We start from the raw sequence: 69,230 nt of genomic DNA, 5'->3' as shown, positions 1-69,230 counted from the left end.
CAGCGTTGACTCAACGAATGGAAAAAATGAAAATAAAGTCCCAGCAGGAATCGAACCCAAGCATTCTGCGTGGCAATCAGGTATTCTACCACTGAGCCACGCCAGGTCTATAAACTGGTTTGAAAAAACAGCCTACGTAGGCGTATTATCGGTTCCACGTCAATTGTGGTTGTGGTGCCGGCTATCTAATTTTCAAGAAAGCAATAAACACTACATGATACTCTACGATGTGTACTCCTACGATACAGGCGTCATCAGACTAACATCTGTAGTTCCAGTGTTGCTCCGCTTTTATAGCATTTAATAAACATTACGGTTGTATTTCTATGATTCAGCAAGCTATTTGAAGCATTGCTCGACCCCGGAGGAATACATTACGAAAGTTACTTTGATATCCACATCACCGCACCGTAAAGTGCCTTCGTCCTATAACGACGCAGTGTCCTCTTCATTTCTTACGAGGCTGGGCGAGGCCTCATGCTACCGAGGATAATGCCAGATTGATTGACAGCCGCTTTGTAGACTAGGCTACGTAGGCCACATACCTCCAGGTAGCCTAATACACACCACATCATCCACTGATGTGGTCCTACGTAGCACTATCCAGGCCTACCGGCCTCGATGGCCTATACCTCACCAACGCGAAAGGTGCTTCAGGTTCCGACATTTCGCCGGCTCTGTCGACAGACAATTTGTCGACAAAACGACCGAGGCATCCACGAATTCAACAGCCCTACTAACCACATACTTTACTACACATAGACCCCTCGTCACCACGATCCCGACCGGATCCATAACAATCATGACCAGCTGCTGTGCTCACTGATCACGGTGATGATGCCCTTGTTGAAGATCTGTCAAGAACTTCTTGCACGCATGCACACGGGTTCGTGAAACGGCGTGCGTTCTCTCGGGACACGTATAAGCAATACATATGAGCTTACCGCTTCTGGTGTTGGTAATACCCCACGTTGCCATTGGCAGCGTTACCCAACCGTAAACAACTGATTTTATATAACACATATGCGTCTCCTCACATATATATCTGTGCGTATAAAATTTATACAAATCTTTAGCGTCATTGTGTAACGTGCCGCTAAGTAAAAAAAGTTACGCCACAGTCACCTACCTGCCGCATGTGCTTCGCATAATGTAGACTCCCACGGTGCGTGGGATCTGCCGAATTTTTTTTATATACGGTTGGTCGACGCCCTGATTCCGTTGTGCCTGAATGACTGCTGCCATCTCGACCAAATCAAATACCTTCTCGTAATCTCTGACGGCTATATGTAGGGGTTGGTTATATTCCGCGCATTTCTCTATCACTTGATTGATCGTGTGAATCTGTTTATTGTCGAGTAGCCTGTACGGAATCTTGCTATATTTTTAAATCGCTTGTAGACAACGGACAGTAAGCAGATCGGTATGTAATATTTCAAGCCCTTGACGTCGTCTTTGTTATGAATTAAGGTGATTTTAAAATTATTCCAAGATTCTCGTACCTTCATCGTCAAGAGACACTTTCTATACATGGTGGCCAGTTTTTCTAAAACAATCTGTCCACCGTCTTTCAACAGTTCTGATGTTACCTGATCCTAACCAGCGGCAATTGCCTTTTTGCGTTCCCTTTAAGGATTTCTTTATTTCCCATGTCATTACTGGTGGGTTGTCCGATTCCTCTTGCCTACTTCTTACGTTATCGTCCTCGTTGTCCTGGCTACTGTACAGATATTTGTAAAGCTCCTCAGCTATTTTAACTTTCCTATCCATATTCACAGTGACTTTGCCTTCCTCATCCCTTAGTGCATACGTCCGGTTTTTGCCTGTGCGCAGTTTCCTCTTGACCCCTTTGAGGCTTCGTCCGTTCTAGAGATGACCGATAAAGGGATGGGACGAAGTCAGTCACGTGCGAGTCACGTTTGAGACCCCAGCCCTGCAGTAAAAATTAAATAAAACGATACCACGTGGCTTTCTAGATGAAGTCCAGGAGCGGTCTATACAATTCGCGCATCCACTTGGAATCAACGCCCATCGCACTGTCGACGAGCGCAAGGTGAGGTTGTGATATTTACAGAGTACTCGAGAGACTGATTAGACTGCGTGCGCGTCGCTCGCACCGCATATACATGTATATAAAAAATGATAAGATTCTAGCGCCCTTCGTTGATACTAACTGCAGTTGTTGCATTTTAGAAACGCTGGTTGTACTTTCACGTGTTTGCTCACAGGTGAATGATGCCGTAGATATGTGTAGTCGTGCGCAAGGTGAGTCTCTAACACTGAAATTATCTTTGAAATATGCCATAACGGCTAAACGCAGTGAGCAAGCGCAAAAGTGTTCATGACACCAAATGCTGAGGCGGAAAATTCTATGGCATTTCAATACGGCACATTCGCATTTGTACCTTCCAAGTATTCATACACTAAACATGAATTCGGTGTTCCGCTCACATTATTGACAAACGAACGTCGTGACGGCATCGGCACGCGATAACGCACATATCGATTAACTGCTACGTCCGATATACATACGCTCGGCAATACCTACACTGACTGTGTTATTCCTTTCACATTTCATGCGTAGATACACAGGCAGATGCGTTTGGATAAGTGTAGTCTTTTACGATGTAAGAATATTCAACAAGCCGCGACGTGTACGTTCCTTTCGTTTCGTGCTCCCACGGCACCAACGAGCCGCGGGCGACCGAACGGGCGGCTCGCTCGATGTACAAACTTTTCCCATAGTGCGCTACGCTCCCGCGGGGCTTTCTGGGATTGCTTGAAAAGGTTCATTAGCAAGAGAATCTCGCAATGCATTCACCCTCTCTCTTTAGACTATCATCTGATGCTTTGCAATCATATGCCTCAATTTATTTTTATCATATATCTGCACTTAATTATTAATTTCCTAAAACTATCAGTAGATTTAATTACTCCTTTAAATTGCAGAAGGGTGTCTTGAAGGGTCAGTTGGTACATGTTACTGCGTTTCAAACAGCGCAAAAACGGGGCGAAGGCTTAGGAACAAACAACAGAAGCGCTGTTCCTTTGTTCGTTAGCCTTCCTGCCGTTTTCGCGCGGTTTTGAGTGCAGTAACATGTAGCAACTAGCCCTTGAAGACACCCTTCTGCATATCGTTTCTCTTACATCAGGCTCTTTTGCACCCAGTGTTTTGCATAACTCATCAATGTGCGAGCGCTTGTGTTGTTGTTTTTTCCTTATAGCCTTCGTCCAATTTTCGCGCCGTTGTCAACGCAGTACTCCTTTAAATCGTCATCTCTCGTAAACATTTCTCTTGACACTTGTCGGTGATATATGGTATCTATATTAAACGAATAATTATAATTGATTACGAATTAATGATATTTATGACTGCTAATAATGAATGATATTCTACTACTTCCCACCACTGTACTGTAACTGCATACATTGAGATCTATAGCTGCATAGATTAGATACTATCTATCTATTTTACTGATGTCCTACACTGACAGCTTTCACCCCTAAATTGAGCATATGTTGAATTCATTGTCGCCATTCATTAGTAATGCACTGTGTACCAAGGTGCGAATGTAGATCAACATTAGTAAGATACTCTTACCGTGAATTCTGCTTAGCTGACCTAATTTTCAAAAATTTGCGCAGCTTGCACTGAGTCGCGCGCCCCGCCACGGTGGTCTAGTGGTTATGGCACTCGACTGCTGACCCGAAGGTTGCGGGATCGAATCCCGGCCGCGGCGGCTGCATCTTCGATGGAGGCGAAAATGTTTGAGGTCCGTGTACTCAGATTTAGGTGCACGTTAAAGAACCCCAGGTGGTCGAAATTTCCGGAGCCCTCCACTACGGCGTCTCTCATAATCATATCGTGGTTTTGGGACGTTAAACCCCGGGTATTATTCCACTGAGTCGCGCAAACCTTGGCTAGAGCAGAGCTGGTCATTACTTGGCTGGTCTTGGCTTGACTAGACACACGTGCATTCACACGACGATGCACGAAGTCTTCACGGGGTCACATTGGTAATCACGAGTATAGACTAGGCGTTGATCGGGTTCGATTGGGTATCGCTCGGCAGTCACAACACCGAATAGGTTAATTAGCTTAATCAGATTAATTGGAATAATTAGCGCAATAGGTCTAATTTGCACATTTGGAACTTGGTCTAGCTTAACTTGCATCCCTAGTCAAGCTAGCATTAATTATATTTTAATTAGATTAATCATGCTAATGAGCTTAATTAGTATAATCTACATACTCGAGGCTTCATCTCGACGAGCTTTCACCACAAGTCAATCTAGACCTAATTAGTTAATTAACGTAATGAATGCTAATTAGACTCAATCATAATTAATATATCGGTATCGCTCGGCATCTCTTGCCGAGCTCGGCATGACTACGCAGACTAGAATCTCAACTCGGCTTAATTAGGGCTAATTAGCCTTCTGGCTGTATTATGCTTGGATAATTAGTTTTCATCGTGCTCAACTAAACTTAATTACAATTGGCTATGATTAACATGGCTTAACTAGGTACAGCTATGCTGAGTGCGCCGGCATAATGATGATTGTGTTTTGTCTACATCGCGAGTAGTACAAAGCGTGGGCATAACTCTGCTGTAAAAAATATTAATATTATTTACGCTGCAGAGCCCCTAAATGCCAATTAGCACACATTCCAAATGTATTCAGCCTCTTCCTATATGCTTTCATTTCATACATTACTATGTTGTTGACCTATTAATTTATTGGCTATATACCCGCACTTGGCAACTGCCTACAACGATCACTAATAAGCTATAATCGTCATCTTTAATTGCTAGGTTCCATAGATTTTCCCCAAATTATCCCTGATTACTAATTATCGATAACTATCACTAAAGATAATTGCATGTTACTATCTATCTCGGATGTTAATTTCATACATTGAATACCCTATATATATCATGTACATATCCTTCTATACTGAAAGATTTTTATTATAACCTTAAAATTGGTGAATTCATTACAAGTGATTACTTATATGGTCAGGGTGAAAATGTGCATAATGTTGCTGAGTAAATCTCACTCAGTGTGAATTCTTGGGGGTCATTGTCAACTCTGTTAATTTTTCATAGTAATTAAGCTAAAAGACCCCTAATCACTAATTAGCAACCTAAGATTCTTATATCTTTGATCCTCTTCGTCTCCACTTCCATGTGATACATTACAACGCAATCCTCGGATTAGTTGATTCTTATTGACCCCTTTTCTATTTACTTCAAGGCGTAAGTATTAATAATGACAGAGTACAATTACCATATCTCTTATACCTTAGATTACTAATTAGCTATAACAGTATCTACTGCTAGTTACTTGCATGCGAGAGCCATCTAATATTAATGGCGTGCATTGCAATACTATATCTAAATATATATATAATATACATGTCATTCTATACTAACCGCTTTCACCAATAAGTTTTAAGTAAATTGTTAAATTCATTAGTACCCTTGATTACTTACACGCAGTGGAGCAAAATTCGTATCCGTATCAATATATCTTGTCAATTCTTACTTACTTTGAATTACGAGGAGCTATTCTCATTTTTTACCATCTGCTCTAATTAACCTAAGACTTCTCATTGCTAATTAACAACTTAAGACCTCCACAGTATTCATACCCTCCATATCTTTAGCAGCTTCAAGAAAAACAAGAATATATAAAAACACTGACATTTTCACCTGTTTTAGGGCAACCGTAAACACTATGAAGCGTATGCACTCCTATAAGGCGGTTTCGCTGCAATGCACCTTAGACAAAAGTTCCCGTCGAACCTCAGAAACTTCGCCGACATCCGCCAAACTTCACAGGTACGAATATTGAATCATCGAGATTGGGTCCCTTCAGTGATTTAAGCAGGTGAGGGCGCATTGTTTTTATATAAATTTTTAAATTATCTCCTATGGAGTTTCACATAGCACATAAAAGTGGCTCTCGAACCCAGGAAGTTAATGGGAATAAAGCAAAACTTCTCGCACTGTGGCATAATGACTCCCATATTATATGGACGAAGTGATTTAAGCGTACATTGAAGCGTTACACTACAATAAATGTTCAAAGGTCGTTTCCCATTGAGTGACGGTGCCACTTAGCAGCCAACACAACAGATGGCGCTAGTTGTCGATGTCCCGAATTCCTGGACATGTATTCGGTAAAAATCGCAGTATGTGAATTATGTGACTCTTTAAATACAATTTTATTAATAGTTTAACATTTTTAGTTTTCATATTAATCTTCCTAATAGTATAGTATTTTATGCGGACAATTCGTCTCAATAGATTTCACTAATAAAAAATTCACCGACGATTACGATACTGCCTAATGCAAATTCTGAGCGCAGTTTTGTGTTGGGGCAAGGCCAACTGTGTTTGAAGTTTTTGCTTTCCGCAAGGTATAGACTACGCCATAAATCATAATTTTTGTGAAGTAGGACAGCACCCACTACGCCATTCCGCTTTCTGCGGTACCCACTACACATCTGTAAGGTAATATGTGCACTTTGCTGATGCTGCATGTGGCTGATGACGAAGAATTATGGCTGTGCACTTTGCAGTGGTAGGGAAGCATTAAACCACACACTCGTTACGCAATTAGCATTGTGTGACGACTGGTTGGTATGAGGGAATCGAGGCGAAAAATCTTCAGAGCTTTCCTAAAAAACACCAAATCATTAAAGGAGTACTGACACGAATTTAAAAAAAATTTTCGGATTGTTGCTCTAAATAACAATGCTAAAACGAAAGAAACCTAAAACGAGTATTGTGGGGCAGGGTTCTGTTTGGTGTCGCAGAAGTCTGTTGCCAGACTTGGGGGTATTTGCCCCTGCAGTTCCAGCTTTCCCGTAAGGTTGCTGTGTAATCCGCTGGCAGGCGCTTTGCCTGGCTTCGAGAGACGTTTCAACTCTATAGACATCGATCGTTTCCCACAAACGGGAGTACATTATTTTCCTGTTGCTCAGTGAAGGCCCTCTGCGCCCTTCGGGCGCGGAAACCTAATCGTGGCTTCGCCCTCGCTTCGCGAGTGCGGCCATTTCGCTAACGCTCAATGGCCGGTTGGCAGGGTCTCGGTCACGCGCTACTGGCCGCTATCGTGGCCACGCGCTGTTTAGCCCGCGCGCCTGCCCCTTCGGGGCAGGCGTGCGTCCGTGCCAGCGTCCGTGGTGTGCCCGTGTCACTGGGGCGCACGTAACCCAGGAACTTTACACAGGAACTTTACGGGAAAGCTGAAACTGTAGGGGCAAATTTAGCCGCCAAATCCAGCGGCAGTCTGGCAACATTGACCCCCGAGTCTGGCAACAGACTTCTGCGACACTATAGCGACACCAAACAGAACCCTGCCTATTGTGGTGCCTGGGAATGCATCGTATATATTTTAATTACCGCCACCTTAAAAAAATCACAGCATATCCACGGGGTGAATGATGATGAGTGGGGCGAAGCTACGGAGGGAATCATCTGTAAACCGTGAAACTCTTCCGTGAAATGCGCCCAGTACATAATATAAAGAGTGTGAAACATCGTGTATATATTAAACATCAAACTTTTATTGTACTGTTGGTTTACGTGGTCCCTTCATTATCACTTGTGATCGGTGAAATGCAAGAAAGAAGTCCGCTCCCGAGCGAAAGAGCGCCAAGAGCGACCGCATTCCCCGCTCGCCCTGTGCGAATTAAAGGCAAGGCTAGAGGGAAGACAGGACGCGCGTTCCACGACGCGAGGTCGGTAGCATGCCCAACGAAAGCCAACGGAACGCGATCGTGCAAGTGCTCCGGCTTCGCATCGCCTCATGGTTCCATTTAGCGTCCCAAAACCAAACATATTGCTCAAGGTGTGCCTTGCGTTTTTCGTAGAAATAATTTCTTTATCATGTACACTAAGACGAAAAGTTGAAAGCTCACTAGAGTGTATCGCCCGCAAAGTATTGTTTTTAGTGTGATTTAACTCTCGTACGGCAGGGTCCTCGCGCCGTTGCCGGTCCACCTCGCCCGTTGACGATCGGGCGAGGTGGCTACATAGAACTACTGAAAAACATCTGGCGTTCTTTCGTTCTGCTTTTACAAAACATCTGGCGTCTTTCGTTGGTTTATTTCATCAATCAACGGCGTTTTGAACAAAATTTTTATTGTTTAATCACGCACAGGAGAAATCTCACCAGGCACTACCTTGGAGGTAAACAATGGCTGCTAATGGCAATGAGAGACAGAAGAAGTCGGCTTTTAGCTAACACTTACACTTCTACTTCTACTAACGTTTCCTACTGGAACATGCCAATGGCTGCTAATGGGGAATGAGAGACAGAAGAATTCGGCTTTTAGTTAACGCGCACGCTGCGAATTTTTTATTGTTCAACAACGCACAGGAGAAATCTCCCACCGGCACCACCTTGGAGGTCAAAGCGTAAGACTTGTTACTCACTACTACGACCACGACGAGGGACGAACGGGTGCCGCCTTAAGGAGCTTCGCCCCTAAAAGACACTTTCGGTTTCAATATCAAGGGGACAGTGACGTTTCATAGCAGTATGATGTCACGGAGATACAGAAACTCGCGACGTACTAGCGGCAAATCAGTCATCTGCTCGTGGTGCACATAAGCATCATCATCATCATCATCAGCCTGTCTACGCCCACTGCAGGGCAAAGGCCTCTCCCATGTTCCGCCAATCAACCCGGTCCTGTGCTTTCTGCTGCCACGTAATACCTGCAAATTTCCTAATCTCATCTACCCACCTAATTTTCTGTCTCCCCCTCACGCGTTTGCCATCTCTTGGAATCCAGTCAGTTACCCTTAATGACCACCGGTTATCCTGCCGACGTGCTACGTGCCCGGCCCATATCCATTTCTTCTTCTTGATTTCAACTATGATGTCCTTAACCCCCGTTTGTTCCCTGACCCACTCTGCTCTCTTCCTGTCTCTTAAGGTTACACCTATCATTTTCCTTTCCATCGCTCGCTGCGTCGTCCTCAATTTAAGTTGAACCCTCTTTGTAAGTCTCCAGGTTTCTGCTCCGTAGGTAAGTACCGGTAAGATGCAGCTGTTATATACCTTCCTCTTGAGGGATAGTGGTAGATTACCATTCATGATTTGATAATGCTTGCCGAATGAGCCCCAACCCATCCTTATTCTTCTAGTTATTTCACTCTCATGGTTCGGCTCCGCGGTTACTACCTGTCCTAAGTAGACGTACTCCTTTACTACTTCCAATGTCTCGCCACCTATCACAAAGCGCTGTTCTCTGCCAAGATTGTTCCACATTACTTTAGTTTTATGCATATTAATTTTCAGACCTACTCTTCTACTTTCCGTATCCAGTTCAGTAATCATGAGCTGCAATTCGTCTCCCGCGTTACTCATCAATGCAATGTCGTCAGCGAATCGTAGGTTACTGAGATACTCTCCATTAACTCTTATCCCTAACTCTTCCCAATCTAGGGCCCTGAAAACCTCCTGTAAACACGCGGTGAATAACATTGGAGAGATCGTGTCTCCCTGCCGTACGCCCTTCTTTATTGGGATTCTGTCGCTTTCTTTATGGAGGACTATAGTGGCTGTGGATCCGCTGTAGATTTCTTCCATTATGTTTATATAGGCTTCGTCGATGCCTTGATTCCGCAGTGCCTGCATGACTGCTGATGTCTCCACCGAATCAAATGCCTTCTCGTAATCTATGAAGGCTATGTATAGGGGTTGGTTGTATTCCGCGCATTTCTCTATCACCTGATTGATAGTATGAATATGGTCTATTGTTGAGAATCCTGTACGAAATCCTGCCTGGTCCCTTGGTTGATTGAACTCTAATGTCGTATTAATTCTGTTAGCAATTACTTTTGTAAATAGCTTGTAGACAACGGACAGTAAGCTTATGGGCCTGTAATTTTTCAGGTCCTTGACGTCCCCTTTCTTATGGATCAAGATGATGTTGGCATTCTTCCAAGATTCTGGTATCCTCCCCGTTGAGAGGCACTTCGTATACAGGGTGGCACATAAGCAACAATGAGTAAATGGTCGTCCAGTGACCCTGACAGTGATTTCTACGATTTAGGCTGCATGCAGGATGCAGAACTCGCAAACTCGGGAGAACTGTCTTGACTTGTCGGAATAATGTCTGTTGCAGTGGGGCTGTCTTGCAGATGCTCAGCGACGAAAACTTCAAAGTGAAATTTAAATATTTTATACATGTTCTCCGACTCCGGTGTGTGGACAGCGTTGACGCTGCATACCAAGGAAACGAAAAATGTCCCTTTTGCGATGTCTCAAAATCGTGTCAGTACTCTTTTCAGAGGGTAAATAAATGTGAAATTTTTTTGCTCAACTATGCAGTGTCCTGAGCCAATTCTTTTTCTGGCAAGTGCACCATCAAATTCACCTTATAGAAATAGCAAATTTGCAAAATCAGTTCTTTTTGTTATTTTTCAGTTGCCAAGGTCTGTATCACTCCTTAAGTTTGCACACATCTTGCTCAGAAGCATTGCTGTGAACCCCTCAGAATTTGCAACGTGACGACAACACTACATTCACATTTCAATTTCAGGCAACTTTCTTCAAGCGGTGAGACAATGCATGAACATCGGTATACTCTTCCCTGTTATGCCTATGGTTGGCGTTACGCATTTCGTAACTTTTCAAGGAATTGATTTCTGTGAACATGATCTGGTTAAAGCTTAGTGCCCATCTTGTGTTTTCTTTCTCCATTTTCATAGCCCTATCCAATTCACCCAATTTACCGTACTCTTGATGTCAAACTCCTTACATAGAGATGCACTGGACAGCTGAAGCATGGAATCTGTTTATTCCACCTTCACATCTTTCGGGCTCAGCACTACGTATTGCCTTCGGTTGACCAGCATCCACGTGACAAAGTTGCCTGGAAAAAAGAAAAACACGTATTAATAGCTTGAAACATCATTGTCAGTTTTTGAAATGACCGTTTTAACAAGGAGTCCTTGTTTGCACTTATGTGAAGAGTTGATAACTATGGTGCAGCCCTCCAGAAGGGGCAATTACTAGGACACAATAGCCCATGAGAGGACAAAAGTAAAATATTGGAGAGCAGAAAGAACACACAGTACAAAGGACAGGTTTACAAGGAAAAGATGTCACATGATCAAAAAAGGCTCATCAATAAGCTCCTTTACAATTTTTGTTATACAGAGGAAGTTGTATGGCAAAAAACTGCAGGGAGTATTTTGCTCGGGGAAGTTCTTAAGTCGGATCATTATTGGAAAAATTGAGGGGCCATTCCAGACTGTCAATGTGGATGACCAGCGAAGCTGTTTAGCGCACGACACAGAGGTGACATTGAATTCCACACCGTAGCCGATCACGCACCCTGCAACTAAATCTGAATTGTTTGTCCAGAAAGCCACTTTTGATTTTAGCATAGGCTCAATTTAAAGTACTCCATTTGAGCAGCACGAGTCTTTCTGCCACGACATGCATCTTGTCTGGCTTGCCGCATGCGCTTGGCGTTTCATGCACAACCTTGAAGAGCCATTTGGGCAGCATGCATCTTCTTGCCACATTGGCACATGAGGAGAATTCACCAAGCACATTCCGTTGCGTGCGCTTGGCCTTTCGGGCACGTTCTTAATTGGTGTTTGCCACCCGTGTGTCCCCTTCTTCATTAGAGAGTTTTAGTTTAGCGCACGCAAACCTGTACGTACGCAACGGACTACGTGCTGCGTACGTTAGAGTTGAGGCTGTCTCCTACATTTTTAGTTTACTGTACGCAACAACTGAAATGTGGACTGCGTCTAGGTGTGAGCACATTCATCTCGGCGTGTTTTTCTGCGCCATGTAATGGTTAAGAAATAAACTACAATAGCCAATCATAGTTGAAACAAGTCAAGGCACGAGACAAGGCAAGATTTTACGATGCCGCAAATTTTGTTGAGGTGATCTGTGGTGAACAGTGACGGCTGGTACGACTTCTACGAGGCGAGCAGCAGCGAGGGAGTAAAAATGCCTTCCAGCATCCTTTCGAATCAGCGCCTTTTGGCCACTCTTTCACGGGAAGAGATAGACGATTTGATGCTCACAAACTAAGAGCGGTGCATGGCTTTTGAAGGGCAACTGCAGTCTCGACGACATCGAATATCTCCTGCATCTTTGCAGCGATCGCTGTCCACTGCACTGGGTCCGCGAACGGATTCAAGCTACTCACGTAGGCAAGGAGCTCCAAATCGAGGGCGATTCTGAACTGGACCCGGGATTTATTCGCTGCCATGACCGCCGTGCCGCTTGTGCTGCTGTCGGGCACAGCCATTTTGCTTGTCTCTACCAGTCGAGATCTCGCGAGAGAAGCGCCCGTAAGGTACGCAGCGGCCGTAGCGGGCGCAACGTAAGCGCCGAGATCTAGCGTGCGCATCTCTCTTAGGTTCAGCACATGCGCAGTCTCGCTCTCTCTTACCCGTTGCGTGCGCAAGGCCGTTGCGCGCACTAAACTAAAACTCTCTATTTTTAGTGGACCAGAAGTGAGTAGTGGGGTTTGCCCAATTTCTGTGGTACAGACATTTTTGACTGCGAACAATGAACACGCCTCTGCCACATGAAGCTTCGCCTCTGCCACATGGGACAGATCGAACCATGCAGAGCCCAATAGGTGCCCGGAATTGCAAATAATTTGGAGTGTAACCCGTGACCTTGGCCATTATGTTGGCCACTGCCCATATTTACAGCTACCACATGTTTTTGATCCTCACTCCAGCAAACGTCTGCTACGCTGCTACTTGTCCACCACTGAACGACCTGGAGCAAATACCAAAATATACCCTGCTCCAACGTGACCCCCCCGGAAGTGTGGAGAGCAGGAAGTTTCAGTGAAGTTTACAACACCATGTCATTATCCCTTTAAACATGATATCGTTAATTCTTTGAATGTTTATTTAACTATGGAGGCCCTTGTGTACATTTTCTGATTAACACAATGGTCCTGGAAGTGCAATATTTTGCCGAGTTGTTACTGTGCATCTCAGGATAAACAAAGTGCAGCAAAATAACCATCCTACGGTGCAGCATCCCTGCAAGAAATGTGTGTGAGAACTATCCTGCAGTACACTGCGACACTGAGGTCTCTGTCCATAACTCTCGCTCAAGCAAGGCTTCATGGGCAGGGCCAGGTAAAACAAAGACCACAAAGCCTCACAGCCCCTATGGTCCTTGCATGAACGCTGTTTATGTGTAAATTTCAGTACCAGACATTAATAGTTCAAGGATTAATATGTTCATCTTTTGATGCACAGTTCTGTCAAGACCCAGTACAGAGTTGACATCTGTTCCAGGCTGGTCTCGGCTCTGTGATGCTAAAAGGACTGTATGGTTTACTTTGTTTGGTCTTCCAGGCAAGTTTAAGCTCTGCAATATGCCTGGTGTTGGAATCACCCAGAATAGTGCACAGAGCTTGAGACATTCTCAACGTCCTCACCAAGGGTGTCGCCATGTTTTGATGTTTTTTCTGGTCGTTCAAAAGGGACAATAGATGGATTTCGTTTGCCTTTAGCATTCACTCCCAGTCCTTCCCATACCCTAGCCTCCTGGAGCTTATGAGATGCATTTTCTCACACTGACAATTATAAAAGCAGTAAGATGCACTACTGCAATGGCTATTTAGACTGAGTTCACTCATAAAATACCCAAATGTGAAAGCATTATATGCCCCATAAAGCGGAAAATACAGCATCCATCCAGAATCCATACGACGTGACTACTAAAGGACTCATGTGACCAAGTGATAAGGTTAAGTGGAATTTCAGGCGCCTAATTATAAATTTGAGTTGACTCATGTTCATACCTACCTAGCCAGCATTGACTCAAAATTTTGGTGGCCAATCCCCAAAATCGACTTTGCCCAATTTGAAGACTGAGCTGTGTGTTCTTTGTCCTGATTTTTCTGGCACTACGTTTCGACATGAACCTGCTCAGGTCCCCCTACTCATGGAGGAGGAAGACACGCGTGTTGTGTTAGCATCTTGTAGCAGGCATCTGCTGCTCCTTTCTCGTTCCCCTAAGATCCATGTAGCCATTGAGTGACCTCTATATTCTTGGATCAATTTACGAAAAAATTCCTCCTGTATTTCAGAAAGCCAGTTCGCCTTGTCTTAGGGTGATTAAGCCTTGCCCGTCTTTTGGTAACGAGAAGAGTTGTCAACACGTGTTTCTTGCCTCCGTGAAACAGAACTCCTGACACAACCTTGTCCGGGCCGGTACAATGTTGCTTTGTTTTTGTCGAATAGGATGTGCATTCTGGCACTTCAGTCACATTGGAAAACACCACTGCCAGTGCCTATAGCACTGCATGGTCTGGACACACGTGTTATGTGAGGGTCGTGTGGTGGCCCAGGGCCCTTCAAGAGTCCAAACTTGCTCGTTTTTCCTTCCTTCCTTCCTTCCAATGAGACGATGCACTAAGAGTTTCTTTGGTTGATAAGATCAAGGAAGGAAACTGCTTAGGTGTAAAGATGTGGTTCTGTATCAGATTTCAATTTCTGCATCCTAGACATTCTTGCGACTTCTCTCAAAGCCACGGACTCGCCACCACCAATGAGAGTCGTTCACATAATCGGCAGACTTCATGAATGAGTGAATGAAGCGTTACACACTCGTTGCTGGGCTCTTGCATACAAACGGCTTTAGAACAATGGCGGGTGTTAGTGTGGTTCGGTCAGTAACTTGATGTTGCTGCCGTGTCTACACTGCTGGCAGAGCAACCTAGGTGAAAGGCTGCCAGCAGTTTCTTCCCACTGGCTGCCTGCGACCACGTTAATTTGTCTGTCAGTACATCTCCGCGGGGCCTGCCGTCAGCTGCTTTTGTTGTATGTTGGTGTGTCCATGTAGTACATGTGTAGTATACTACACATGTACTACATGTACATGTACGTGTGTGTAGGTAGTGGCGCCCAACATGAATGTGTGGTTTTTTTTTCAGCTCGCTGCCGCCTGCCTATGTCCGAAATCAATGTTTCATCAAGCAGTGTAACCCGTAATGATGGATCAACTAGCTAACCAGTCTCCACAAATCCTCAGTGACCTGTTCACTTCTCAAGTCGACCAGCACCCTACAATTGCAGATGTTAATTTCAATGTTGGTCACAAGTTCTCGACATTCGCCAAGCTGGAGGTGATGACTGCACAATACTCAGCTACCAATCACGTCTAGCTATGGTAATGGCGCACGGGCCATTGAAGCTGCCGGCCCCTCTCCCCCCAATAATAATATCTGGGGTTTAACGTTCCAAAACCACGACATGGTTATGAGGGACGCCTTAGTGGAGGGCTCCGGAAATTTCGACCACTTGGGGTTATTTAACGTGCACCTAAATCTAAGTACACGGGCCTCAAACATTTTCGCCTCCATCGAATTTGCAGCCGCCGCGGCCGAGATTCGATCCCGCGACCTTCGGGTCAGTAGTCGTCTCCTCCTCTCCCCACCCCCCTGCCCCACGTGCGCGCACACCTATGCTCTTACGTACGGGTCAGTCAAATTCTGCTGCATTCGAGGAGGAAAGAAATTCACTACAGAAAGTCATAGTTAAGATTCCAGTACCATCGCTGATCGAAGGCTCGTGATCTGACCCTGCGGTGCAGTGCTACACTCAAGGCCTTCTTTCTCGCGGAACCAAAGCGTCGGATTAGGTACACACCTTCACTTGAGGTGTTTAAAGATGTCCTTGGCGGCGCAGTGGTCGACGCAGTGTAAGAAGTCGAACAGCTCTTCCGTACAAGTCTCGAGAGTCTGAGACCGGCTGTTGACGCGGTCGTTGCATTCCTGCAGCTTCTCCCCGAGGCCGGCGCACTTGCTCTCGGCGCGGCACTTTTCCCGAAGGGTGTCCAGGGGGTCGACCAGCTCTTCTTCCTCGTCGGCAGCCTTCACGACGGGCTTCACTTTATCCATGCTGACCACACAGCAGACACGAGGAAGGTGACCCACACAACCGCGGTGAAGAGACCGGAAAAAGGAACCTATGAGATCGATCTTAGTCACGTGACTACAAGAACCAGATGTTCTTTTTTAAAAAGGAGGCAGAACACCTATGTTTTACGCATAATAACAAATTTCAGCTCATTTAAAAAGGCCGCTAAAGTTTGAACACGAGCTTCAGTTTTGCTAATTGACTACGTACGTTCGTACTTTCGGCAACACGCACAAGCAACGGCGTTATTGCTGATATCACCTGGCAACCATGGATAGTAAAAACGAAAATGAAAACAGAAATATACAAAAAAACAGCGTGAGCGGTGTGCCTGGTGTGCCGCTGCTTTCACTTTCATTCAAAGAACCGACTTTAGTTGCGACTGTCGGTGATAACGAGTTTATAACGTTCCAGGGACTCAAGTGCGTCGCCGGACGAACTCTCGAAGTCGTTATTTGAGGTGTGCGTGGGAACTCCGGTCGGTAGTGCTGCGAGATCGTTGCAAAAAAAGCGCGGAATATCAAACTCATGGATGTCGTTCGGTCGACGCGTATTGTGCGCAAGGAGGTTTCGATCCTCCTTGGTTGTGCCAGCGTTTGAAAAATGTGTTAATGAGTTTCAACACTGCGAAGCAAACGTTTGCACGCTTCACTTGGTTATGGTGCTTGCAGGACCGTACAGTTCCCCTGCCATCAGTTTCTTTTATAACACTGTGTACATTTTCTGGTGGTGCTGATATGTTTTCTTTCTTGTACCAAGTGCCGAAAGTGATGGAGAGCAGAGATCACCATTGCATATGGCACATGTATAGAAGGGGGGAGGGGTCGAATGTTTTCAGGACGCTATCCTATGTATTCCTATGGCAGTGTAGCCCGCGAACTTTTGACCATTCCTGTACGGTTACTGTTTTGACCATTAACCATCTGACCAGGCACACCTGAAGCCGTACCAGTGTCAACACTGTGTGCACGTATTTTCACACCCAAGCAACCTTTAACCATGCACTGACTCATCAGTATTGGCAGTCGTTCATCTGCCTCAATAGCTGTCCTTAATTTAAAGCACAAGATCAACTGCACAGAGTTTTGTAAAATGATCTTCATAAATTTGTGCTGATCTGACAAATTTTACATCAGTGAAAGTGAAGCAGTGTAAGCAAGTTCACTCACTTTTTTGGAGAACTACTAATTGCTGCCTCACAGCTTCACCAGAACTTTTAGGAGTTGAGCACGAAAGAAGGCACAGGCAAAAGGAAGATTATACACACACTGGCACAGTGTGTGTACATTCATATCAGTGCTAGTGTGTTTGTACAATCCTTGTTTTCTCCCTGTGTTCTTTCACGCTCAACCCTTAAAAGTATGACAAATCAACAAGCCTGCATCGCTACCCTCATTCACCAGAACGTAGCAGCAATGCATTCAAGTGAGGTCAGGGTTGGGTTTTCTGTACAAGTGCTCCACACAGTGCGCAACATAGTTGGCTGCAGCTGCACAAATTCCAAGCGATCTCTTGTCTAGAGGCATAATAATACAACGCGAGGAGTAAAAATTAAGCACTGATTTAAAAAAAAACCTTCGTGTAGGTTGTTTTCCATGTGTTTCAGACATATGAGAGATAACCATCATCTTATGGTCATCAATCATTAAACTTCAAAGCAAGTTCTTGGCCCCAACACAGTATGCATTTACGTTTCGACATCGACCTCACTGCCTCACAGAAAATGTTGCAGAACTCTCCTTAACAGCATTGCTTGTAAATGAAGGTACCTAATGCTGTTTACATAAATCTCTTGTTAGCATAAGTGCTTTGATGCGAACTGGTACAATACTTGTTCCGGCCTTATATGTTCATCCACACTAAAAGGCGCACTAAACGGTATATCGATCTGCTGTATTTAACTAGCTTGTTATTATAGGAGGCTAGGCCACTATTACTGTGAGAGAAGGCTCAATAAGTCCGAACAAATGCACAAATAAGACCAGTGGTGGCGCCGCGTTGAAGTTGCCATACCAGCCAACCAGGATGTTGTGAATATTGTGAGTGTCTGCATATGTCATAGCACTGTCTTAATTCACTCGAGTGGTAATGTCACGAGTATATTGAGAAGTGGATCTTGACAAGTTACATCTTGATATCTTGAGAAGTGGTATTCAGACAAGAATAACTTTATAATGAAAACCAACAGACAATGAACTGAACAAGCGGTCACTTGCAGGCTGCAGATAATGAAGTCAAGGAAGGCATAGGAGATGTTATTTGTAGTCTTTTAACTGCATTGTAGTATTTATGATATAAATGTGAAGAAATTAAAGTGGACGAAAAGACAAATTGCCTCTGGCAGGGACCACACCTGCAACCTTCAGATAATGCATCCAATGCTCTACCAATTGAGCTACAGCAGCAGTCGTCTTCCCGTCTACTTTATCGGCTATTTCTGTGCATATAAACCTCGGAGTGCTAGTGAGCGCAGCTTGTAGCCATGACGGCGAGTGTAGGATACTATTTTTTTGCCAGCTGGCGTCGCCTAGCATGCGATCTTTTTTTTAACGAGCGGACAGGTGACCAATAAGCCCTCGCATACTACCTGAAGGCATCGAGGGTGCCGGAACAAGACCCTCACTACGAATAAACGAAAGAAGAAAATTTTCCTTCTTTCAGTCATTCAGTCAAAAAGTCATTTTCGGAAAGACAGTTGACTTATGGAAATTTGTGTTCAGAAAGCAATAGGTACAAGGTCTTATATGAATTAAGTCCGGAATGATTGAATGAGTGTGTTGTAAATAGAAGGGTCATATTACAGTGATAAGTGTGCCTTTAATACGAATACATTTATCAGTATGAAGAAAAAGTTTGTGCGGATGTGCTGTTAATATTGATGCTGGCTCTGACAGTAGTTTTTGTGCTGTTACAGATGTAATCATCGCTCCTACTGATTGTCCAAGACCACTGCTTCTGACTTCACCAGATATCCATCACACAAGCTTCTTCATAGAAAGCATCTGCTTGTTTGCTCTGTCTTATGATGCAGCAGTTTGAGTTATTGAGATTTAACATTGTGACAGTGACGTAACCATGCTTACCATCCTCATAATCGAACGTAACCATCCTCATAATCGAACACAGGGCTATTCTTATTTTGTACTCTTGTTCATTTCTTGTGTCTTCATGTTTATGTAAGTTGATGCTTTTACGGTTGTTCATGGTATGCTGTGATGTTTAAAACATGCATAGTTTGTAGTGTAACACATACAAGGTACTTTGATCGCTTAGGCGAATGAGTGTCATTTGCTAAGCCTGGCCTCTATTTGCACCTGTTGTACGCATTCAAGATAATGAGTTATGTATAATGGTGTAGTATAATATCTACTCATGTACGTGATAGTGTGACAGAATGATTACGCGGTGAATAAGTTACTTTCAGCGCTCGATAGATGTATTTGCTTTCATTACAGCAATAGAAAATCAATTAATAGAAAATATTTGCAATGTGCCAATAGAGAGAAAAATGCAGTGTGTTATGTGCAGAAATATGGCTATTCTCTCCACCACTAGACACCATGACGCCACTATAAAGTCTGTATGCGTATGAAAATTTTTCTTTTTCACGTGTTTCTTTCACTGGTATTTTATTTCATATGCTTCATGCATTCAAGTATCAATTGATGCTTTTGTTCTGCTGCATGTACAGATAGTTCCATGTAAAAAATCTAGTCATTTACTTGATGGGTTAGCACAGTGGTACATATGCAAAATAATTTTCCTGTTTAGACATGCAGTATCAACTGCATGCCAAATTCAACCTCTGTGTATCAGTTAGCAGGAATTCACATGTATTGAGTATAACCAGTTAAGTACAGAGGAATGGATAATTAGGTAATAGTACACTTACTATGAAAGGGATAATTGACAACCACCCATTTATAGCACGAAGCCGCACAAGACGCAGTAACATTACACGTATTGCTACTGCAGGGGTGTAGCCAGAAATTTTTTTCGGGGGGGGGGGGCACCTCCTTGATCTGAAGTGGGGGTCGGGCAGGCAAATGTGATGGAGTGTCATTTTGAGCTCTGTATGCAATGGCAAAAAAAGTTGGGGGAGGGGGGCACGTGCTCGGTGTGCCCCCCCTGGTTACGCCACTGTGCTACTGTGTCGGTCCCCTATTGGAGCTACAGAAACGTGGTTTTAGTAGTCGTAGGCGACCATGTATGCCAGTCGCTTTTTATTGTTGTATCCAGCACTCCCCTTTCATCACATGTGTAATGTGTCACCTTCCTGTCCTCCCTGTGATCTTGCAGGTTCCTCACAGTTGACGTTGTCCCTAGAGGAGGACCTTGATTCACTTATGTCCATGGGTGGCCCGCTTCACACCTGTCAGAAGTGCTCATACGTGAGCAGATGGAAGACCAACATGACAAGACACCTTCGCACACACTCGGGCGAGCGCCCTTTCCAGTGCCACCTGTGTCCGGCCACATTTATTTCCAGTTGCACCCTCAACCGGCATCTGCTAAGCCATACGGGAGAACGTCCCTTTTCATGTGTCCACTGCAATGTGTCCTTTTCACGGAAGGACAACCTCAACAAACACATGTGCTGTCATTCAAAGAACACATAAAGGTCAGGAGCTCATAGTTTTTTGTAATTTTTTTTTTATCACAGCATGTGGTGTCACACTGCTCCTAGACGATTTTTTTTTTTTTTTGTCATTGGATTGATTGACTTCTAACAGCAGAGCTGTTTAAGCTTGGGGTTTGCCCAGCATCGAATGCAAAAACTCACCGGGTATGTGCCAAGAAGCTCCTAGCATAGCATAGCCGCGAATAGTATAGTATAGCAAGGGGGTCGGGTAGGGAAATGACGGCGAGGAGTGATGTGAAGGAAAGGAGGAGGGGAGATGGTAAAGCATGGCATAGCCTTGTATAGTATAGCTTAGCAAGGGGATGGGAAAGAGAAGTGAGGGTGAGGAGGAAAGTATGAGAGAAAGGAGGAAGTGAGAGGGTAAACCATAGCATAACCATGCGCAGTATAGCATAGCAAGGGGTGGGAAAGAGAAGTGAGTGAGGAGGAGTGATGTTAGGGTTAGTAGGAGGGAAAGGGGGAGAGGATAGATGATTGGTGTAGTGTGCGGTTGTCCTATCCATCCTTTCTTATGCGGCGGTTGTGTCAGTACCATGTGGTGATCTTCAGAGCTTTATATTTGCAATCGACGTGAAATAACGCTTAATTGCTAGTGCGCCTCTTTCCTGTGAACGCCTTGTATTTTCTATCGCCGTGGTTATGACTCTTGAAGAGCAACATGTCTATAAGGAAAGATGAAGGCAACAGCAATGAAAGTGTCAACAGTGCCGGTGGGCACCTCAGGGCAACAGCAAACAATAAATGAAGTAAAATAAAAAGGTCCTACCCACGAAACACAAAACCTCCATAAAACGTTTTATAGAGGTTTTAAACGTTTTAAAGACGTTTTATAAAGGTTATGTGTTTCATGGGTAGGGCCTTCATATGTTGATATGATGGCTAATATTGCCCCTGGCAAAATGTCTTCTCAGAAATGCATTCATGTTGAGAGGAGAAGCCGACTTTAACGGGATGGGTATGAGCCTGGTGTTTGTAAGCTAGCTTTCCCTTACCGTGTGTGGCAGTGAAGCTTACTTATAACCTTGATGGTGGTGTCGTCGCTGTGTCACGGTAGAATCTGCACAGTGATTTGAATGTTGATGGGTACATTCACAGCCTGGCCAATCTGGCCTTCGTCGTGTCACCTCTGTTCGTGTGCTAAGCAGCTTCGCTGGTCATACACCTTCCCAGAGTGGAATAGCTCACAGGTTTTTAGATCAAAAGATGAAAAATTTTGCGTGGATGTGTTATTAGTGTTTGTGCTGGTTCTGACCGTGACCTAGCTCTGCTGTGTTACAGATGCATCCATGCCTCCTACCAAAGTTCCAAGAGCTTGTGCTGTTCAGGGTTTTCCAGGAATCCAGCTTCTTTTCAAAAAACATCCATTTGCTTGCATTTTTGCAGGACACCAGCAGCTTCATCTATTATCGATGTACCATTGTCATAGTCAAGTGATTATATATACTGTACTGACAGCCACCAACACCTTTTATTGCCCGGAACTAATGTAATGCAGATCTGCGCGCTGCTCTGTCATTTCACTACAGTCATAAAAGATAAGGTATTTATTTATTGTAGCGACTGGTATTTAATCACCAGGATAAAGAAAGAAGGTACTGCTATGTGCTTACCAGAGAACATACTCCATTCATAGAAATGTGCAGGAAGAAATTGTGCCATTCTTCAGATCAGTTCAATAGCTTGTGCGAGTTAGTGGCATAAAACTACAAAGGTGAATGAGTTACTTTCATTATACTTTGTAGTGTCATTTCACTCTTGCTCAGGTGCTGTAAAAATATGTAAAATATTTATGATTTACATTACATTAGAGACAATGCTCTCATGCTAGAAAGTATGGCTGCACACTTCTTTATCAGAAAATGTTAACATAAGTTAACCTTTTTAAATGGTATATTTATGATTTATTTTTTAGTGTGATGTCTTTTGTTCAGTTTATTTTATATTAATTTATTTCATTGTAATTTCTTTTGTATATGCTTTGTGTGGTTTAACATCACCAGATGCTTGTGATGCACTGTGTAGACATTTTTACAAAAAGAATTTGTATATGTACTTGGCTGAATTGGTTAGTATGAAATGCAGCAACACTTTCACAAATTAATTTGACAGCTTAGTCATAGAACAAAATCTACATCCCAAATCTGGCCTCTGTGTATTGCCAGCAGGTGTTTGTTATTAAATATTAACTACCGAGTGATAGTGAATTAGTAATGAAGGCTTGCTGCTGTTCACGTTCATTTGACACAGATAGTACACACATGGTACACAGATGGTATACATATGGCACACATATGGTCTTTAGTCTCTTTACCAAATGTCCACGACTTCTTTAAACGTGACCGCCATGCGTATACAGGTGCGAGGTTATCATTAAAAATTGCCATCTATATCTATCAGTTTTCTTATCTTTCTGGCCTTTATTAAATCTAAAACTGTAAATTGGATACAATCAAATTGGTCATAACCCACCAATTAAGTTCAATTTTCAATGCTTTCCGTATGCAAAATATTCTGCAGGTGTTGGCTTTTTATTGAAGAAATTACACTAATTTTTGAACTTGCCTTTGTCACGGCAGCCTTGATAAAAACAAGTCCACTTGTCAAAACATTGACTCGAGCGACATTTTCTGTTCAAGGATTTTTCACCACTGCAAGCCTCCAACTTCCACTGAACTTGTCTCGTCAAGAAAAGAAACTAGTTTAATAACAGAAGCCTATTATTTGAATTGACTAGTTCTTTGTTTATAAAGGTTTCTGTGTGTGTTATGCGTGAATAAACCAAGAGTGAAGGCACATTGGTATGGAAGACAGAGTTGGAATTAAACATTCCAAGTCTGGCATAACATATTATGCAGTGATAAAACAAATAAGGGACACCCATATACCTCGGGCCATAGCCAATTAAAAGGAAGAACCATGAAGTAAATGCACAGCATCCATGTGTTGTGTAAATGTGGGAATAAATGCATCAATCAATAAAGAAATGACAGAGAACAGAAACCAGCAAGTGCTTTACATTCCAGTTAACTGTGCTTTCACAACCCCGACTAGATTGACTTGATTCTAGGCAGAGACATGTTTCGCTAAAACTCATTGGAATGCTTGTGTGAAAGAGATTTATTAACATTCTTCAAGAAGAAAGTATTTCAAGCTCTCATATAGAGAACTCGTTAATGCAATCTGCAAAGCAATGCACAATCTACGTGCTATAATGTTGCCAACAGTGATAGAGAGAACTGTGGCAGGTATACCAAGTGGCAGCATGATTTCAGGCAGAATGTGCCACGGTAGCTGCAGAACCAAGTTTGGCTTAGACTGTGGTCCTTGCTGCGGCATTCACTGAAAGTGAATAGGCAGCTTGCAGAGGCTTTGTGGGCATGCACTTGAAATCTCTCAAGCTACTGAACTGCTTGAACAGAATTTCTGAAGCTGTAAAAGTCCTGGCCACGCCTACGTGAGAAGCCCAGTTAGGCGTTAACGTTATGTAGGAGTATTTTATACATGCCAAAAACCGTTATGCCAGTACTGAATGGAAGTGCCATGAAATATACAATGCTCGGCGATTGAAACGCGATATTGGGGTGCATGGCTACTGGCAGTGAGGGTGACGGCAAGAGCATTCGTGACACATGGCAACTGCATCGGGTAAACAATAGTTCTGTCTGTGGTTCTCGGTGGCACCAGCAGAGCACTGCATACCTTCGTAACGTGCGCCCACCAGCTCCAGCCGCATCGCGCGGTATGGCACGTGAGCGCAGGGTTTTGAAGCAATGGCAAGCAGCACACTAACAGTGCCACCAAGAAGTACAGTCTGAACAGCTGTCTACCGGATGCAGTCTCTATGTGTCACAAACTCTCTTGCCCTTACCATCACCCTCACTGCCAGCAGCCATGCACTTAGAGTATCAAGTAAGCTTCCATTGCTGAGCACTCTATATACATTTTCCAGCAGCTACAGTGACCTTTCTTTTCATACTTATGGTGTCAAAATAGGCGTCATTACAAAACGCTTGCTCCCAGAAAATGCACCTACACACTGCGTTTATATAAACATATAAAACTGCTAGAAGTGTCAATCAGAAATAAAAATAGTCCTCACAAAAGGACTCGCATGTTTTCATGGAGAGGGCTTTTATCCACCATCGTGAAATAAGTAGAAAGTATGCTTCTTTTACATTTGTTGTTTACTGCTCATACAATGCATTCATGTAGGTCAGATGTGTTCCCATGCTGGAAATGTGGGCGACTATTACAGCGGGTAAGGCACTTGACTTCGGAGCACGGAGCCACAACTTTGAGATGTAGCACCGCCAAGAAAATTTATTTCTTCATAGAAATTCGCCTTACGTGACAGAGGGATGGTCATGTTTTGTCGTTGAGTCAGCATATAAATACTCACACATTTAAACATTCTTGTATCCTTCATCAGTAAAGTAACCCTGAATGCCTAAGCATAATGAATATTCATGGAACGCAATCCACAGGCTGCACTATCAAACGGTAAAACAGTGCACATATAATTGGATCACTGAGCAAAGACAGTGTTCAGCTGGTGATGTCTATCAATTTTTGCCAAAACAGAATCGCGTCAAGTGTCTCCATATGCTGGCATGCATGCTGGAGATTCTTCAGGGGTTGCAAGCAGGCTCGTGGCGATTTTTGCAGTATTCGTCCACAAGCTCACGAATACTGTTCACTGAGTCACTCATACGCCAGCAGCATGAACACAGCTGAACATGGAGGTTGGACGGAAAGAGCAGTGCTGGTGACATAAATTTTGAAAGGTAAATAAACAAATATGATCCATCAGAGTATGAGCCTTCATGTTCTAATACCAAAGCCCAATACTCTCAACACCACACCACAGGTGCATGTCTTATATGGCACATCAGACACTTTACATGTTTTCCACAATGCTGAGTTTCCTTCGTGAAAACCAGTACATCAAGATCCACGACACATTCTCAAAACGCTGGATGGTTGGCGTCAGTCTCATACTGTGCATACGGATTTCTAGTCCAACAAAATCTTCGCATTCCCTTCTAATTCTAGCTCCACGGTGTTGCTTTGTAACACTCAGAAAAAACATCTCACAACTTAAATCACCACGAGTTCATCTTCAACATTAGTTGCACCACGCTCTATTTTGTTTCACATTCAGCATGCATGCTTTCTATACTTGTCATGCAAATGAATGCCACTGCAAGTGACCAATATGAAAGCTTTATGCATATTTACAGTACAATGGCGTAGGCAGAAATTTTTTCAGGGGGGCAGCGGGGGTTCAACCATGCTTTATCCATGTTCATGTGTGCGTCTGTATGTGCACGTTCATATATAACACATGCAAAATCGAGAAATTTCGGCAGGGTATGAACCCCCCATCCCCCCTTGGCTACTCCAGTGTTACATTAGCACGCTTACTTTTTCTGTAAACCATAATTTAGGCATCCAAAAATCACTCAGAAAACAAACTCATCACTGCAAAGCTAATGATATAACAAAACATAATCAAGGACACTTCAATCTGTCATTATTGCGTTATCGTCATTTTTACTCATGTTTCATGATTCATCTACTTAATCAGCTGTGCACAGGCAAATCCAGACTTCCTAATTTTATTTCTTGGATTGAAGTAATGATAAGGCTTACAGAAAAAATTTTGCCGATCAAATGTGTAGTTGCCTTTTTCGTTACACTTATACTTCTCATCACTGCAAGAACCTCGCCTGTGAAAGGGGCCCACTTATTATTGCAGCATCGAATAAAGGAGATTCATGTTACGTCGATCATACTAACATGCATGGGTGAACTATTTCCTGTGCTCAGCACTGCAGTGCGAGACTACGTAATCCACATTCAAGGCAAGCCAAACCTTCGACTCCCTGGCATATCTGCAATTTCACCTGAAGGCACCTATGAAATTCTCATGAGGAAATGACAGACTTCGCTCTAAACTCAACAGCCGAGAAATCTGAAAACTTTTTGAGGCACCTTAAAAGTCACCTTTCAGCAAAATAAATCAATCAATTAACATCCACACAAAAAGCACCGGCACCCCTGCCCTTCTCTGCTTCGTTTGGATGACGACTTGAGATGTGGCGACTGAGGGTGCTTTTCTGTGAAAAGGATGCATAGCAGTGGATGCAGGAATATGGACGCTCTCCTGTGTGGGTACGTATGTGGTCCTTGAGGTTGGATTTCAGCGTAAAGGATGCATCGCAGTGAACACAGGAGTAAGGGCGCTCTCCTGTGTGGATGCGCATGTGCTGCATGAGGTTGCTTCTACGTGCAAAAGATGTATCGCACTGTTCACAGGAAAAGGGACGCTCGCCTGTGTGGGTGCGCATATGCTCCACGAGGGTGCGTCTGTGCACAAAGGCTGCATCACAGTGGTCACAGGAAAAGGGACGCTCTCCTGTGTGGGTGCGTATGTGGTCTCTGAGGTTGCGCTTCAGTGAAAACGATGCTTCGCAGTAGAGACAGGAGAAAGGACGCTCTCCTGTGTGGGTGCGCATATGTTGCTTGACGTTGCTTCTGGATGTAAAGGATGCATTGCAGTGGCCACAGAAAAAGGGACGCTCTATTGTGCGGTTGGTCATGTGGGTGCGCATGTGCCGCATGAGGCTGCATTTCTTTGAAAAGGATGCACTGCAGTGAACACAGGAAAAGGGACGCTCTCCAGTGTGGGTGCGCAAGTGTTCCGTCAGAGTGTTTCTCAGTGAAAAGGATGCATTGCAGTGGATGCAGGAATAAGGACGCTCCCCTGTATGGGTGCGAATGTGCTCTGTGAGACGGCTGCTCACAGCAAATGTAGCCGGACACAGGTGACACCGAAAGGGGTGTTCACCCATGTGTCTGCGAAGGTGTACTTTCATGTTTCCCTTGATGTTGGTCACATAGGCGCACTGCTGGCAGGAATGCAGTCCGTCTTGAACAGACACGAGTGAATGATACTGCTCCAGGGATGTCATAGACAAGGAACCTGCATAGCCACAGGAAGCACAGCAAGGCAATGTAAACCACAGATCACACACTATACGTGTGAAACTGGACTGGAGCAGCTAGCAAACAAGGGTTGCTGTACTTGTAAGTAAAGTATACGATAACCTCGGCTTACGCAAATATGTTACTTTAACGATAATAGTGCACTGATACAGCACATGTCTCACACAAGTTGCCATCTCTATACTTAGCTTAATCAATGTAAACACTTACTGCCAAACAGAAATGTCTGATAAAATGTCAATACTATACCAAAAGCACGCAAGTTTTCCTGCATATAATAATTTCTGGGGTTTTACATGCCAGAACCACAACACGATTATGAGGCATACCGTTGTGGAGGGCTTTGAAAATTTCGACCAGCTGGGGTTCTTCAACGTGCACCTAAATCTAAGTACATGAGCCTACAGTATTTCGCCTCCATCGAAATGCAACCACTGCGGCCGAGATTGAACCCGCATTCTCTGTATATGCATACCGCATAAAACACTAACCCCATTAAACTAATTATTAGATTTAACAGTAGATCTGTAAGCCGCCGTTCCTACGCAAATCGTCTGCGGAAACTCGGGTGGGTATGTGCCACAGGAATTGGGCAAGCCACACTACCGAGTACAGCAGACGCAGGCGAAAGTGAAGACATTACGTAGGGAGAGAGCGGAGTGAAAGAGTGAGGGAAAGCGGTGGGGAAGTAGGTTGGAGCCTGGGGAGGGAGAGAGTAAAACCTAGTAAAACGAGGAGTGCTGAGGCAAGGAGCTGGGAAGGAGTAGCGGGGCGAGCATTAAGCAAAAACTATGCTCGGCGAAGTGGAGAGGAGGAAGGAAAGGAGTAGGAGAGGTCCCGAGAAGTACAGAGGAGGAGGAGAATAAATAACTCAAACGAAAGAGAATTTTCGGCCGAGGCACGATTCGAACCTGGGTACCCACGGTTCGAAGGCGAGCGTAGTAACCACTTGGCTATCCAGGCACGGCAACAGAACAAGCATTTACGGGTACCATATGATTGCGTTGCTATGGGCGAGAGAACGAGAAAAAGAGAAATAATGAAAGACAGAAAGAAATAGAGAAAGAAAGGCAAGTGAGGATGAGGAAAAAGAGAATGGCAAGACCAACAGCTCCGCTCTTTCCACAGTCTTGCATACAAAATAATATGAGTGAAAGTTAATATCAAACAACCAAGACGAGTACATGATGCATTCACTGTACATTTTTCCTATATTTCACTGTTATACCGCGTTTGCAAAACAAAATAAACATCATATTTGATCATAAGAAAAAAGACTGCACTCCTCAGTCAATTGCAATCGTGACAAAGATAACTGAAAAGGGTGTACGTTACCTTCGCAGAAAGTAACTGCATTCGCATGATGTCCATCATCAACACTCGGCTTCACGTCCTGCGACGCCGCAACTTCATTCGCACAATATCCATGATCAACATGCGGCTCCACGTCCGATGTAAATTCCTTCGCATAATGTACGTCACTGACATTCGACTTCTCGTCCGACAGTGCCGTAACTTCATTCGCATAACGTCCGTGATCAAAAGTCGGCGTTACGTCCGCCGTAACTTCCTTCGAGTATGCGTGATCAACACTCGGCTTCACGTCCGTCGTAACTTCATTCGCATAATGTCCGTGATCAACAGTCGGCTTTACGTCCGTCGTAACTTCATTCGCATAATGTCCGTGATCAACAGTCGGCTTTACGTCTGCCGTAACTTCATTCGTATAATGTCCGTCATCAACCAAGTCATCAACACTCGGCTTCTCATCCTTCGATGCACATGTCGCGGTCCGTGTGCCGTCCATTGCAGCCATCGCCCCCTTTCGATAGGAGGTTATGAAGTATAGAGAAGGCCATGATTGAGCGCGTTTCACACTGAGGGGGTCGTAGTTTCACATTACGCAGCTATCACGACAGGATTTATCACTCACGCCTTGAATATAACGCCTTCGAGAGTTCGTCCAACGATGCGTGCAAATCTAAGAAGTCAAAATCAAAATGACATGTTGTCGTTGTCGATGTTGCTGATGTTGCCACAGAAATACTATCATCATCAAGGCGGTCGAAAAGGAAAAAAGACTTCTTGGCGCGAGCGTGCGCTCAGATGGCTATGCTAGGTGGTAGAAAGCGGACGGTCGCCGAATAGAACTACGGATACAGCCCCGAGCAAAAGCTGCTTCGCATCTAAAAACTTAGCGCAGCTTGCACAAAGTCGCGCAAGGCTGGGTCACGGCAGAGCTGGTGAGCATCCTAGCTGGTCCTGGCTTGGTTAGGCTTTTACCCTCTCTCCTTCCCACCCCTTGCTATAAATAGCTATGCTTGCTTTTTCTTTTTTGTCGCTGTTTATTTTTATTAAGTTCTATTTCTTTGTGTGTTTCGTTCTTCTCTCCTTTTTCTATTTCTCGCTTCCTCTATCTCCTCTCTCCCTCTATTTTTCCCACTTTCTTTGATATTCTCTATTTCTTTTTTTTCTCTCCCTCTTTGCACTTTTTGTTCGCCTATCAGAGTTATTGCAAGCCACACCGGACAAATTGGCACACGCATAGAGTTTCTCACAATGGCACACGTTCTGGGAGCAAGGAAGATGAAGAGGAGGATGAAGAGAGTGCGCGCCAGTTCATGAGGATGATAACTTTCTATCTACGACACACGGCAGCTCTGCTGTAACTATATCAGCAAGCAACGTCCTCAGAACACCTTGCCAAGCATGTTGCTCGGATATATGTCAAGCCAGGTCCGCGACAGCTGCAACCATAGGTACAACTCCGGATCTTGTGTTTAAATCCGTCGACACCATGATGCTGCGGACATCCTTAGGTTGTCCCAGAACGGGCAAGGAAGTTGGGATCTTACCGGGATGTCCACGGGATTTATTGTGTTGTCTGGGTAGTATGCAAAATTTTAGCAAGCAAGAGCCACTATGTGTTCTTGCCTGTTTAATTAATACAGTAAATTATTTATGAAGGGGAGTTCCATATATGTATTAGTGCGTTTTAAACAATGATCACTGGAAATGTACATTTCATGAAGACAATACGCATATATATGTGCTAATATCAGTAAGTAGATTGAAAATGCGTGTGATGATACGAGGCATGAAAGCATCCACCCATTCATGTCCTCTTCTGGGATGTTTAATGGACATCCGTTCACTGAAGTCTACGGAACACCTACATGACTTCCTTTATTGGATGTGGGACTACTTGTTTGGGGCATCCTTAGGACTTTTCGTGTTGTCTGGGAAATTACACAAGCATCTCGAGCTTGCAATTTGGCATAAGAGGTCTTTAACTGGCAACTGGCCAGAATGTGTGATCTGACCCTCGTGGAAACGGAAACACCATGGATTATAGTGACAGAATCAAACATTATATTCGCGATTTGAATAGAATGCGTTTTTAAATTGCATTTGAAAGTCACAGAAGCTAGGGTACGTGCCTCGATGCTCCTCCTTCCCCTCATGGGAAGGAGGAGCATCGAGGCACTCGAATAGAAACTAACAGAAACCGGTACATGGCGCTGCCTGGTGGACAATTGGTACTGCACAAATGAGTCGTTTGGACTGCTGTGGTAGTATACTGCCGTTTAGGCCTTACACGAGGTAAAAGGAGTTGACGCCAAGAAGCGGTGCTGCCTTTGCGGGAACTAGTAGAACTGTTCTAGCCAACCAGTAAACTTTCCATTGCACTAAAGAAAACAAGTGACGGGGCCATATTTTGACAACGAACATGTACAGGGCATTCCTTCTTAGACAATGCAGGTATTGTCAATAAAAAAGCCGACAGTCAGTCACCTTTCCTCTTCGCACACAAGCTCTAGTTGAGGTGAGAATGCTTTGGTGCACCTAAGGTTACACTGAAATGACTAATTGACAAAAACTTGTTAATCAACTTTCTAATTGCAAACTTCAGGGTAGTTGTTCATATGAGAAAAATTTGACCAAAACAATTTATGGCACACCTGTATTAAATAAATCACAGAAATTGAATGCAATTTGAGATATTCATCATCAAAATTCAATTGCAGCGTTGAAACCTAATGGGTTGGGCATGCAGAGAAGGCAGCTGCTCTGTTACGTCAGACTGCAACAACCCATGAGGGCAAGTGACGAAATTTTAATCAAGGTGCCTCGAAGTAAAATCTGGTCAGGAGAAATGGCAAGTCAATGGAAATACACAAGTGGACCACTTATTTTTTGTGTGTGATGCGTGGTACTTATGTGTTTATTTCTTAAACTATAAACAGGCACAAAGCATTCTTTCGCCTGTCTGCAGGAAGACCTGCGGCAGTGGCTGCCCGAGTTTTATGCTGTACAGAGAAAGAAAGGTGGAATTTGCGGTTCTCTTATGCACTTCAGGAAAGAAACGAACACCAATCGTCACATGCAAAGGTTCAAGCAATCCGAGCAGCCTACAACTAGAAGTGGAAACAAGACAAGGGGCAGGAGGGAGGGGGGGTGAAGATAATAAAGAAGTGAGATAAAACAAAATGAGTCCGCTTTGTGCAGTTACTAAGTGCAATTTTATTACATATATTGGTGCAGTTGGCTTTGTACAATCCAAGATACGGGTAAATTTCTTCATTCAGCAAGCCGAAGACAGCTTTGTCTTCACGAAGTATGCACTCCCTAGAGACCCACCAGTCGATCTCCCTGTTGATGTGACGATAGGTGAACTGATACCTACCGTACTGGAGAAGGCGTCCATGTCTCAGACGAGCTTTTAGGAAAATGGTTCATGAAGATTTTACTATTGTAACGAGTCAGCAACATCGGAGCCATTTAACCAGGCAGACCTCTCCATTGTTTTCCAAGCGATACAAGTTCAATAAAAACAAGTTTGCAGGCAATATGAAATGAATTGAACCCCTGGATCAGCTCTGAGTCTCAAACAAGGCTGTCCTACACGTGGTTCCACAATCGGGACCCTTTGATGGTTTGTCATGAAATCCAGAAGCTTGGACTGCATACTTTCAGCACGCGTGTGGACAAAATTGCTGCAACATAGATGAATTCAGCAAAATTGCTGCAACAAGAGTGAATCATATGCTCCCATATGCACTGAGATGCTTGGCACATTCCCAAAATGCTGAATGGCTGCCGTCGGTCACACGCTTTGTGTACACCCACCTCATGCATATGAATTTCTAGTTCAACAAAAATTTTACATTCACTCCTAATCCTAATCTGACAGTGATCTCACAATTTATGCCCCCATAAGTTCATCAGGAACACTAGTTGCGCCACGCTCTATTTTGTTTCATATTTGGCATGCAGCCTTTCCGTTATTTTCTAGCAAAATCTCATTGCCACTTATTAACACAAAAACTTTATGCATAGTTAGGTTAGCATCATTACGTTCCTTCTGTTCACCACAATTTCAGACTTCCAAAAATCACAAACGAAAACATCAAATTATCACTGCAAGCCTAAATATAACAAAACACGATACACGGATCATTAACCTGACGACATTTTATGGGTTTCTAGTGTGCCCCTATTTTTTCTCATTTGTTTATCACTTGATACACTTTTAATCAATCAAGCACAGGAAAACTAAAAATTCCAAATTTTCTTTTCTTGGATTAAAATTGTGATGACAGGCTTACAGAACAAATTCTGTTCAAAACAGTGATCTAATCAAATGTGCAGTTGCCTTTTTCGTTACAAACTATACTTCTTGTCAATGAAGAGCCTTGCCTGTGAAATGTGGCTGCTTACCAATGCAGCATCAAATAAAGATTTTGGTTACATCAAGTCAACTAACATACATGGATTAGCTGTCATAGACGAAGCAATTAAGTTAATTGTTTCCCTGTTCTCAGCACTGTAGCATAAGACCATGTAATCCACATTCAAGGTGAGCCAAACTTTCAGCATCCTCATATATCAAACAAGTCAGCTGAAGGCAAATCAGAAAATGTCATTAACAATGACAGACTTCCTTCCAAGCAATATGCTGCAAGAAACTCAGTGGCCGAGATATCCGGAAACTTTCCCAGGCACATTAGAAGTTGCCTACCACTGGAAAAATATCAGTCAATTAAGCCCCAGAAAAAACGCCTTTGCACCCCTGACCTTTAGGGCTTACTATTTGAATGACGACGGGCGATGTGGCGATTAAGGGTGCCTTTCAGTGAAAAGGATGCATTGCAGTGACACAATGATAGGGACGCTCTCCTGTGTGAGTGCGCATGTGATGCTTGAGGTTGCCTTTTAGTGAAAAGGATGCATTGCAGTAGACACAGGAAAAGGGACGCTCTCCTGTGTGGCTGCGAATGTGCTTTTTTAGATCGCGGTCCGAAGTGAATGCAGCTGGACACCTGTGGCACTTCGAGGGGCGCTCGCCTGTGTGTTTGTAAAGGTGTTCTTTCATGTGTGTCTTGTTCACGGTTGCATAGGTGCACAGCCGGCAGGAACGCAGTCTGCCTTCCACTGACACAAGTGAATCGTACTGCTCCTGGGATGCCATAGACAAGGAACCTGCAAAGCCACAAGGAGTAGAGAAAGGCAATAAGAATCTTGTGTCACATGCTACGTGCAACTAGAGTACAGCACCGGCCAGTCAAAGGCTTCTGAACTTCTAAGTGAACTACATAACCTTTACCTGTCGATAACAGTGCACCGAGCCCATATACGTCTCATTCAAGTTGCCATTGCTCTATACACAAATACTGCAGTGTTTAATACATGTGAACACCAGTTGCCGATACATCAAGCTCCAATCTGGTTGCAATTTTGATACCATATGTAAATAATCAAATCTCTCTGTATTGTACCAGCACATTAAGCACTAACGAATTAAGCTGTTACACTGTTTTGCACAGAAGTATCCATACAATGCAATGCCGCAAAAGCATCAACTGATATCTGAACACGAGGCATGTGAGGCATGAGGCATCAACAGACCTAAGAGTGGCATACTAAAACAGACTCATTCATGAGACAAGGTTTCAGTCACACACACGATCACAAACAAGCAGACATTCCACTTTACTGTCATATATATCGCCATGTATAACTCCCAGCCCTGAATGGATAGGATGGCACTATATTGAAGCCACATCCGAAAAGCCACACTAATGACCCATAATGGTCACAGAAATGCGAATATGTTACACTGCATAATGCATTGATCAGCTTAAAAAATACATACATGCAATTTAAGCATGAAACCATTATCATGAGCACGTATGGTGCACCAACCAGTATATACAGACAACAAAACGGAAAGTCGGGCTAGTTGGTCTTGATTCATAACGTATGGAATTGCACAGCGCAGAATACAGGACCAAACACTTGAAGAAGCACACACGGACAGCACTGTTCGTGTGTACATTAGAAGCACTAGAATCACGACATGCATAGGCAGGCAAGCGGGCATGTCACGTGGTATTTTTTGTATTTTGTGGGCATCTGTAGTAAGCAGAAAAACACTAATACTTCATAGATAGAAAGTTAGAAACTGCTAATCAGACATTTTGCAAACCAATTACAACATTCTCACTGGAATTCTTTGCCCAGCTTCGTCGCTTCAAAAGTGAGTTAAATAAAGTGGCCTAATTAAGCAATTAATCAGAACACAAAAAAAATAGTCTGACATACTCCAGGCAACAGTCAGCAACATGCATTTGGTTACATCGTCATCGAGTGTGTCGGCATACTTTTAAACTCTGCCTGAAGATAGCTGGGGCACCCCGTAAAGGCATAAGAACATAAACAAGATAAACAAGACATGGTATAAAACGTAAAGACAAAATTATAAAAAGTGAGAATGGCACCACATTTGATGGTGGCATAGAACACAGCCACATTTAAGTACACTAAGCAAAAATTGTTTTTCAGTTAATGGCACTAAAGGAATGAAAATAAATGGAGTTAGTTGCCCAATGTTATTTGAGGTTGTGCCAATGTGAAAGCACCACGCAAAAAAAACAAGCACGAAGGTTCACAGGAAAAATGCATAGTGATGCGACATTTCCACTGTGAGCTTACTTCAAGATGATTGTTAAAATAATGCAGTGCAAGTGAAAAAGGCCATGTGGCAGAAGGTTGTAGTAACTCATCTACATGATCGTTTCTCCCACCTAAACTTTCATGAACATGTACTATCGGACATGCAAATACAAGAGCATGGATTACCAACTCCCCTAGCCTGAAACAATGCTTACAGGCACAGGCGTGGTTACATTACACTGATCATTGAAGCATAAGCACTGCCATGAAACATGCACAATGGGCTGGTCACATCAAGATAAATATTACAAGGGTTAACAATGATCAACTAGAGCTCAAATACAACCACATCCACAAGAGAAAATTCAAGAACTTTATTGTCCCTTCACATTCACCAGTGCATGTTCTCACTCAGCAGTCCATGGCATTATCTTGAAGTAATCCTTGATAACACTCGTTGACGGTAGTGCTGGGATGGGGATTCTCGAATTCCACAGTGGGGCTGGTTACCTGGCTATTCTGAATGTCTGGCCAATTGTTCCCTTAGCCTCTGCACAGTTTACAGGCTCCCACCTAGGTTTGAGAGCTTTAGATTCGAGTCATTGGTTTACAGTGCAAGAGAAGCCTGGGAAAGTGCAAGGTCCTTCTCGCAGCTTCAACGAGGTGCCTGGCATGCTTGCACTACTGATGCAGTGGCATCATGTTGGGAGTTCTAGGATCATCCATACTTTTCGCATCTGCTCGATATGAGCGGCACTGGCAGTGTCCTTGGTGAGATCTCTCGTAGCTGGTGGTTGTAAATTGACGCTGGCTGAAGAAAGCGATGACGCTCGCTTTGTGTACGCATTCCCGTCGTGGCACTTGGGCTAGATCATAATAAAAATGGTGTGTCAGAAACACATACTAGTCAGACTGTAAGCTAATAACACAAAATAAAGCACATACAGTCCCAATGACTGGCAGTTAACGAGGTGTAATTTTAATTACCAAGAACAAATGCTACCATTCTTGCTACCTGCACTATTATCATGTCTTTATCACAGAGGCAACAATGGGACCAAGAAGAAGGCGCACAACACGTGTGCTCGTGTTGTGTCCTTTTTATGATCTCCATGTTGCTTTTACAATTGAAATGCAATAATAATATGCGTCACCAGCAATCAAAGACAAACGCCTGACTTTGTGAATTACTAAATGCATTTAACACTGAAAACTTTTTTCGCGTTATTTCACCAAGTGATGCACCATTATCGCAAGCTCATTCACTTTTGTACTCTTTTATAAGTTAATGCACAAGTGATGTCTGTTTTCACTACCTAAGTGCACAATAAAATACACAAAAACATGCTTGTTGCAGTGTTTGCAATGTAAAGAGCACTGTAGTTTGATGCATAGGCATGTGCAGGGTTGCCCATCAGGGGGGCAAAGGTTCATCGCAGTGCCCCCCCACCCTACTAAGTCAATGTATAGGGCAGATTTGCACCCCCCCTTAGGTGAATAGGGGGGGCGGCCGCCCCTCATGTGCGCACGCCTATGGTTTGGTGGGTTTTTTTTTTTTTTGTTTCCTGTTAACCACTACAGTGCTGTGTGTACAGGATGGTCAAGTGCTCTCGCAACACTCTTCAAACTACAATTATATGCATATATATATATATATATATATATGAATAATGAGAGCTTCTTCTGGGCAATATAGAAAACAAAAAATATTTATTTCCTCCTAACAGTTTCAGCTGGTGGTCCAGCCTTCTTCGGATACGCATACACACACTCAAAGAAAGTCAGGTTTATGTAATCCACATTCGAGGCAAGCCATACTTTCGACATCTTGGCATATCGGTAAGGTCACCCAAAGGCACTTAGGAAGTTCTTATGAATGATCACAGACTTCTCTCTGCAATGTAGTGTAAGTAACTCAATAGCTGAGGTATCTAAAAAATTTTCGAGCCACTCTAGAAGTTACCTTCACCAATATGAATAAACCAATAAAGTGAGCCCCAGAGAAAAACCTCAGCACTCATCGTTGACCTTCAGGGCTTCTAAGATGACGACGTGAGACGTGGTGAATCAGGTTGCATTTTTGCAAAAAGGACAGACTGCAATTGAAACGGGAGAAGGGACACTCTCCTGTCTGATAAGCATGTGATTCGCTAAGTGGTTTCTCTGCAAAGAGGATGCATTGCAGTGGACACAGGAAAGGGGATGCTCTCCTGTGCGGCTGCAAATGTGCTTTCTGAGACCAAGTCCTGAGTGAATGCAGCCGGATAGAGGTGGCACTTGAAAGGGCGTTTGCCTGTGTGTATGCAAAGGTATGCGCTCACGAGCCCTTTGTTCTTGGTCACATAAGGGCACAGTCGTAGGAATGCAGTCCGCCTTGGATGAACACGAGTGAATGGTACTGCTCCGGAGACTCCAAAGATGAGGAACCTGCAAAGCCATGGGAAGCAGAGGAAGGTAATGCAAATCTTGGGTCACACACTACGTGCAACTGGAGTACAGCATCAGACAACCAAGGGGTTCTGAGCTTCTGTACATGACCCTTGCCTGTTGATTACAGTGCACTGAGCTCATATACGTCTCACACAACTCCCTGTTGCTCTGTACACAAATACTGCAGTGCTGAATACATGTGAGCACCAGTTGCCCATACATCAAGTGCCAATTTGGTTGCAATTTCGGGACCATGTGCGAACAGCCAAATCTCTCTGTATATCTGTATATGTATCACTACACCGAAAGGGCCCTACGACACAAGTTCAGCACGTAGATTTCATGGCTCTTTCCGTTACTGCGGAATGCATCGATAACGTTGCTTAAGTAACAATGCCGAAAACAAGGTAGTTATAATTTTATTTGAACACAGAAAGTGCTTTCATTTTGGATTACAAAATACAATGGTTGTGATAAGAAGTATTGTTTCATCATGTGGCAGCAATGGCAATGGCTGAGCATCCTGGTTGGCTTAACACAACAAGTCACATGAAATATTCATATGGTCCCAGCTAGGCCACACCACTGTTAGCTAAAAATTATAAGAACGCTTTTTACACTTCCTTAGATACAAATAGATTTTTCTGTTTAAATATCGCGGTTTGTAAACAATTGAAAATTGACACTAGGTGCGCTGCACAACGGCCGCCATAAGGCGAGACTTCCAGTATGCCTCTATAAGAGGTGCACGGTGATTGGAACTAGCCATTGACATAAGCAGCACAGTGGAATGCGAAAGGGAACGTCCTTTTTCTCATCTGCTGGTGTTTTGAAATTTGACAACTAATAACTTTAGTTCCCGTGCACCAATATTGATAACTCCTGTTGCGTTCACCTCAGTGTTCAACACTACACCCACTCCAGTGCTACAGAAGGCAGCCGAAAAAAAAAAAAGCTGCAGGGCCACTTTAAGCACTAACCAACTAAACTGTAAATATTATGCTTTCTTACATAAAATTAACCAAAGAATTGATATCAGAACACATGAAGCACATTAAATAAGATATTACAGGAACAAGTTAATACGACACATTAATACGAACAAACTGAAAAATATCGACAGAGCTTACAGTGGCATCACAGTTTCTAATGGCAAGGAATACAGGTAGATGTTTGTGTGTTGCTCAAAGGATGGCTTCTCGCTACGAGTACAGTTTATACAATTCACATTAGTGCCTTGATATTTCTTTGGTGAAAGCGTAATGACACCATGGAATACTAAAAGTGACTTATTCATAAGACAATGTCCATGACGTAATTCCAGCCATGACGGCTACTAGCGGCGCTGACTAACATTTCTAGGTTTAAATGCACATACACACCCCTTAAAGTGGACGGCAGGATAATCGTCGCCGTAGCTCAGTGGTAGAGCATTGGACGCGTTATTCAAAGGTCGCAGATTTGGTCCCTGGCGGCAGCAAGTTATTTTTTTGTCCACTTTACTTTCTTCACATTTACATCATAATTATTACATAACATCCCCTATACTTTCCTTCGGTTTCTTGCCTGTTAGTTCTAATTAGTTCAGCAACTATGAGCATATGACACAGCCACGTGATCCCCAAAAAGGGTTAGATCGCCTGCAGTGACAGCACTTTCAGTGGCAGAGATAGCCTCCAATATTACAGTGGTGAAAAGGAAACGTAAACTGTATGAGAAAGTAGGAAGGCACATGACCTAAGGCCAACAAGTACTTGCAGACATGCTGGTGATATGAAACGAACCATAATGAATATCTCACAATACTGGACACAATCAAATGGGCAAAACTCAATAATCGATCAAGATCAATTTTTAATAACTTCCTCGGGCAAAATATTCTATGCGAGGCTGTGGTGCTGATTGTGGCCTTTACTGAAGACGAGGAGACAGTTTCTAGGGGCTTTGTAAATGTGCACTAGCAATCTTTGAAGCTGCTGAGCTCTTTGGACAGGGTTTCTGTTAACTGGCTACACCTGCGTGAAAGGCCCCATAAGGCAAGTAATATAGGAATGTTTTATACATGCCAAAAGCCTTTATGCCAATACTAAATGAAAGCACCATGAAGCCGCCCACAAATTTATCACTGCAAAGCTAAACAAACCATAATGCAGGAAACTTAAACCTGTCAACAACTTATTGCACTCTTGAGACCCTATTTTTTCTCCTGTATTTAATGCTTCATCTACTTAATCAGTTGAACACAAGCAAATTCAGACTTTGTCATTTTCTTTCCTTAGATCGAAGAAGCCGATGACATGCAAACAGAACAAAGTCTGCTGAAAACTGTGATCTAACTAAATGTATAGTGGCCTCTTTTGTTATGCACTATGCTTCTTATTGATGGTAAAAGCTTACCTCCAACGTGTGCGCATTTACCGTTGCAGGGGCAAATAAAGAACATTCGGGTTCCATCAAGCAGACTAACATGCGTGGATGAGCTATTTCATAGATAAAGCAATTAAATTGATTTATTTCCCTGTGCTTAGCACTGCAGCACAAGACTATGCAATCAACATTCAAGGTCAGCCAAACCATCCCGGCATAGCTGTATCGTCACACACAAGCACTGAAGGAACTGTCATGAACAATGACAGACTTCCCTCCGAGCAATATACTCTAAAAAACTCAATCCCAAAATTGTTTCGAGGCACTGTAGAGCTTACCCTGCACCATCAAAAACACTGAGCTCCAGAAAAAAAGCCTTTGTGCCCCTGACCTTTAGAGCTTCTTCTTTACATGACGACATGCGATGTGGCGAAGAAGGCTGCCTTTCTGTGAAAAGAATGCATTGAAGTCGACACAGGAAAAGGGACGCTCTCCTGTGTGGGTGCGCATGTGGAGGACGAGGTAGTCTTCTCGCGAAAAGGACGAATTGCAGTGGGAACACAAATAGGGACGCTCGCCTGTGTGAGTGTGAATGTGCTTTGTGAGGGTATTGTTCTGAGCGAACACAGCTGGACACAAGTGGCACTGGAAGGGGCGCTCGCCCGTATGTTTACGAAGGTGTGCTCGCATGTGGTTCTTCTTCTTCGTCGCATAGGTGCACTGCCGGCAGGATTGCAGCCTGCCTTGCACTGACACGAGCGAATCGTACAGCTCCAGGGACGCCAAAGACAAGGAACCTGCAAAGCCACAGGAAGCATAGGAAGGTAATGCGAATCGTGTCAAACACTACGTCCAAATGGAGTGCAGCGCCAAGCATTCACAGGTTTCTCAATTCGTAAGTGAAGTGAACCTTTGCCGATCCAAACTGCACGTTACTGCACCGATAACAGTGCACCAACCCCATAAATGTGTCACATAAGTTGCTATTGCTCGATACACAAATAGTGCACAACTTAATTTTATTTATTTTATTTATTTATTTATTTAATACTGCCAACTTGTTTTACAAGCCATAGGCAGGAGTGGATTGTACACAAAAGAAAATGTTGAACAATCTGTGAGAACGGTTCCAAACAAATCTGTGAAATAAAACTAAAAACAGTGTTGAACAATCTTTTCAGTATGTGAAACAAGAAACAACAGGTTCCAGTAAAACACACACGATAATACAGTTGAAAATACTGGTAAGAAAATACATGGACCACAGGGTGAAAAAAATGTTTCAGTTTAGGACAAATAAAATAACTACAAGGGGAAAAAAAAGAGAAGAATGTGCAAAAGAGCGCATGTTCACGCAGTAGTCTGCTCGACAATGATAAGAAGAGTGTAATGGCTTTTGTTTCAATGTTGCACGCCATCTGGAAAGCGACAGACGCCACAGGAAACATCTCGGTCATAGATGAGCGAGAGCGTGCATAAACGACGACATGGTTGGGCTCTGTAATACATTTTCAGGCAATGCGTTCCATTCATGGATTGTACGAGGGAAGAACGATTTTTTGAACATGTTGGTTCGGCACGAGTATTCGATTAACTTGAACGAATGAGATGAACGGGTTGGGCGCCTACTACACGGTTTAATATACAATTCCCTATCTATTTTGACATGTTGTCGATAAATCAGGTATAAATCAGGTATAAATCAGGTACATGTGAACACCAGCTACCAATACATCAAGCTCAGATTTGGTTGAAATTTCGATACTATATGTAAACAGTTCAATTTCTCTGTATACATGCCACTACATTAAGCGCTAACCCATTAAACTATTACCCTTTTTTTGTGTGTGTGGACATGCATCCATAAAATGCAGCGCCGGAAATGCATCACTTGATAGTTGAACAAACGAAGTATCTTATGTAAGGCATTAGTGAAACAAGTTCATATGAAAGAAATTCCAAAATAGGAAAAAAAAAATAAATATCAACAGAGCTTAGAATGGCATCACAGTTCCTAGTGGCAAGTACAGGCACATTTTCGGTACATGCACAAATTGACGGTTTCTCCCTATGAGTGCAGTTTGCACATTTCCCATTAATGCCTTTTTATTCCTTCAGTGAAAGCATAATGATACCATGGAGTACTATATAGACGCAACCTATTCACGGCATAATATTTCAGTCACTAACATGACCGCAGAGTAGATATTCTACTTTATTGGCATATATAACTCCTTATTCTGAATGGATAGGATGGCTCTATAGTGAAGCTACATTTGGAAAGCTATATTGTCAAGAACCACATATGATGGCAGTAGAGAACACAGGCACATATAAATACCTTAGAAAGTGATTGTGTTTTGGTTAGTGGTGCTGTAGTTAATGGGTTATTGTTATCTTGCTGTTGGTAAAAACTATTTTTTCTTTCGTAAGGAAAGGGGCAAAGGAAGGTTGCTACACATGGTAGTCCTCGACAACCCTCTTAGCCCAAGCCAGGATGGCCTCCTGTAAGTTGGACTTGGAGCTGTGCAAGGCAGCCTCCCACTGCTCCTCACTATGGAGGGATGAGACAAGGGTACTTAAGGCACCCCTGCTGGATATGAGTAAGATTTACCTTCACTGCATAGCAATATTTACTGGAAGAGGAGAGGCAGATGAAGAAGGTGAGAGTCTGACGCTGTGACCACAGTATTTCACATCTGCGAAGGGACTTGTTAGCAGCGGAAAGATTAAACAGTCAAGGCGGCAGTGTCTGCAGATATCATGAGAAGTTAGAAGGCAATTCCGCACAGCGACTGGAGCCGTTGTCGTAGTGGGGCTTGGCTCATCTGACGCCTGCGCTCAGACAGGGAATCTATAGCTCTTTCTCCGTAGTGGGGGATTACGGATTCATTTCAACTACCTGGGGTTCTTTAACGTGCACCTAAATCTAAGCAAATGCGTGATCTCTCCCACTCGCTCCCACTGAAAATGCAGCTGCTGTGGCCGGGAATTGAACGCGCGCCCTTGAGTTTGGCCTAGAGAGTTTACCACCACAGGGTACAAGGACCAGTGCTGTGTATGCCTGCATCAATATAGGGCACCTCCTTAGATCTAGTAAATTGTTGCCAAGAGCTTCTGCACACTGCCATCGCCATTGCTCGTGGTAGTGGGGTGCATGTTTCCTAGGAATAGTGGAATGTGTAGGTTAAGGTGTACGTGGTATAAAGTGAAAATCTGAGATCTGGGATGGACCTCGGGGTTCTAGCCAGCAACATCACGGCAATGTTGAGAAGGAGAATGGATAACACTGATACTTGAGATGTGCCGAAACTCTCTAATGCATGAGACAAAGAATGCTCGGACTTTACGTGAATAGTGGCTGTGCGGTCTAAGAGAAACGTGGCAATGTAATTACCAATTTTTCAACCAACGCCCATAGTGTCCAGTTTGTTCGTGACTGTTCTGGCATTGTTGAACAGATATGCAAACACAAGAGTACAGATTACCAACTCCATAGACTGAACGAATGCTTTGCAAAGAACGGGACAATTACTTTAGACTGATCATGGAAACAAACACTGCAAAAAACTATATCGCTTCCTTCAAAATTTCAATAGGCTAACATGGCAAATGGCAAATACCCGATTTCACTTGTTTAAAAATAACTAGTCAGAGGCAGCAGATCATAAACACGGCCACATCACGGTCAAAGTCTTAAAATTCGTGATGAATAAAACTGGAATGAAACAGGGCAAGCAAGTGAATGATTTCCAAGAAGAGGCTCGTGCGATGAGTTGCTGGCCATTTTTTTCAATGCTCCGTAGAAGGAATGGACACATCTGCAATAGCATAGAAATCGATGTTAAAGCCACCACAAACACTCAGTGCACGCACATACACTTTTAGCCATCAACCAAACATATAACTAAGAAATTGTAGTAATTTACATTTCATAGTAGTTCCTGGATTGAATGATGATTTTCCAGTTAACTAACCACAATTAGCAAGTTAAGTTATTGAGGAGGCAAGGTCTAGTGGGCGACGTAAATTTAAGCACTTGAATTTGCTGGAAATTATGCAGTAGAACAGCTGCAGTCATGCCATGTAGCAGCATAAATGATGTGAATAAGCAAATCAGGGTGCTCGGTATTTCTTTGCTCATGTTAGTACTCCATGTTGGCCGACTATTTGGACCAGTGCTGCTAACGCTTGATAACAATGGACACATTGGATGTGAACGTCAGGACGATTTTTGCAATTTTGCTATGGCTATTTAAAGTCTTTTCATTAAGTCCCAGCAGTCATAAAATGCTGCATTTCAAAGAGGACATAGATCCTAGAATTAGGCCAATGAGTGAATACAATTCTAAGAATAGGAGCAACGTTTTTGTACAACACCACACTTCTTTTCTATAGGTACATGGAGCAAGTTTGTTTCTGGTGTTTTCACAGCGAAACATGGTGACCAACACAATTTCTGAAACACAACTGTCAGTGAACGTTAACAGCGTGTGAAGGGCTACAGAGGATGCACTGAAAGACACAGGATAGATCATTCTGCGTTAGGATAAGGGATAATCAAGCAATCAATATTATTTCAGTAATTGCTCAATTACAAGTGGTAGTAATTAGCAGGCACAGCCAGTGTCTTGTAGTTGGGGATGCAGGGTTATATGCATGGCCGGGATATACGCAAGAAATACGGTATTGATGTAAATAGCGGCTGAACATCTGCATACACAGCTGTGCCAACTCGTCGGGCATCGGAAGCGTCTAATCTACCTTGGCGCTAATGTCGGCCTTGTTTTCCAATATCATGCAGTGTGCGCTTCTCGGGATGCTGTACACAGCAGCAACGCAAGGCTTCTTTTCCCCACGTTCGACTGTATTGATTATTGCCAGCTTTGCACATCCATCGCACTAACAAAATGATTGGAGAAGCGAACAGGGACTCCGCATGACAGGTCAGCGGCACAACGACGAGTAGGTATTCGCTTTGCGCAGAGCCCTCATAATCCCATCTCACAATCTCCCAAATGCATGAGGAAATGTCCCCTTCCATGAGGAAAAGCCAATGTTTTGTGAGGGAAAGCCAACCTCTTGGGGCATCTCGTGCTGCCCGATGTTCAATATATCAGGTTTTCCAGCTATTATTGCTCGATGTAGCTGTAGAGCTTCCTATGCATTGACGTTTAAGCATTGCTGTGTTCGAAAACAGTTCAATATAAAGGATAACTCAATTTACCCAAGTTTGATATAGTTTGGTTCGACTGTACTAATAACCGAGTGTTATGCTGCAGTGCCAGAGCCACCCACACTTACATACACTTCAAAAAATATTTCCCGAAAAAGACAGCAACAAATGTCCGTGAGTGTGAGCAATACATCAGTCATGCTCTACGATACTGAGACGCATTTTATTTTATTTGTTTATTTATTCATCTATTTATTCATTCATATTGCAGGCCAATATGCTGGCCCACGCAGGAGGGGCAATACAATGACAAACAAATGATAAGATAAAGCCAATGCAACAAAAAAATAAAAATGTAAACGTACGTGAAAATGGTACATGCGATAACCATGTTGGCAGAAAAGGAAATGCATGTTTAGCACAAGAGAAGAAATGGCACTTTGGTGAAAAACTCTGCATAAATAACAGTAGGGCACTAAAACACAACAAGCAATTCTTGTCCTTGCACACTAAATACAATGAAGAAAAAGAAACGTAAGAACACTTTCAAAGGCAAAGCTAAACCTGCAGTGCTATGTCACATCCCTTGTGTTGCACATGTGCTAGAATGCCACCCCGCCACCTTTTTTTTTTTTTCAATAGTCAGTTGGTAGTTGGCGCTTTGTATGTCTGCGCGTTTCTCGCTGCGTCTGATGTTTTAGCGGCTAAAAGTCATGTCTACCATTACGACCCATGTTAAACGTGCCATAGTGGTATTTTTCAAAATCCGCAAATAATATACCCATTCAAAAAATTATTATTAAATGTGCATTGGTTCCCAAATTACAATGGTCTACTACACGTGGTACATTGGGCACACTAAATGGTCGAGCCACTTCTCAATGTGCTTCCAACTATCTGCATGGAAATTTTTCAAGAATCCTTTTTCGGGGCACAAGAGTGCACATACACTTTTCACACACAACTACGCCCGCTGTTCTGCATTACAAGTCCCCGTTTGCATGAAAATGAACGTCACGGTTCATTCAGGAAAAATAGAAAAACCTTAGTGGGCAATATTTCTTGAATCAGTCTTCACTCCTTGTTTTCTCTACTTGGCTCGATGTGTCTGGAGATTCCGCAAGTACCGAAGCTTCGTCTTCGTCCACCTGTGCGATGCCTCTTTTTTTTTTTCATGCCGCATTTACATTTAGAAGCTCCAAAGTGTTTTTCTGGCAAGCCTGTGGACCTCGACAGTGGCTGTGTACGGATATAGCCAATGTTTGTAATCATAATAATAATATCTGGGGTTTTCCGTGCCAAAACCATGGCATTATGAGTCACGCCGTAACGAAGGAGTCCAGAAATTTCAACCATCTGGTGTTCTTTAACCTGCACTGACATCGCACAGTACACGGGCCTCTACCATTTCGCCTCCGCCGAACTGCGACTGCCGCGGCTAGGATCAAACCCGCGACCTTCGAGTCAGCAGCCGAGCACCGCAACCACTGATCCACCATGGCGGGATGTTTGTAATCAAAGAAGCATCCCAGCTGCAGTTGAAAATTGAACCAATCAGAGCAATACCAAGCATGCAAGGAAATTTCACTCTCTCTCTCTCTCTCTCTCTCTATATATATATATATATATATATATATATATATATATATATATATATATATATACACACAAGCACCCCTTGATACAAGATATCTCAGTGCTGGCCAGTTTGTAATTTTATCTGCAGCACTGCACTTTGAGAGGCAGGGAGCAAGCAAGCTGTACATTTGAGAACACGGTATACTCAGTTTCCCACATAAGGTGAAACTCTGGAAGCTATGCAAGAAAACTTGAGAAACAGCGCAAAGACAGGACGAAGAAAAGTGACACACGTCCGTGTGTCGCTTTCCTTCATCCTGTCTTTGCGCTGTTTCTCAAGTTCTAAGTTATGTACCAACTAGACCGCCTTTCACCGCTTCTCCACTGTGCAAGAAGTTTGGTCAGCAAAATGCATAACTCTGCGTCTCGTGGCTGGTTTTCGTCATCGTAAACGCTCGCACAAGCATCTGGGTGACGCGTCGTGATGGCCTTCAAATGAAATACCAGAAAAAAAAAGCAACAAGACACTAAGTGATCCACCCATATAATAACAACCGCATAATGTGGTTTGTCTATTTCTAAGGCGCTAAACATTTTCATTTATTACTCGGAAGGAGAGAGATAGCAAGAAAGAGGAAGCGAGAAATAGAAAGAGCGGGTGAGAACGAAAGGGAAGAAAGAGAACTAAATATACAAAGCGAGAGAAAGAGAAAGAAATAGAAATTAACAGAGACAAAGAAAAGTGATAGAAAATGCAGAGAGAAAAATAAAGAGAAACAATGAAGGCCGCTGTTCCTTCACGTCAGGCTTGGAGACACTAGGGCGAAGCTGCCTTATTTTATTTTTTTTTGTAATCTTTGTTTAGTCACGCGAAGACTGCAAAGATGTAAGCGCGCGCAGCTCAGGCACTCAAGAGCTTTTTTTTTTTTTTCCTCACTCTACGTGCAAAGACGAAGTGCACGAGCAGCGGGCGCGCTCACTTTCTTTTTCTCTTTCTTTTTTTTTTTTTACCTCTGACGACGTTGAAACACAGGCATCTAAGGCTAGAGGTCGGCGAACTGTCATCGTCAGCGTGGAAGATTGGTCGTGTTGGTGATCTATTACAAAACAAACACAGCGCGAAAAACAAAAAACGGGGCAAGACTGACACACACACACACACACACACACACACACACACAGCGCAGTCTTTCACAAGTGTGGTAATACAAGACGGCGCGGTGAGAACGTCAGCCTTCCTGACCGTCCCAGATTTTGCGCGCTGTATTTCTTTTTGTAATGAACTGTCACCGCTCGCATTTCATTCGCACAGGTCAAGCTCGCTTCCGAGTCCAACAGGAATTTGTAACGAAGCTTGCCGTCCTAAATCGGCAGATGTGTATCAAGATAAACTACTCCGTCAGAAACTTGTCACTAAAAACTTTGGCACAGCGGCTTTGCTGCGCGTTATCTGCTTGATATTTACAACCACGAAACAACAACACACTTACGAAAGCTGAGGTGTACTCCATTCTGCGTTGCAGCCAAAGTTTAATATGGTCCACGCGATGCCGGCAGGCAAGGACGCGAATCAAAACTCGTTGAAACCATGTTGAAAGAAATCTTGAAGATCTTGAAGCATCTTGACATCTTGAAGAGCACGCCAGAGAGCACGCGTGTTCCGCTGCATTAGATGCGGCACACAACATTGGTGGCACCACTAAGAGATCTATTGATGAAAAAAAAAATGGTGTAAAAATAATACACTTCTAAATTTTAAGAAATTATTTACTGTAAGTAAATGTTTTAAATAGCTGCACTTATTCTTTTCACTTTTTTTACGCCAAATCGCGGCCGCCTCGATTTAGCGCAATGGCGCCATATTCGAATCTACGAACTCATTCATTTCGAAGCATCCTTCCGGTGAAGCTTGTTTCATTCATCGCGATATGTTTAATAATAATAGCTGGGGAACGTATTTTTTTTTTCAAGGATTAACATGGGACCACCTTAGGCGATCACGCATAAATGATGCTGTAAGTGCGCGATGTGCGCTCCAAGTTTCTGAGGGCAAGAAACATACCATACGCCATATTGTCAGTTAAAGCCGAACTGCAAAAGCTCGAGAAACTGGGCGTCATAATGCCTGTGACTACAAGCGAGTTCGCGACACCGGCGGTACCAATATTGAAAAGGGACGGTTGATGGCAGAAGGTAGCGCTCAACGCATCATAAAGGGCTCTACACCGTCAGCCCATTGGCACCGGGCATTCCTTAGTCGACGAACAAAAGTTATCTTCATGAACCGGCACGTGCTCTCCTCGTCCCATTCTTCATCTTCTGCTTCGCTTCCCAGAACACGTGCGCCGATTTGTCTGGCGTGGGATGCAATAACTCTGATAGGCGAGAGGACGAGTACAGAGAGATAGAAATTAATGCAGGGAAATAAAGGTAAGAAAGACAGAAAACGACACAAAGACAGGGAACGAAATAGACACAAAAAAAGAGAGAGAGATAGAAAGAAAGAGAGAGAGCTCGAGAACGAATAGCAAAAAAAGATGCAAAGAGAAAAAAAATAGACAAAAAAAGAGAATGAGTACAGAGAGAAAGGGAATAAAGGCAGAAAAAGATACAAAGACAGATAAACAAAAAAGATAACGAGCACAGAGAGAGAGAGAGATAATGAAAGAATCAAAGATGGAGAAAGAGGAAGCGGGAAATAGAGAGAGAGAGAAAGGGAAGAAAGATAGAAAGAGCAAGAGAGAGAGAAACAAATAGCTAGTGAGAGAATGAAACAAATATAAATAAACAGAGACTAAAAAAGAACTGTGAGAAGGAGAAGAGAAAAAAACAAAGAGAAGCAAGAAAGGCCGCCAAGCTCCACACTTCCTTCAGGCTTGGCAGCACTAGTGCAAAGCTACCTTGATTTTTTTCAGCGCATCATGGTGCAAAAAATTCAACACCGAAACTGAGAAGCACATTAGACCATATCTACCACGTTAAATCCCAATGACATCTCTCCTCATAGTATAAACATAACTAAGCCCTTTCAACATAATAAGAAAAGCGTGTAACATAATAAGCAAAAAAAAAATCCTTTTATCTCATGACTGTACCAAGTGGAAACAGCATATGTATTTCAATATTTCCTGCAGATGCGTTTCTGTAGAATGCAAATTTGGCTACCGATTCTGGTCAACACTTCCGGTTACGAGGAGCAGAGCAATATTTAAATGAATAGAGAATCTCTACAATATGCACTATATGTTGCATTCATGTGAATCTCGATCAAAATAATTTTGTTTCACTAAGGCAAGTGCGAAATTGTATTTTATGGGGAACCGCCATGATAGGCGGTCGGAGTGGTTTAACAGAGATTCATTTGAACTGATGAGCTGTGTAACTGTGAAGCATCTCAATGTGTGTTATGTATGAACATGGCAGAAGTGAAAGCACAGTGGTATAAAAGGCAAAGGAACGCAAGTTAAAGGGACACTAAAGAGAAAAAGAATTTTCTCGTATTACTAAATTACTCTTTCACAATACCAAAAACACCGTGCTTGCTGCGGAAGACGCACAAAAGGAAAATGCAGGTGAAGTTCTCGCACCGGTCATCGTGGCATCACAGATTTTGACGGCATCTATAGGGCCTACATAGTTATTCTTAAATCGGTAAAAATTAAGTTCATATCTTTTGAGGGAGCTAGAGACTGAACACACCAAGTTTTAGGAAACTTCATTGAGTCAATGTGGCCCAAATTAAAAAAAAAAAAACACCATCTCCCGCTAAAGGGGACCATGAGGCAATGCGAAGCCGGAGCACTTGCACGGTCGCGTTCCGTTGGCGTTCGTTGCGCATGCTACCGACCTCGGTCAGATTGTTATCGAACCAAAGTCGATCGCGCACGTTGCAGCTGTGCCCAAAGCTCCGGTCTGTCGCGCGCATCGGGCGAGTAAGTGACACGACAGCCGAGGCTCCGGGCGGACAAGTGACGTCAGGTTTATTGGCAGCCCTTATTACAGGAAGGATGGATGGATGGATGGATGCTATGAGCGTCCCCTTTATAACGGGGCGGTGACATGTCTGCCACCATGCTCGAAGAAAAAAGAAAAACTTCCTTGTTTCATGCTGGCCTAATACCTTGTCTACATTGATTAAGTCTATCTTATTATACCAAAAATATTTATAAATTCCCGGTCTATCTCTCTGCCTCTTAAGGCAGAATGACCTTATTCCCCCCCCCCCCCCCCCATTATTTATTTTTGTACTTTATCTCTACTCTTCTGCCACCAATACTCTAACCGTCTCTTACTTATTTCTATCGCGGACGTGTTCAGCTTTCCATTGTTGTCCCTAAAACCCAAGGCTTCCTGTAGACTCGTGCCCACAAGTATACCTGGGTGAATATCGCCACATTCAATCAGTACATGTTCCATCGTTTCCTTAGTTCCCCCGCAGCATGTACAGTGTTCGTCTTCGTTACTGAATCTCGCTTTATAACTTCGCGTTCTAAGGCAGCCCGACCTTGCTTCAAACAGTAAAGCGCTTCCCCTTGAATTATCATAAAACCTTTCCCTCCTTATTTCGTTTTTTCCCTTTCGGTAGTTACTCAGAGCCGGCTTCTTTTCCATCGCTGTCATCCAATAAGTCCTCTCCGCCTCCCTGACCTTCCGCTTAATGCTCCCTGTTGCCATATCGCCCGCACTGCTAGCCGTATATTTACTGGTGAGCCTCCTAGTTCTCTTTCTCCACTGCGTGTCAACGCTTTTTCTATACAAATACCTGAAAACCTTCTCTGCCCATCTACTCTTCTCCATTTTCCTCAGCCTCTCTTCGAATCTCATTTTGCTCTGAGCTTCCCTCACTTCAAAGCCTGTCCATCCCATATCACCCTTTACAGCCTCAATTGTCGTCTTCCCGTGAGCGCCCAACGCGAGGCGGCCCACCGTCCTTTGATTTACATCCAATCCTGATTGTACCTCTGACTTCATGCAAACCACTGAGTTCCCAAATGTAAGCCCCGGGACCATCACACCCTTCCACAGCCCTCGAAGCACCTCGTACCTATTGTATCCCCATAAAGCTCTGTGCTTCATAATTGCAGCATTCCTCTTTCCCTTTGCTACCGCTGCTTTCTCTTGTACCTCCATATATCTATCCCCCTCATTTACCCATACTCCGAGGTACTTGTACTCGCTTACCCTCGGTATTTTTTGGCCCTGTATGAAGACCGCATGGTCTTCGTGATCATTGAATACCATCAATCCACATTTTGTTGCAGTAAATCCTAGTCCTAGAGCCTCACATTCCCTTCCGCATATATCTGCCAGTCGCTGGAAGCAGTACATGCCGCGCTGCCATCTGGCGGTACTGCTGTACACTACATCTCCCCCAGGGTAAACTTTAACAAAACACATGCACCTGGACTAGAACTCATGGTCCGAAACAAAACAATGTTCACGGGTCGAGTCTTTTCGGCCTGCGGATCCTCCTGCCATACCGCGACCGTGAGACGCGTGGCGTGGAAGCAGAACCCTGAGGTTCCTCTGCAGTGGAGGTTCTTTCCCGAGGCGACGTGGTTTGCTGGTCTTGTGCTGCTTGGTCAGCTCCAGGTGTTGTAGTCGTCTCGGGCTGATCCGCCACTGGGGTTACAGGAGGGTTGGCAGTGGGGGTTCCCGTCGTTGGTACCAGGTGCATCCGGTTACGCTGAAGTACACCCGTCGGAGTCTCCACCACGTAGGAGCGCGGGCGTTGAGCTGGCCCTAAGACGGTTGCTGGGGAGTTGACATCTCGCACCCAGACCCGCTCTCCGGCCTGAAGAGGGCGCAAGGTGTGAGCTACATGCCTTCGGTTGAAGTCTGACACTTGGCGCCTCCGGTTGTCTTGGTCACGTTGAGTGATTGTGACCGAAGGAGGCTGGCTCCAGCAGGTGAAGCAGCCGGGTCTGTAGGCGCCTACCCATGAGCAGCTGAGCAGGACTCACTCCATTTACTCCAGGTGTGTCCCGGTATACCAAAAGTGCCAGGTAGGGATCATCGGCCTTCCGCAGCAGGTCTTTGACTGTCCTCACCATCCGTTCCACCTCCCCATTCGACTGTGGAAAATGGGGGCTGCTGGTGACGTGGCAGAAGCCGTAGGACTTGGCGAAGGCAGAGAACTCTTTCGCAGCAAACTGAGGACCGTTGTCGCTGCGCACCAGTCTCGGAATGCCATGGCGTGCGAAAACGCTCTTGACGGCATTGATGACCGCAAGTGCTGTGGTTGAACGTAGACTGATGACTTCCGGGAAGCGTGACCGGTAATCCACCAGAAGGACAAAGTCTTGGCCATTGAGATGGAAAAGATCGATGCCGACCTCTTCCCAGGGTCGACTTGGAGTGGTTGAGGGCAGCATGGGCTCCTAACGCTGCACCCTGGTTTCGGCACACGTGTGGCAGTTAGACACCAGTGTTTCTATCTGGTTCAGTGGCGTAGCCAGGGGGTGGCACACCGGGCCCGTGCCCCCCCCCCCCCCGAAATTCTTTTTTTTTTGCCATGGCATACACAGCACAAAATGACGCTCGACCGCGTCTGCCTGCCCGGCCCCCACTTCAGGTCAAGGAGGTGCCCCCCCCCGAAAAAAATTTCTGGCTACGCCCCTGATCTGGTTGTTGATGCCCGGCCACCAGACAGATTCCCGAGCTAAAGCTTTGCATCGGTTGATGCCTTGATGCCCGTCATGGAGAAGCTCGAGCATGTGGCGCTGAAGGGCAGACGGCACGAGGATGCGGGACCCTTTCAGAAGCAGTCCCTCGCAGACGCTGAGGTCTCCTTGGTACTGCCAGTACTTCTTCACATGGAGAGGCAAGTGGGACTGCCGAGGCCAGCCGTTGGCGCAGTACTGAAGCAGCAGGCTGCACTCGCCGTCGTTGGCTTGGGCCTGGCGCAGGTGCTCGAGCTGCGACGAGACGATGTCTGGGAAGGAGCGGACGACCTCTTGGGCAAAGAGCTCTACTTGATTCACCCGGTTGGATGAAGGGGAGTCCAGCGGTGCGCGCGAAAGCGTATCGGCTGTTGCCAGCAGCTTTCCCTGGTACGTAGAGTACTTGGTACTGGAAACGCATGAGCTTCAAGCGAAACCGCTGGATCCGTGGTGGCAGTATGTCAACATTCATTGCACCCAAGAGTGCCACTAGCGGTTGATGGTCCGTCTCGAGGAAGAACTGGAGTCCACGGACGTATTCCTCGAACCTTTGTACCGCCCAGCTGGCTGCCAAAGCTTCTTTTTCTGTTTGGCTGTACCGGCGTTCCGTGCATGTGAGGGAGCGCGATGCGAAGGCGACGGCTCGACGCTCACCGGACGGTTGTTCTTGGAGAAGTACTGCCCCGAGACCATAGGAGCTGGCGTCAGCTGAGATCGTGGTCTTGTACTTTGTGTTGTAGCGAGCCACGCAAAGGTCTGAGCACAGTATAGCCTCTTCAGTTCGGAGAAGGCAGACTGCTGCGCCGGGCTCCAAGTCCAGGCAGAGTTCTTGAGCAGCAGTGCTCGGATCGGCGCAGTCACCTCCGAAACGTGTGGTAAGAAGCGTCCGATGTGGTTCACGAGGCCTAGCAGGCGACGAACCCCTGCAGGAATTCGCGCTGGAACCGGGCGTCGGCACCGTCATAGGCGTGCGCAGAGTTCCCCATCAGGGGGGGGGGGAGGTTCGTCGCAGCGCCCCCCCACCCTACTAAGTCAATGTATGGCATAGATTTTGCGCCCCCCCCCCCTTCTTAGGTGACTAGAAGGGTCAATGTACGGGGCAGATTTTGCGCCCCCCTATTAGGTGATTAGGGGGGGGGGGCGGCCGCCCCCCTGCCCCCCTGTGCGCACGCCTATGGGCACCATCAAAGCCCGGGCGTTGAAGTTGTCTAGCGAGGTGTTCTGCACGGGCGTTGGACTCGCGTCGGCTGCGGACAGACGACGCGTTGGCTCGACGCTGACGCTTGGCTTCGACGTCGGCGTTGCGTGCAGCGGAATTCGCTCACCGACGCTGCCAAGGGCGTCCGCAGAACTTTTTTCAGGGGGGGGGGGGCAACCGCTGGGCGGGGGGGGTGGTATGGTAGGTTAGCACTAAAAAGGCACTATTTATGGTCTGAGTTACGCACGTGCGAAAAAAAATCGAAACAACGAATCATTGGATTGGAAAATACATTGGATTTTGTTAATGAACAAATAACTAAACGTAATAAGCAAAATGCGAAAACATAGCGCCGCTCTCAACAGTGTTAATTTTGGCGCAAAGCTAGAAACATGAAAAAAGACAGAGGAAAGAGTCAGAGGGGCACCAAACTACGAACTGTTTATTGCCGGCAAAGATTGGAAATCAAGAAAACGTATACGCATGCACAGGGGCGTGAAACTGTGACGTCAGCATGTCAATACGTAAGATGTCCATTAAAAAAGGATCTCTCAGATTGATACGATACAAATGATGTGCCACTGACACAAGCGGACCCATTCCTTGAAATATGAAACGCTTCTAAAAGTTATCTCGCCGTCTGGTCTCTGCTCTTGCCAACGATATTAGCTTGCTCGAAACGTGGCGTATATGCGCATGCCTTAACATGCACCGGAAGATGCGCACCATCACTTTTACCAATACTATTGGCGTGCTCCCTCAGGTGGTCATTACGTCCCGTTTGTCCTATTTATAGGCCTTGCCATTGCCACAGCTCACTGGAATTTGGTAGACAACACCTTCGGCACGCCGCCTAAAGCGTTTCACGTTCCTCTTTTGGCACCCTTGCTGCTTAGCACTAGCGGTTCGCTGGCACAGCTGTGCCAGTTATTTTGGAGCGGAAAACACAACAGGAATTCCACGGCTAGTGGCCACCTTCTTCAGGTTATGGCTCACTTTGTGCACGCACGGTAGCACTTGTGGTTTTGCACGCTCCCGTTCTCTCAAGTGCTCTTCCAGAGTACTGATTTTCACTTTCCGTAGCAAAGACTCGGCGACGTCAACCAAGACCATCCGAGGGAAGCCAGCCTTTTTGGAGTTTGCCAATCTGAGTGCAAAGGCTAGTACATCATGTGCGAACACGACCCGCGCAACGCAGATTGAAGGCAATACAGAGCGAAGCACATTGAACAATCATAAGACAATAGCGCTTTTGTGCTGCGAGGAAAGTAAGCGCAAGAAACATGATCGTTTTTCAAAGCCGGGCAAATATCTAAAAACTGCAAACAATTGTCGGTCTGAAGCTCATGAGTGAAAGTTAGTTCCTTAGAATTCGTCTTCAAGGCACCTAAAATGAAATATACCATTTCATGGTAAGGCACATGACATATCTTATATTAAACAATAAAAAAAATCGTCAACATACCTAAAAATAGAAAATGGATGAAATGAAGTAGAAATACATTGTAGTGCCTGGTCAATACGAGATAAAAAGGTGTACTGAAATTGGTGCTACACTGGACTCGATACAAATGCCTTTCTTTTGTAGGTAAATGCGATGCCTTTTGTAGGTAAATGCCTTTCTTTTGTAGGCAATTGCGACAGCGGGGAAGAATGTCTTGGCCTGAGTCAAGAGTTCAGAATAAGTTAATTCTGAGGTGTCCCTATAGTTTTGTTATGCCACATCTCGTACCAAGATATGCTCTCTTCCTTGAAGTTCTCGATGCTATAAAATTCTTGGAGTTCATCAGCGAGGACAGCAAACTTAACAAGGCTCAAAGACTTCATTTTTGTTGGATGAAGCTGTAGAAGCTTGAAGCTCTTCTCATTAGCGTCAGAAAAGCGGCGAGCCAAAAGCGGCGAGCCAAGAAGCAGTGAGAGAGACCAAGTAAGGCACATATATTGCCACGCGGTAATATTTCTCCGGCGACTGTATCCCGTAGTTGTCTCGGTGGGTCTGACGAGAGGCTTGCCTTGGCACAGATATCACTATGTTAAAGCGATTGGCTGCCTCACTTGCTGTTCTCATGATGTCAGAAAACTGCTCTTCAGCGTTAGTCCGGTGGTCGCGAAATATATTCTGCAGCTCAGTGATGTAGTCGTGTACAGAATGAAAGTTCATGGTTACACTCTGCAGAACGTTCGTAACAGGTTCCAGTCGTGCGCTGTACTTCGCTACGATGTGCAAGCAGACAATGAAAGGTGAGCTTGTCGTTGCACAGTAGAGGATGTGAGCTCGTTGCTAGTTGCAGCATACTGGACAAGGGTGTCAATGCAGGCTAGTTGGTATTTCATTGCAGGTTTGTGGGTGTAGCGCCGCGTACGAATTGGTAAGAAAGAAGATGACAGGAAAGAGGCGCACTCGCAACTGAACTTTATTTTGCGTCGATTGCAAATATAAAGCTATGAAAAGCACCACGTGTTACCTCTAACATAGTAAAACCAGATAAAACCAGATAAAATGGCCTACCGCACTAATCATCGAGATAGTCTATTTCACATGAAAATAGGTCAAGAGACGGCTTGCTGATGCATCTGCTGCCCAACTTGTTGATGACATATGCTTCAAATAACTCACGCTCTTCTTTTTTTCTATATCTTTTAAGTACTCGCGTCTTTTCCAGCTCAGGTGCGCAGTGGGCTGACGCGCACTGTTTTATGCAATGAAGTGCCAAGTTGCTTCCCGTACCACTCTTTAACGTGCCCTTATGTTCCCTTAGACGTTCGTTGAGGCACCGCCCCGTTTGACCGACGTACACCAGTCCGCACGTCAGGGGGATCTCGTACACGACGTTCCTTTGGCACTCGACGAAGGACGTGACGTGTTTCTTGGTGCAAGTCGGCGTCCTGTGTTCACGAGAATTAACTTGGCGGCACATGGCTCCGAGCTTGTTTGGAGCGCTGAAGACAACACGAACACCTACGCGTCCCGCGTTCTTTTTGATGCGATGTGAGACGCAGATGGGACCAAAATTTTGCGCCGCCCCGTCCGCTGATAAGACTCAATTGTTGGCGATGGTCAGGACTGCAGCTTCCCAGGCAAGCCCCGAAGATATTGACAAGTGCATACGCGTGACCGTTGAAGGATTTCCCACCACGCTCGTGACAAAGCCTCAGGTGAGCACTCGAAAGATTGTCAACGCGCTCCGCAAGGAAGATTTGAGGTTGCTCCTATCCGATAAAGAAGGAGGTTTCGTGGTCGCTACGAAAGACGCCTATGCCCACAGAGCGGAGCTCGCAGTGCAGCAACACTTTCAAAAAAGCGACGAAGTTCTGGCCAAGACGAAGAAGCATGCTGTAAGGCTGTGTGACGAATTGGGTGTCAAAAAGCTCGCGGCGTCAATTGGCAAAGTAGTAGGCCTTAGCCTGAGAACTTTTTTCTCGGCCAAGACGCACAAGGACGAAACCCCCTTTAGGGTGATAATTTCCGAGCGTGGCACGTGGCAACGTCACCTGGGCCGCCATCTGCAGCGTTACCTTAACTTGCTATGTTTGGACGACCCCTACTTGGTGAGAAGCCCCACTGAGGTTTCAGAATTTCTAAGCGGTTTGGTTCCTTCAGGAGTTAGTGGTGTGTCGTTTGACGTCAAGGACCTATACTACTCTATGCCCCAGGACATGCTCATGAAGGTCGTTGACGAAGCGATCGACAATCACGGAGCGGTTCGCTTTCAAAATGAGTGTGGCATGAGCGTCGAAGGATTTCTTGAGCTCCTGAGGCCCTACCTGTTGTCTTCGATAGTGGAGTTCGAAGGGTCTCTATACCGGCAGAAGCAAGGAATCTGCATTGGTTGTTGCCTGGCGCCCGTGCTAAGCGACTTGCTAATGGCACATTTCGATCGGCAATTGCAGAAAAAACTTGGCGATTTCACTGTTGTACGCGTATTTCGATACGTGGACGACTATCTGGTGCTTTTCCAGGCGGAGGAAAATTCCATTGAAGCTCGCTCAAGGCAGCTTCTTCATCTATTTGAGGCAACCCTCGACGGCCTAACCCTGACCATGGAGCTGCCAACTCAGCAACGTTTGAGGTTCCTGGACTTAGAACTCACATTCGCAAGGGAACACGTCTGTTGGGCGTACTCTCCCCGCTCCAAGAAGGCCTTGCTCCCGTTTACCTCTGGCCATTCCAAGCTAGTCAAGCGGGGCATCGCGGTATCAGCATTGAGGAACGCATTGCAGCGATCTTGCCACCACAAGATCCAGGACAGCTTTGTTACCCAAACGGAGAGGTTGAATGCTGCCGGGTTTCTCTCTCACATTCTATGTGAATTGGCGACAATGCTTTTGTGCAAGAAACGCACCGATGCTGCAGAAAAAGACAAAGTACAGGAGACACACCCAAAGACTGCGGTAATCCCTTATATTCACGGCGTCTCACATCGCATCAAAAAGAACGCGGGACGCGTAGGTGTTCGTGTTGTCTTCAGCGCTCCAAACAAGCTCGGAGCCATGTGCCGCCAAGTTAATTCTCGTGAACACAGGACGCCGACTTGCACCAAGAAACACGTCACGTCCTTCGTCGAATGCCAAAGGAACGTCGTGTACGAGATCCCCCTGACGTGCGGACTGGTGTACGTCGGTCAAACGGGGCGGTGCCTCAACGAACGTCTAAGGGAACATAAGGGCACGTTAAAGAGTGGTACGGGAAGCAACTTGGCACTTCATTGCATAAAACAGTGCGCGTCAGCCCACTGCGCACCTGAGCTGGAAAAGACGCGAGTACTTAAAAGATATAGAAGAAAAGAAGAGCGTGAGTTATTTGAAGCATATGTCATCAACAAGTTGGGCAGCAGATGCATCAGCAAGCCGTCTCTTGACCTATTTTCATGTGAAATAGACTATCTCGATGATTAGTGCGGTAGGCCATTTTATCTGGTTTTATCTGGTTTTACTATGTGGCAGTGTTAGAGGTAACACGTGGTGCTTTTCATAGCTTTATATTTGCAATCGACGCAAAATAAAGTTCAGTTGCGAGTGCGCCTCTTTCCTGTCATCTTCTTTCTTGCCAATTCGTACGCGGCGCTACACCCAAAAACCTAGTTGCAGCATTCGAGGTTGATTCCATTGATGCGAGCTCCTCGAGGGCTTCAACTATGGCTACGTAATGTTGAGAGAAGATCCTAATTGACTTGTATTTTGCAGACCACCTTGTTTCACACAGCATCGGAATGTTGGGCACCAATTTCCTTCGAAGTACGCTCTCACGGAAGAAGTTTGTGGTTTGCTTGATGATCCCTATTGTGTTGCGAATTTCAGAGACTTCGTTCAAATCGTTGATCACGAGATTCAGTTTGTGGCTTGCGCAGTGGAAAAAGAGTGCCTTTGGAAGCTCTTTCTGTACTATTCTGTTAACTCCAGCTTCTATTCCAGCCATTGTGGAGCATCCATCATACCGCTGTCCAACGAGGTTCGAGAGAATCAGCCCAGCATCCTTTAAAAACTTCAAGATTGCGGCGGCGATGCAAGCCGAGTTCAGCTGATTCAACTCTACAAATCCCATAAAATACTCTCGAACGCAGGCATCCGTTCCTCTCTTGTCAACGAAGCGAATGCCTATAGACATCTGCTCTGTTCCTGCAATATCTGCAGTTTCGTCCGCAAGGACGGAAAAAGCAAATGCTGTGTTAACTTCAGCCACTATTTCCTCCCTCAGGATGTCGCCACAGATTGTGATGATCTCGTTCTGGACTCGGGCGGAAGCGTACTTTGCATTACCAGAAGAAGATGCAAAGTGTTCTTGAAGCCGGGTATCTCCTGCTTCTACCCGAAAGTCAAGGAGATCATTGAAAACTCCACTGTCAGACTGCTTCCCGCGTACTGGCAAGTCATGCGTTGCGCAAAATATAATGGTGGAAATGATCGGAAATAGTTTCTGGCGGTTCCTTTCAACTTGCTCGTGCAGGGCTTTGTTTAGCTGCTGTACAACGGGTAATTTCTTGCCTGACATCACACCCATAAAGTTCTGTGAGGCGGCCATTGCTTCCTGGTGCCATTTGATCCCTGCACGCCTCGTGCATTTTTTTGTAGTTACTGAAAGTGCGCACGATAAAGCTACCTTGAGTACCCCGATGAACATTTGGAGGAAAGGTGACGCAGAAACGACAAAGGGCGCCTTTCAGTGTCGCTGAGTACGCAAACCAAGGGGCGTAATCTGCCAGCTATTGGTAGCGAAAAGTCCTCTTGCCAGGTGTTACATCTTTTTTAAAGTCATATGTAGCATTTGGCGACCATAAATTAGTCAGAAGGCGTAACTTCAAATTGTCTGGGATGCCCGTGAGTTTAGCTTTGTCTAGAAACTCTCCCAAATCATATTCTAGAGAAATGTTAGTTGCTTGCTTGCTGTTGTCACTGTTATTTAATCCCAAGCAAGGAGAAGTATCATCGTGGCTTACTGTGTCGTGGTAGCTCACTGATGGTGGAACCTCTTCCATGGTGGCGACGACCTCAGGCACTGTCCGTTGGTGAAAGTCTGCATCACATTCACTACGCTGGTCAACTTCTGCAAAATCGTCACACGCCACGCTAGAATCGTCCGCCGGACAGCTCAGTGACACTCCGTCAGACACCCGTGCACGCTTGAAGAAGCGTCGGATATCCATAATTGGGGACCGGACGAGGCAAAGCTGTCAGAGTTCCTGGTGGTTGACCACTGGAAAATATACGCACACTGACTGGAAGGATAATTATTCAAATGCTCACGTTAAAAACACGAAAGCATTATATTTACAAGGAAATCTTATTTACCGGCTAATACACACGCTCACAATTTCATTCGTCTAGCTCAATCTCGCTCGCGCACCCTCACAGTCGAGCGACCAGGCCATGCACTGCTTGCCGCTCGTTGCTCTCTCGTCCAGTGTCCTGGTTGGTTCATCTCCGCATAGCCATGCACTTAAACACACTGAACCACACAAAGAGAGGAGCATGGGTGCAGGGGCTTACTGTCAACAAAACGGAACCACGTGGCCGTGTCGGCTCCCCTTGTAGACAGGACATTGCGCGCACCACAAAGTGGGAAGATGGCTGGAATCGTTCACGCGCTGTCGCCGCTCTGGCGAGGTTCCCCGTGATGGATAGCGCAAACAAGACGCAGGGCTGGCCATCATAAATATATTCCGACTCGCCGAATTTGCTCCCTTGTTGAGGTCCCCCACACTGGAGGTGCACTCAACAAGATGCGTGCTCACGAGGGTTGCCGGCTCGGGCGTACCACAATGCCCTGTGTGGTGTCTCTTTTCGTGCCGCTATCTCTCTACAGAGCTGAACAACAGAAACCTCCCCTGAAGAAGAGTCGGAACACATGCGTGCCGGCACTACTACCATCGGATTTGGAGGCGCCCGGCTCCTGAACGTGTCGAAATGATTAGAACAGATCGCCCTTCAGCCATTTTTAACGATGACACCTTTCGAAGACGGCAAAACGACACGTGCCCGTAAAACCTATAGACACGCGACAGTCCAGAGGTGCCACCCAAAGCGTGAAAGCGGGGGCTGCTTTCACCCGTTTCGCAGAGTGCGTCGCCGGCCCATTCGTGGCGGCTCTGCGCGTTGCCATTAGGCTGTAATCATCGCGCGGATGGGCACGGCTGCACGGATGTGTGTCGGGGGCCAAAAAAGACTCCCATAGGAAGAAGGCTTGATTGTGCTTTAAAGGGGGACGAATAAAGCTATTGATTTTGCTTTGCTCTGTGTTATTGGTCGGGCCTTAAACTGGGCCTAAACTTTAAGGTGCTGGTCACCTTTAATGATATTTGATTAGCTGATCTTCTGATGGCATTTTTGAACAGCCGTCGCAACTGACTTTTTAACCAAGTGAGTGAGTGAAACAACTTTATTGATGCTTGTTAACCAAGTTTTTTTTTATTTATTTTAGCGCGAGCAAAATCTCGATAGCCAGTACAGTCTGAGCTGAAGCTCCAGGCAAACTCTGTACCACGGCTATACTTAGGCTCTAACCAAATGAACAATGAGTACAGTAGGTACTGCAAAGTTTGTCCTTTTTTGTAAATTAATTTCTGCTTCTGATTATATAAATACATCCTCCGTCGTGACTCGTCAGTGTCGTCACTTCTACGAGTACTCATCATGTCGCCTTCGTACACGCTGTACTTCACGATTCTTTTGTCAGGGTTTGGACACATTCCTAAAAAACTAACATGCACATGCAGTAGTATTTTATTTTGAGATGCGTATGACATTGCCGCAACATTAACTAAACATGTAAGCAACAGCTTGTGAGGCGATGTGCGCGCGCAGGGTCGCTGTGGTTATATATGATGCTGATGTTCTGGGAATAAAGTTAGTTGCGAGTGACGCCCTTTCTGTCCTGTCCTTACTTTTTTCCTTGATGGTACGCGTCTTTTTGGTTTTTCAATAAGTACATGACTCCCGAAAATGGTAAGGCGATTTAATTTGCATGAGCATGAAGGCCCGCTGTTGTGAAGGTATAATCGACGCCTTATAAGGACCAACAAAAAGGGCAACTTGAGCTCCACAACAAAGCACAGCATGCAACTTGTACAAGCCCACAAGCTTTCTGAGTGACCGATATAAAAGCATTGTTTGGGAGCTTGGGTGGTGAGAGGCGCGACGCCATGGGATATTGTTACAGTCTTTTAACGAAGTGTAGCGGTAATGATTTCTTGCTAAATGTAGCCGTCAATTTTGTGAGAACTGAAGTTCTTGTGTCAGACTGCGTAAATCTCTTAGTTCAGGAAAAGAAAACATTAAACTTGTATCTCAGAATTATTCGCTATCTTCAATAGCCATCGCAGGCAGTCTCACTGCCATGACTTGACGTCTAGATTTGTCATAGTCTGTAATGTGCAAAATTGGTTCGCAATCCTGAAAGTTGTTTCATACGGATATGCGAGACCGAAGTGTGTTAATCAAGCTTTACAGCTTTTCGCTAGTGCAAAAAGTTATCCATATATATATATATATATATATATATATATATATTGTAATAGCGAAGAACGACAACGGGGCTCTGGCGCGAGAGCAGGATGCGCGAAGAAGAGAAGAACGAGGGCAGAATAAGAACAGCCGGCCCACGAACGGGCGTTGTCTCTTGTTTCTCTGTTTCTTCTTCACAATGGCGCAGCCTACGACGCGAATCGAACCTTGGAGATGAAGCCACCTGCCCTCGAGGGTCGTCGGCAGCACGGGTCGCTCCATCCAAGGAACGCCGTCCACGATTCCTCGATCATGGACTCCACGACTCGACCTCTGCTGCCGCTACGCATCGAATCATCCGCGGACGGCGTCCATGCCTCTGCGGTGTTTCCAGCGTACGACCTGCCAGGCACGATGCTACCACCATCGTCTGTGAATCCGCACGGGCTCCTGTCGTCTGGGAACGTCGCATACGCTTCCCGTGACATGCACCCCGTGCCCAAGACTGTCCAAACGCGGGAGCATCCAAGGGACGCCGTTCAGGCTTCTTTGGACGTGGAAGTTGCCGTCGGGCGTATTGCTACCGCCGCACACTCCGCGGACGTGAGTCCTCGAGCTTTCTGCGCCTCATCCGACGGCGCCACGGAGCTGTTCTGTGCCATCGCACACCTCCGCGACGAGATTAACGGCTGGATAGCGTGGTGCTCCGAGATGTGTCCGGCCGCTATACCTTCATTGTGCACAATGGATGCCCTTTTAGCCGAAGCTGCCTCACAGGACCAGGAAGAGACCTCACCCGAGAGCCGCAGAGAGCTCCTGAATTCCCTCACGGAGCTCTCATACCAACTAGGCTGCTTGGCGTCGTCATGCTCCGGAGTTTCGGCTGCCGTATCACCATCACCGGCTGCCTGCGAACTGCCGGAGTTCCGCGGCTTCCAGGACGACGCCGACCATTGGGTGGCCACCGTCAACGCTCTTGGAGCTCGCCAAGCGTGGACGGACCAACGGAAATGGTGCGTGGCCATTGACCGCCTTCGGCATGCTGCCGCGGCGTGGCATAGATTCGAAGGCGTGCGGCAGCAGTCCTGGGCGGACTGGAGCTTCAAGCATTGCTGCTTTTGGCCGGACACCCTCCAACTTCTATGCGACCACCGAGGCCAATCTGACCGTTACCGAGGATGGAGCTCAGGAGGGGTTCCACCTCGGGGCTGCAGCTCGGGCGTTCAACAACCTGCCCTCCAGCGGACATATAGCTCGCGAGGCGCAGCGCCACCCTGGTGCAGCTGTGCCCTGTAGCTGCTCGACGGACAGCTTTACGGAGTGCCCTGCGGCAGTCGTCCGCACTAGCCGCAAGGTGTCCTCCTCCCCACAGGTGTCAGACTCCGCGTCGATACCTGCCCCACAACGACCCTTGACACAGACCAAGACCGTCTCTGAGCCACAGCAGCCGGCGAGCCGGCCTCCAAGTTGGCCAGTGCTAGAGTGCCTGGAGGCGTCGGCCTACTGTGTGACGACTTCACCTCCCTCGCTACAAGCCGGAGACGATGCACTAGCCACCACTTCCGGTTTGGCCAACAGACAGGAGTCACATAATCCCCGGACGTCGCCGCAGTCATTGGCCGAGTGGGATGACTCTCGCCAATTGCCAAGTGCCGTCTCCATAGAAGAACCTGAAATGCCTATGCCCATGTCGCCTGTAATCGAGAACCTACCGGTGCAACCCATGTTTGCACCTGATTACAATGGGTTTGACCAGGATGGCTTGACCGCACGTCGCCCATTGTCAAGAACCACCAGCTCGTTCACCAGTACGACATCAGCGATACCGCAAGAGCACGACTTGCCTCACAAGCCAGTACGTGAACTCTGCTCTGCGATGCCACAGATGTCTAGTGGAACATCCCGTCGCCCCTTCACGCACAGCGAACGGCGTAGAAGTCCCCGCTCAGTGTGGACTGTCGTGGCACTGCAGCCCAGATTCGCTGCCGTGTCTTCCCAACTGCGACGGGATAGTCATGATGATCTGCAACCGATGCGACAACTCCGCATCAGCCAGTACCACCTGCTAGCTCCATATTCTACAGGTGACCACATGCATTCACAGCGTGGAAGAGACCTGCAACGACCACCCCGGTACAGCCAGTGTCGTCCACCAGAATGTTTGGCAGCTCAGCAGGACAAGTCACGGCGTATACAACACCGACCACCGCGACACAGTCAATGCCGCCCGCCTGAACTACGTTTGGCACCTCATGAAACGAAGTCACTGCGTGGCCGAGATCGGCCACCTCGATGCAGCCAGTGCCGCCCACCAGAGACACTGTCGGCAGCTGCGGCCGCTCGCAGTCGTGGCCGAGTGCAATGGCGAAGAACGACAACGGGGCTCTGGCGCGAGAGCAGGATGCGCGAAGAAGAGAAGAACGAGGGCAGAATAAGAACAGCCGGCCCACGAACGGGCGTTGTCTCTTGTTTCTCTGTTTCTTCTTCACAATATATATATATATATATATATATATATATATATATATATATATATATATATATATATATATATATATATATATATATATATATATATGCATAAAGAGAACTTCTGGCTACCGTCATAAAAGTTGTGAAAAACTCCTTCGTGCTACAATATAAGAAACAAAACAAATATTTATTTTATCGTAACAGTTTCGGCTGGCGCGCGGTGCAGCCTTCTTCGGAGGATGTAATTGAAATGACATGGCCCAACCTGCTGCACCAGGGCCGCCCGCCCAGTTTGGGTGCCAAACGAGAATTTCAAAACAAGATAAAAAAAGAAAAAAAGGAGAAAAGAAAAGAAGAAAGAGAGAAATAACGAAGGCAGCAACAGCGACAATTGCTTTGTTGGGGCATTCGTCAACAGGTGCAGAACGAGGGAGGGAAAGAACAGCGGTAGGAAAGACAGAGAGCCGCCGGAGGCGGGCGAGGCGGGTGGTTTATCCCTGTCTTATTTTCGTAGGGTAGATAAAAAGGCGGCCTGAGCAAGCGACCAAGGAAAAGGGGAAAAGAGAATTGTCGCTTCTACACATCACACAGATGGTCCAAGTTAAGATGGTACCGCAGTTAGCCCGCGGCGCCGGGCCGTGCACACACGAGAAGAGATACATACGACCCGCTCTAGCTTTGGGAAAACTTTCGCCACGATACAACGCTAAAAGTACTCCCCCCCCCCCCCTCTCTTTCATATATATATATATATCCCGAATTCCAGGGGGGGGCAGATGCCCCCCCTTGCGGACGCCCATGGACGCTGCCGTTGCGTTTCGGCATGTCGAGCCCGCGTTTCATCCGTAGCAGTTTCCCACCGACATTGCCGTTTGAGCCGGGCTTCCCGGAGCACGGGATCCGCTAGCCGACGTTTACGTTGCGCTTCGGCGCGTCGAGCCTCCCACTGCTCTATCCGCTGCTCCGCGCCGACGTTGACGTTGGAACTAATGACACCGGCGCAATGACTGAGCGTGCGTACGACCTAACGCGAGCCTTTTATCTAAACGAGGAGAGCGAGGGGAGAGGGAAATTGGAGAGGGTTTGCGCATGCGCAGTAAGGGTGGTCACGCCGCACACCGTTCGAGCTCCGCCATAAGATGCTTCGCATCTGAAAGCTTTGAAATCCGTGTCGTCACCGTCAGAAATTTATAACTGAGACCTCTAACACTGATACTGATTTTGTCATTTATTTAAAGGGGCCCTGCAACACATGGAACATGGAAGCATTTCATTTGGCTAGATTGGTGTTGGAGGGTGGTGCTGCAAAGTGGTTTTCCAAGTAACCATCGAATGGTGTCATTAAAGGAGTTTAGTGCTTCACGAATAGACCACCGCAAAAAGGTTTAGAATCTGTAAACTGTAATCTGTAAACTGTAACTGTAAATCTGTAAGGCTGCCTTGGAGGTATATATGCATTGACAATCGCCGAAATAAAGTCAGTTGATAGTCAGCGCCTGTGTGTGTCGTTTCTTTTTTTTGTGTGTGTGTGTGGTGCGTCTCTGCGTTTGCGCTGTAAATGTACTTCTAGGACTATTCAGAAGATACTAATTCAGTCATTTATGCTACAACACGCAGACAAGTATACAGATACTCCACTAGATAACTATAAAGTATATAAATCGCTATCCTCAGCGGATACTACCGCAGCATATAATGAAGCCACATTTGCAAAGCAATAATGACATGCCTAAATGACCAAGGTACTTCGTATACAGTATAACCTCGTTACAACGGATCTGTTTACAACAGACATTCGGATATTACACACCAATTTGCGGCGTTATGCCGACCTCCGTATTTTTTCCATTGATTGCGCTTCGTTTACAACGGATTCTGGTACAACCGACATTCGGATATACGCCTTCTGCACCGCCAATAGAGGCGCCACTGATAGCCACCTAGCGGGCGCCGCCGACAGTACGTGCGGGAAGCCGAGCAGACGACAGCGCTTTGCACAGCTTTGGTTTGAGGAGATGGATGAAGTTCGCGGCCGCTATTTCCCCTTTGTGCGGGTGCCAGCCAACTAATTCTGCACTGGCAGATGCAGGAAAGGCGCGGGCCTCTACGAAAGTGGACTTGTGCACGATGTTTGTCACGAACGAGCGCTTAACTAAGCGCACGTCGCCGATTTCGAACGACGGCATGAGAGCCTGGCGCCGACGGTGCGTGCGCGACAGAGCGCGCGCATCGAAAAAACAAGTATAAAAAGGCGCCGAGAGCGCGCCCCTTACCCTCTCCGCAGAAGACGCCACCGACACAGCCAACGCACGCGAAAGATCGGGATATTCGAGAAAGCAAAGCAGCGCCAGCGGCGCCGTCTGATTCCGCAGACGAATCGGTGAGAGAATCTCGCCCTTTCCCTAGCTTTCGCTGTGCTACGCACAGACGAATCATACGCACCTTCCCCCTTCCCGAACCCAGGTGACCCAGGCGCGAGCCGATACAGGCAATGCAAGAGCGCGGCGACGGAGATTCAGTCAGTGAGAAGTTAGTCAGCGAAGAAGTTATGTCGTTCTAGTGATAGCATCGTTCGCTCGACCGCAGAAGGCGTGTTGTTTGATGATCTAGTGCTGCGAGTAAAGTATCAAGAGATGACGCTGCGGGAGCAGTGACAAGTTTTGAAGAGGGTCGCCGAGGAGACATGTGATGACCGAAGTACTGCGGAGGAGAACGAACATCCGCATGGAGTGAATCGTCATGCAGGTGAATATCAAAGGTGCGTCGCGCAGACCAGCGTAACAAGACCCAGCTACGAGGTAACACCTCGTGGTGAACATCCGCTTTGTTTTGTTTACAAAGGTGACGTCTCAGTCACTTT

General features: G+C 45.4%; 3 protein-coding genes and 2 long non-coding RNA genes across 7 annotated transcripts; 1 reads left to right on the top strand and 4 right to left on the bottom strand.

The window, feature by feature from the left end:
* Positions 1-15,673: 15,673 nt before the first annotated feature.
* Positions 15,674-16,001, bottom strand: LOC125760219 (cytochrome b-c1 complex subunit 6, mitochondrial-like). Its single transcript, XM_049420012.1, has one exon. It carries the CDS (start codon positions 15,923-15,925, stop codon positions 15,677-15,679), a length of 249 nt encoding a protein of 82 aa, XP_049275969.1. The 5' UTR covers positions 15,926-16,001; the 3' UTR covers positions 15,674-15,676.
* Positions 16,002-16,297: 296 nt separating this feature from the next.
* On the top strand, positions 16,298-23,626 carry LOC119371942 (uncharacterized). Its single transcript, XR_005179356.2, has 3 exons — positions 16,298-16,406; positions 20,244-20,565; positions 21,865-23,626. It is a non-coding gene; the product is annotated as an uncharacterized LOC119371942 (long non-coding RNA).
* A 2,235-nt stretch (positions 23,627-25,861) lies between these two features.
* LOC119371941 (zinc finger protein 501-like) lies at positions 25,862-29,583 on the bottom strand. 2 transcript variants are annotated; one of them, XM_049420007.1, is made up of 3 exons: positions 28,930-29,583; positions 27,297-27,571; positions 25,862-27,116 (listed from the first exon to the last, which is right to left on the bottom strand). In XM_049420007.1, the coding sequence occupies exons 1-3, from the start codon at positions 29,408-29,410 to the stop codon at positions 26,613-26,615; spliced, it is 1,260 nt and encodes a 419-aa protein (XP_049275964.1). In that variant the 5' UTR covers positions 29,411-29,583; the 3' UTR covers positions 25,862-26,612. The 2 variants fall into 2 exon arrangements, with proteins under 2 accessions (XP_049275964.1, XP_037498314.1); XM_037642386.2 differs by having other exon boundaries at positions 25,862-27,571.
* A 4,179-nt stretch (positions 29,584-33,762) lies between these two features.
* LOC119371940 (uncharacterized) lies at positions 33,763-48,719 on the bottom strand. Of its 2 annotated transcripts, none has more exons than XR_007417858.1 (3): positions 48,592-48,719; positions 40,686-41,144; positions 33,763-37,977 (listed from the first exon to the last, which is right to left on the bottom strand). It is a non-coding gene; the product is annotated as an uncharacterized LOC119371940 (long non-coding RNA). The 2 variants fall into 2 exon arrangements; XR_005179354.2 differs by having other exon boundaries at positions 40,739-41,144.
* A 3,819-nt stretch (positions 48,720-52,538) lies between these two features.
* On the bottom strand, positions 52,539-53,475 carry LOC119406412 (uncharacterized protein K02A2.6-like). The gene is made up of 2 exons (XM_049420086.1): positions 53,065-53,475; positions 52,539-52,895 (listed from the first exon to the last, which is right to left on the bottom strand). Exons 1-2 carry the CDS (start codon positions 53,473-53,475, stop codon positions 52,539-52,541), a joined length of 768 nt encoding a protein of 255 aa, XP_049276043.1.
* Between the last annotated feature and the right edge of the window lie 15,755 nt (positions 53,476-69,230).

This window comes from Rhipicephalus sanguineus, chromosome 10 (genome assembly GCF_013339695.2).
Source record: "Rhipicephalus sanguineus isolate Rsan-2018 chromosome 10, BIME_Rsan_1.4, whole genome shotgun sequence".
NCBI lineage: Eukaryota > Metazoa > Arthropoda > Arachnida > Ixodida > Ixodidae > Rhipicephalus > Rhipicephalus sanguineus.
The sequence above is the reverse complement of the archived record's forward strand: the minus strand, read 5'-3'. Positions and strand labels throughout refer to the sequence as shown.

What these genes read in the sequence shown, in the direction of transcription:
- LOC125760219 (XM_049420012.1), bottom strand. Translation starts at nt 15,925, where the DNA reads ATGGATAAAGTGAAGCCCGTCGTGAAGGCTGCCGACGAGGAAGAAGAG.
- LOC119371941 (XM_037642386.2), bottom strand. Translation starts at nt 29,410, where the DNA reads ATGGCTGCAATGGACGGCACACGGACCGCGACATGTGCATCGAAGGAT. An exon ending in TGCAGTTACTTTCTGCGAAG is followed by an intron (nt 27,572 to 28,929) that starts GTAACGTACACC and finishes GTGGCTATGCAG; the next exon opens with GTTCCTTGTCTATGACATCC.
- LOC119406412 (XM_049420086.1), bottom strand. Translation starts at nt 53,475, where the DNA reads ATGCTGCCCTCAACCACTCCAAGTCGACCCTGGGAAGAGGTCGGCATC. An exon ending in ACACACCTGGAGTAAATGGA is followed by an intron (nt 52,896 to 53,064) that starts GTGAGTCCTGCT and finishes CGCCCTCTTCAG; the next exon opens with GCCGGAGAGCGGGTCTGGGT.